General features: G+C 38.2%; 1 long non-coding RNA gene across 1 annotated transcript; it reads right to left on the minus strand.

The window, feature by feature from the left end:
* Window positions 1-15,382: 15,382 nt before the first annotated feature.
* Window positions 15,383-28,407, minus strand: LOC122442550. Its single transcript, XR_006269656.1, has 3 exons — window positions 28,393-28,407; window positions 22,084-22,086; window positions 15,383-15,466 (listed from the first exon to the last, which is right to left on the minus strand). It is a non-coding gene; the product is annotated as an uncharacterized LOC122442550 (long non-coding RNA).
* Window positions 28,408-72,089: the final 43,682 nt, after the last annotated feature.

Here is a 72,089-nt window from a genome sequence, read left to right on the forward strand (position 1 = left end):
ATGATTGTAAAGCAATTATTCTCCAATTAAAAACAGAAAAACAAAAAATTAAGCATACGCATTTAAATATAAATAAATATAGGATGAAGGCACCCAAGTTATTTACTATGGTAGACAACAGTTTTAAATTTGTACACTCGGTGTGTTATTTGAAACATTTAAATAAGCATGTATTACTTCCCTAATAAAAAAGTAATTATTCGTTGAAAAAAAGAGAAGACAAAGACCAAGGGGAAAAATAAGGGGTAGATGTTCATCTGGCTACAAATACCAAGCTTTCCAAGAGCTATTGCTGAGGGTTTATCTTTGAGAGAGAGCATACTTACGTAAATCTGGTTACTCATCCTAGTGGGGGTGGGATTTATGTGGGCAATTCTTTCTGTGCAACATTAGAAACATAGCCTATTACCTCCTGACTTTCCAATTCCTTGTTCTTTTATTCCTAATGAATGATTCATGTATTAATAATGGTAAAAATAATAGCTTGCAATTATAGTATGCTCTTTTTCTCTCCAGGGTACTCAATGGACATTAAGTACATAATTATTTTTTCATTCAGACTGTCCTGGGGTGTGGTGGGAAGGCTTACTACTGGAAATACTAGCTTTATATTATCCTTTTTCTGCAAACATACATTTCTGTGCAAATGCCAATTTTTGCATCTTTAGGAAAAAGCTAAGATGGTTCTTTTCAAGATTCCAGAAAGCTGTGGCAATGCACATTGTTCAAGACCATTAGCTCATTAAAATTTTAGGTTAACAGGAACATGGGACTGACTTGTTAACTCCCCATGCTATCTGGTCTTGTACCTAACATATAAATACAAGAGTACCTTAAGCTTCAGTCCCAGGCCCTATTTCCTCTCTGTCTACACTCTGTGTTTTGATGATGTCATATAATACCAAAGCTTTACATGCAGTCTCTAGGGTGATTCAGTTCAGTTCAGTCACTCAGTCATGTCTGACTTTTTGTGACCCCTTGGACTGCAGCATGTCTGGCTTGCCTGTCCATTGCCAACTCTCAGAGCTTACTCAGACTCATGTTCATCGAGTCGATGATGCCATCCAACCGTCTCATCCTCTGTCATCCCTTTCTCCTCCTGCCTTCAATCTTTCCCAGCACCAGGGTCTTTTTCAATGAGTTAGTTCTTCGCATCAGGTGGTCAAAGTTTTGGAGTTCCAGCTTCATCCCCAAATTAACATTCTATAGTTCAATTTTTCCCCAGACTTAAACATCCAGCTTTCTGAATCACATCTCTTCTTGGCTGTGTGTAGGGCATCTCTCAACTTACCTGCATAATTCCACACTCCCACCCTTATATCTCCATATATATCCTTCATTTGTTCCTCCCCCAGTCTTCCTCATCCTAGGAAAAGGTACTAACATCTGCTTAAACTTAGGCATTCCTTACTCTTCCTTCTCCTCACTTGCCCTGCATTTTCTCCATCACAAGTTCTATCAGGTCTACTGCTAGCCTTCCACCCACTGTGGTTTACTCCATCACCTTTTAGCTTTACATCATCAGCTATTTAACTGGCCTCCTTGATCTATTCTTGCCATGATTCAGCCCATTTCCACAATAGTCACATTATATGTCCAAAGTGTGAAACTTTTCAATTTGACTCCTTTCTTAAGACTACTCTCTTGTAGGTACTCAGTTCCCCGTGAACACAGAAGACCATGAGCTGAAGAGTATAGTCAATAATATATAAACTTTGTAAGGTGACTGATAGTAACTAAACTTATTGTGGTGACCATTTCCCAGTGTATACACATGTTTAATCACTTCGCTGTATACCTGAAATTAATAAAGTATCATATGCCAGTTATATAGTCAGAAAGAGAGAGAAGAGCATAAGGACTGTTGAACCTCCTGTGTACTGGCCCCTGGCCCTTCTGATCTGACCTTGTGCTAACCTGCCCCTTGCTCACTGTGCTCAGCCACACCCACCACCTCTCTGTTTCTGAAGTTTAAAAACAAATCTCTTTCTGCCTCAGAGCATATGCACTTTCTATTTCCTTTACTTGGAATTCTCTACCTCCATGTCTTGATAAGAGTGACTTCTTCATATATTCTCATTTTTTAAATCCCGAATATCATCTCACAAAGACTTTCCTGCTGACCTCATCTGAAGTAACCTCATTTCCTTCATATATTCTTTCTCATCAACTTCTTCATTTCCTTCAGTTTGATAATTCCTGTCTAAAATTAACTATTTTCTCTGCCTTCCCTCAAGGTCCCATGGGGCCTGTGAACTTTTGTACATTAATCTTCTCCCTATTTATATTTTCTCAAGTAGTTTATGGGTTATTGTAGGTGATGAACAAATATTAGATAAATAATATTTAATGAATGAATGTAGGTGATGGTAAAAATTCTTTATATTTCAATAATCTCTTTTTCTGTGAATTGACTACTCCCTTCTACAGGATGGGATCCTAGTAACTACACACACACACACACACACACACACACACACACACACACACACACACACACACACACACACACACACACACACACACACACACACACACACACACACACACACACCTTGATACCTTACTTATAGCCTAGTGGTTCTGGAATGGTCACCTGATCTAATTCAGGTCAGACTCTCTTTCCCTGAAATTTGGAATTGGAACTGATGAAAACCTAGTTTCTGGATCTGCCTAGAATTGAAGGAACATAAATTCTCAAACTTTGGGGCTGTTCCTCTTTAATAGCAACAGAGAATGTCCGTTTATATACTAAGAGAGTGAAAGTCAGGTATGCAGACAGAAACAGAAAAATGAAGAAAAATGAAGACTGCCTACTTTTCTGAAGACTATTCAGTTTTTTCTTAAAATACCCCAGATGCCTAGATGCCTTTCATTTCCTAGATATACTCTAGAACCCAGTAATCCAATATTCTTCCAACAAATTTCTCTTCTAATTTGTTTTCTACAACCTACAAAGAAAAAAAATGTACATATGATTTATACACACTTATAAAAATATAATATCAGAGAATTTATCCTATTTTTCTTATAAATAAATGATATGATTCACTGTTCTTGCCCGAGTACTTTAAATCAATAAATACTTACTGAGACAAAACCTGATATGTACCAAGGAAAATTCAAAGATTGTATAACATTTGGTACATGCCACAAAAAAGTATTAGAAACTGAGATCTAAAAAGTTAAATCACATAAATTTAATAATGATGTAATACAGAAGATGCCACAAGCCAGTGGTATACATGAGTCATTACAGAATAGTTCAGACAATAATACATTGAGTTCAGAGGCCAAGGAGAGCCCAGGGCTGAGTGGACAGGTAAACTTCAGTAAAGAATGAGGAGAGGGGTCACAGCTTGAAGAATGGTGAGAGTTTGCACAGCTGGACAGGAATGAGATGGGAGTGAGATTTCCTCCACTGAGAGTCCTCCCATCATCAAGAGCTGTTAGATAGGGGAATTACAGAGCCCAGAAGCCCGCTAATCTTGATCTAAGGAGGACGCAGGGTGAGTAGAAGTGACAGCAATGAATGCTCTGGTCTACAGGAAATAATTCAGCATTTTCTCCCAAATGAAAATGCCCTTTGGCTCCCCAAAAGAAAAGACATTTCATATGAACCTCTTTTTCACCTGCCTGTCTTTAAATTTACAAAGGCTTCCCTGGTGGCACAGTTGGTAAAGAATCTGACTGCAATGCAGGAGACCTGGGTTCGATCCCTGGGTCAGGAAGATCCCCTGGAGAAGGGAATGGCAACCCACTCCAGTATTCTTGCCTGGAGAATCCCATGGACAGAGGAGCCTGGCGGGCTACAGTCCATGGGGTCCCAAAGAGTCAGACACGACTGAGCAACTAACTCTTTCTTTCTTTCTGGCCAAAGGAGTTCTTAATCCAGTGTCAGTGACTGGTGACAACTCCCAGGTAAATTCCCAGTTCCCAGAAATGTTTTTGTTGTTTCCATGTAACTAACCATGAAAGAAACCACCTCCTCTCAATACACACTGCTAACGGAGGAGTGTGAACACTGGGAACTGTGCTGCACTTTCTGTACGCAGGACTGAACAGCTTGGAGAGCAGGAAGGAGCAAGCCAGGGACTTGGCAGCTCAGCCCCATGAGGGTAAGCAGACCGGGAATGTGAACCATGTGGAGTACATCAGGGCCAAGATGGCTAAATCTGCGCTGGCCGGTGTCTGACCCTGGAAGAAGGAAACCTTCATAAGCTGAAGCCCAGCTTAGCTCCCAGACACATGTGTAAGCAATACCACCCCCAACCTGCTCCTCCAACACACAGGGTCAGTGTTCTCCTAACAGAATACAGATGGGGGAGTCTCCATTTCTTCAGCCAGGACATACCAGCTTGGGCCTCTGCTTCCTCTTTTGAAAAAGCAACACATTTTCTAATGAATCTTTTAAGACACCAATTGTAAACACAAACAAACCCCCAGTCTTGATCTGCTGCTGGAAGTTAGCATGCTTAAAACAAAAGAAAAAAAAAAGTCAGGTCTTCAAGATGGGTGTTTTAATTTCTACTCCCTACGTGTAATGTAACGCTCATTTTTAAAAGTTTTTTTTCCACCTACTTTGCAGAAGAAAAAGTTCTAATACTTAAGTGCATTTATTCAAACCGAACTCTAGTGTGAAAAGAATCTGCTTTGTCAGCATTTTTCTTCTTTTAGACACTTGGGTCATATTTTATAGATACTTAAGACACACAATCACCAATTGTCCATGTCTTATCCAGACATCGGCACTGCTATTTCCATATGAATCTAGGTCAAGGCAATGTGAAATGTTTAAAAACCTGGAATGCCTGGAAAAAAGGCAAAGCAGCACAACTCAGACTCAGTTCCTGGCACAGCTCCCCAGCATCATGTTGGGAAAGTTAGATGTGACCCCAGAGTGAGTCCTCGCTGTGATGGGGCTGGCATTTAAAGAACACATGGACAGGTGGAAAGTCCGAATTCAAGTCAAGTTCCACTCTTCCAAATGCCATGAGTCTTTTCCTTCTCTTCTTTATACCCATTTACACATGGAAGGAACAAATGGAGAAAGAAAGAGACTCAGGCAAAGCTTTTTAGTACATAAAAATCAATGGAGCTACAAATTCTATTCCATATAATGAAAAATTAATATATCTAATTAATTTTGAACCTTAATTAATTAATGTTTGTAAAGCACTTTGAGATTCTCAGATGAAAGATGGCATAAGTGTATTTGGGTATTGTTTAATGATGTCATTCTGGCACTTTGAGCTAAGGTGCCATATGGTAATATTATTAACACAAATAATATAGCCACTGTCAGTAAAAGAATCTCAGATATAGTAAGGTCATTTAAATTTTTACATGTCAGTTTACATTCCACAGAATACAGTAGTTGTGTAGAGGTTAGGAAGCTGGGTACACTCTACAGTGCCCTAGTGGGAGCAAACTTATTATCATATCCAGGTACCTTTGAAATAACAGGAAATTTGTTAGCATATGAATCACTCTAGCTTAATTATCAGCTAATCCCATTACCTATTTCTCTTCCAGGTATACAAAATCATTCATTCTTTTTCATAACGCCCCATCCTTTCCTACTTGTGTGCCTTTGCTCTGGTTTTTCCCTGCATCCGGACTGACCTTGTTCCCATCTCCCCTTATCTAATCTAAGTCCTGTCCATTCATCAATGTCCATCTGAAGTGACACCCTGCCATGAAGCATCTCCCAAATCCCAGATATTAAGCTTCTTCAATTTTTTGAAGTACCTTAACTCTACATTCAGGTCATTGTATCCATCAGGATGGTCATGCTTATCCTGCAGTGACACCTCAAAATCTTTGTGACATAAAACAATGTTTATTTTCACTCATGGCAGGTCAACAAGGGAGATGAAGTAACTTGTCTAAGGTAGAAGCTAATATGCCACTAGTGTAAAGCTGGAACTGATTGGTGTTAGGTCTTTTGAGAATATTCTGTATTGACCAAATATGAAACCAAAATGCAGTCTGCAAGTTTAATTTCTCTGGGCTTATAACAGGAAGGTTATTTTTTTCTGCTTTGGAATTCTCCACTTTACTTCATCTTTTCTTCCTCTTTATTTGCTTTTATATTTAAAGATAACAACAATTATTTAAAGAAAATAATTACCCTTAAAAATTTCATATGGAGATTACTTTTTGTCTTAATAAAACTTTAATGCATAGAAATATACCTTAGGAAGTCGGCACATAAAACTATCTCTCTTAGTGGATTAAAAGATACAAATGGCAAATGAATGTTTTGTATGTTTGATTTGGCTCTTTATTTGCATTTCATGGATTTTAAAAAATAATCATCAGTGTAACCTTAGATTGTTGAACACTATTATGTGAAAACAGAAATGCATCCAGAAGGAAATTCATCACATGTGACCCTAATACAGAGTGATACCGTCTCCATCTCACTGGTATCATGACCCTTTCTCTGAATGCACACATCCCCAGTGACTTTTTCTTTTAAAGAACAACAGTCTTATAGTTTAGGGACCCTAAACTCATTTTAATTTAATTACTCCTTCAAAGATCCTATCTCAATTGGTTACATTCTGAAGTACTAGGATTTAGGACTTCCATCCTAAAGGAAATCAGTCCTGAATGTTCATGGGAAGGACCGATGGTGAAGCTGAAACTCCAATACTTTGGCCACCTGATGTGAAGAATTGACTCATTTGAAAAGACCCTGATGCTGGGAAAGATTGAAGGCTGGAGGAGAAGGGGACGACAGAGGATGAGATGGGTGGATGGCATCACTGACTCAATGGGCATGAGTTTAAGTAAACTCTGGGAGTTGGTGATGGACAGGGAAGCCTGGTGTGCTGCAGTCCATGGGATCACAGAGTCGGACACAACTGAGTGACTAAACTGAACTGATATAGATTTGGAGCAAACACAATTCAGTAGATAACAACTATGTAGCCCACTTCCAAAAATAATTTCAGGAACTCCTTTTTATGGAATTCCTTCCTTCCCTCTGTCTTCTCTTTTCTTTTTCTCCTGTTTGTCCTATCCCTCCTCTCTCCCTTCCTCCCCACCACCCCCCCCACCATCTATCTTTATGTAGAACCTAAATTAAAACAATAACAACAAGAGCAAGTACATGGAATGACATCTTCCACACTACAGGTGTGAAGACATAGAAGCACAGAGATCCACAGATTCTAAGTACCTTTCAAATTTGCTTGAGGAGCTTCTATTGCTGGTTGCTGTTTAAGAACAGAGAAAGTGAAAGGGGACAGTGAGCAGGCACAGTGTGGGGCACATGCTGGTCTTTGGAAACCTAACTGCAAGTACAGTTCTCATTTCCAAGATCATCCCAGCCTCAAGCACAATAACAGAATCAGTGACATTTCTGGAACCCAAATCCACACATTTGAATCAAGGAGCACTGGAAGTTTCTCCTAAGTGCTCTTCCATAATGGTCATTTTCATGCTCACCTCTTAGAATCTTTGTCTTGTGCTCTGCCTCGTGAGATTAATACTTGAGTAACTGGGACACTGTGTATAGCTTTGCAAAGTGATGAGAACAAAGAGAACTGGACTTCTTTTGGAGGAGGCTTTGAGGTAGTACAAGATGAAGATTCTAAGAGATGAGCATGAGAATGGCCATTATGGAAGAGCACTCAGGAGAAACCTCCAGTGCTAGTGGTAAAGAACCTGCTTGCCAATACAGGAGATGTAAAAGACTCGGGTTTGATCCCTGGGTTGAGAAGATCCCCTGGAGGAGGACATGGCAACCCACTCCAGTATTCTTGCCTGGAGAATCCCAAAGACAGAGAATCCTGGCAGGCTACAGTCCATAGTGTCATAAAGAACTGGACATGACTGAATCAACTTAGCATGCACACACTCATAAGATTATGATTATCATAGAATTCCTCTTTTCTGCTCAGATAGGCATCACAAGGAAGTGAGAGGAAATATACTCTCCCTAACTGATTAGACCACAAACAGAGGTGCTGGGGATCTCTGATTCTTGCAGATACAATTTGTATTTGACTGGCTGTTAATCACCATCACCACTCTATGTAGCAAAGTTCCTAGGAGTTTGGGCTTGAAAACAAAAGATTTATGTGAAACTGTACAATACCAGAATTGTTCTCCATCCAGCTACTCTCCCTTTTGCAAGTTTCAGGTAATCTGATGTCCTTCTCTCAGGATTGGGGGTGGTGGGTATCATTCCCTAAAGTCCCATCATCTTGGTTCTAAGAGGAGTTGTTGAATTTTGTTATTGTCCTCTCTGAAGACTATTAGGGGCTATGCAAACATGGTTTCATCCCTGAAAACATGTCTCTAAAAAAACTGAATTTGCAATTGAATCACATGTGGGACAGCACTGGAATCTTTCTATGCAAAGCCATTTATGGGCCACATCTCCATCTAGTACAAGGATAAGCATGTGTAACCTAAAATATAGCTACCCTACATCATATCCAAGAAAGGTGGCAAAACACCCCAAAACACTGTTGAAACTTAGCTTCAGATATGTTGAGTGTTCAAGTTATTTATCCAGGTATTAATGTATACTTGTGAAATGTATATAACTCAATTAGGGTGCTTGGCTAACCATCATGAATACGAGCTCAAAATGCCATCATAGCATGGATTTCCTACTTGTATTTAACTGCACTGAGAACTTCATTCAACTACTTGTTATCTATGTGATTCAGATTGAAGCCCCCACCATCCCATAAATATGCCCTCTGGTGTGCTTCTGTCATAGTCTCTTCTTGCTGTGTCTGGTCCAGTTTTGAGAGTCAACCTGGCTGCTGGTTCAGTGGCTTGTTCATAGTACATGTTTAATTATATGTATGGAATAAATAACATGAGTGCAAGAGGAATACCAGGTTCAAAATAACATGACACCTCTTTATCTTGGAATACAATCAGTTATAAAGATATTACACCAGCCAGCTAACAGTATAAGACGGGATTTTCAATCTACCCAACTCCCACTAGAGTTAAAAAGGTATCCTAGTTCCTAATTTTATCTTCAGTTAAAGATGATGAATGAGATGGACTGGACTCCTCCAAAAGTCACATCCTTCACCTAGTTCTAAGGTACATCTGAGCCACTGTGGGTGGGGCTGAAGTCTGGAGGAGTAAGGCCAGGTGATGGGGGACAATGCAGAGGCGGGTCTCCATCACCTTTCTCTTTCCACCTTGAACCCCGGAGAGAGGGTTGTCAGCCTAGATGTTATGAACCCTTTGATTCATAGCTTTCTCATCTGACTGCACAATACTTTAGTGCTTTAATAAGACTCAGGTGAAAAGAGACTTCCTTCTTTTCACAAATTGAAAGAGAAAATCTGTTTGGACACTTTTAAGGGAAAGGGGGAAACTTCTAAGTTTTCTTGCTTTTTTTTTCTCTTTTAAAGTTGTTTCTGTCTCTTAGTAGCTCTCTACCTTGTATGTTTGTGTCAATTTACTGAATCTTTGGGGAATAAATAAGGAAAATAATGAGAAAATATTTATATTTCAGATTTTTAGGCTTGAAGGTCCAAGTGGAACACCACTGAACAGACATTTTTCAGCATGTATTTTTTTAAAATTAGGAAGAAGTTAACATTGCCTTTATGCTATTAGGGAAATCTCACCAAATGTTTACATATTTCTAAACTTTGTTTTGTTATGTTTAGATTATAGCTCAATTTTAAAAAGACAAAATAACTTTTTTTTTAATAGATCTTAACTTTTCAGTCCCATGATTTCTGACAGTTTTCTAAACCAATAAAAACTATCATCGAAACCAAGATATAGAACATTTTTATCACTGGAAAAAGAGCCCTTTCTATTCCTTCCTACTCAGTTTTCCCCATCCCTGAGTGGGACTTTCTTATCTCTATTAGTTTAGATTAGCTTTACCTGTTCCTTTTCTCATTAAAATGTAATACATCTTGTACTCTTCTATATTTGGCTTCTTTTGTTCAATAAACTGTTTTAGTGATCCATCCACTTTGCTATATCAATAGCATATTCATTTTCCTTGCTAAGTAGTACTCCATTGTGGGAATGCACCACAGTTTATCTAACTGTCTTCTTAGGGTGGTTTGCTCAGGTTTTGGCATTTATGAATGAGGCTGATTTGTATATTCTTAAGCTGTTCTTTGGTGAACACATCTATACTTCTCTGAATAAATATCTGGGAGTAAAATTGGTGAGACATAAGGAATGTGTATATTTAAATTAAAAAAAAAAACTGCCAAACAATTTTGAAAGTGGTATTACCTTTGATACACACTCCATTAGCAGTGTATGAGCATTCCAGTTTCTCCATATCTTCACCAACTTTTGGTATAGCCAGTATTTCTTATTAAAAAAAAAAAAAAAAAACTACTTTCAAAGATATAAAATAATAGACTACTATAGTTTTGATTTATATTTCTCCAATGACTAATGATAGTGAGCAACAATTCCATATGTTAATCATTGTGTATTTTCTTTTGTAAAGTGTTCAAGTAGTTTACCCAATTTTTAAAATTAGCTGACTTGTATTTTTATTATTTAATGATAGGAGTTTTTATATATTCTGAATAAGGTTTTCCTTGAGATATATGTATTGGGAAAAATTGTTCCAAGTTTATGGCTTGCATTTCATTTTCTTAATGGTCTGTATATTGATTTACAGAAAGGTTTTAATTTTAATAATGTTCAATCTATAATTTTTATGGTTATGGTTTGTTGTGTTATGTTTAAATAGTATTTGGCTAACCCAACATCATGAACATACTCTCCTATTGGCTTTTAGAGGCTTTATAATCTTACCTTTTACATTTACAACTATATATCTCAATTTACTTTTTGTGTATGAATTAGATGTGTCTAGGTTCTATTTGTAGCCTTATGCATTGATATATATGCTGTTGTTCTACCACATTTCTTGTGATGGCTTCTTTCCTATATTTAAGATTTTATTTTGAGATAACTACAGTTTTAAATAACTATAGATTCACTTACAAAAGGATAGAGAGGGATCCATGTACTCTCTGCCATATTTCCCCTGATGGTAATATCTTACAAAGCTGTACTACAATATCACAATCAGAATGCTGACACTGATACAGTCAAGATTCAGAATACTTCCATTGTCACAGGATTCCACATTTTGCCTTCCTAGGGACACAGTCACTTCCACTCAGCACACTTATTCCCTGGAAACCACTCATCTGTTCTCCATTTCTACAACTGTGTCACTCCAGGAATGATATATACATAAAATCATGCAGTTTATAATCTTGGGATTGTCTTTTCCCTCAGCGTAATTCTCTGCAGATTCATCCAAGTTCAACCGTCACTTCTTGAGAGCCTCTGCTCTGAATATCCCCATCTCCAATGTCCACTTCAAGATCTTTTGTTAAATGTCATAAAGCTACTTCCCAATAATGTCCTCAGAAAATTCATTGAATAAAACATAATTCTCAACAACAAAAAAACTACTTCTCAATAATGATTTATTTCAGCCTTTCTGTTCCCTCTTCCTGAAATTATCTTTTCCAGATTTTCATCTAGCTAACGTCTTCTCTGCTCAAAGGCTTTCTTCACCTTCTTCTATAAAATAGCTTTCTTATCCCCACACTTGCCACTCTGGATCCCATTCACTAATCTGCTTTCTTTGTAGCACTTATTTATATCTGAAATTATTTATTTTCTGTTACCTCTTATAGAGTAATGTTGATCAGACAGCATCCTTTTCTTCTTTGGGTCTCAGAACTTAAAACAGTCTTCATTTTTCTTAGGATCTCAATCAGTCCAATTCTGCAGACCCCTTAGTAAATAAGCCAATAGCAAAATTTATGCTATGAGAATTTTCATGTTCCTCCAAATTAATAATTGAGGAACATGAGTTCAAAGGGTTTTCTGACCCAAAGTCTGATGATAAACATTCTGAGTCAAAGAACATTAGAATCCAGATCTATGGTGTTCATCTCTAAAACATGCCTGAGGGAGCCAGAAAACTGGATTCAAACTATCACAGTTTGGTAATATATTGACTCATAGAGAAATGTGTATATTCCTAAATACAGATATTCAAGAAATGTGGGATAACTCTAAGAAACACATTAATAAATATGATAAATGTGATCATTTTTGATAAATAATAATTTATACAACAGAATATTGGGTCTATACTATCTAATTGAGCAAATTGGCAATGTGTCCAACCAGGATGGAAGTAATTTTGAGATCCTGATCTTTGTTATTTTCCATGATGTTAACTTTATTCTTCTCCTTAAGTATGAAAACAGAAAATTTGATTTCAAAAAATATAATTATGAAGTGACACTATAATTGAGGATAATAATTTTCCAATCTAAGCAGTGTGCTGGGAGCTTAGAGGCTGAGAGTCCTAGGCAACTTCAAAGCTTTCAGCTCCTTTCCTCGGTTTATCAGACTCCAATAAGGGACAGTTTATCAGCTGAATCAAGAAGAAGAATGGGTGTGGCACTGGCAACATGTAGTTTCAATGATAGATTTCAAGCTGAGTGCCTGACAAGCATTGACATTAGAGAGTCACCTCATCTTTAACTTTCAGATAAAGATTCTTGATTCTGAAAAGAAATATGGTCTTAAGAGTACCTGCTGATCCCTAGGAAGTTTTTTTTTTTTTTTTTTAACTGTTAATACCTCAGATATGACAGGACCAAATGATACCTTACTCAACTACTTTATTATAACGATGACCAGTTAGTTTTGTCAAATGTAGACTCTCTGAACTCCAAGTTTCCCACTTGAGAAATGCAGCTCTTGCACATAGCCTCTTTTCCACATTTAATCTATGTTACAGAATTTCCACAAGAGCCAAGGAAATCCTGATATTCAACTGCAAGTCTCGGGTGTGCATCAGAATTCCAGGAATTTCTATTGCATTTGCTCTAGGGCTGTCTTAAAAATAACAAAGCACTAAGATACTTTTGCCACCTAATGCTAAGAGTTGACTCATTGGAAAAGACCCTGATGCTGGGAGGGATTGGGGGCAGGAGGAGAATCGGATGACAGAGGATGAGATGGCTGGATGGCATCACTGACACGATGGACATAAGTTTGAGTAAACTCCGGGAGTTGGTGATGGACAGGGAGGCCTGGCGTGCTGCGATTCATGGGGTCGCAAAGAGTCGGAAATGACTGAGTGACTGAACTGAACTGAAGAGAAAAAAGAGAAACTTAGAATAATCCATACAGTCACTTCCTGTGAAGAGGAAAAGGAAGGAGGAAAAGGAGCAAAGAAGGAAGGGAAAGAGGAGAAAACCACTTATAGATACTTAGGACTTAAAGGGCCATTTGCTTGTGGAGAGTTATTGCCTTCCCCTTGCCTCTCTTGTATGTAGGTCAGGAAGCAACAGTTAGAACTGGACATGGAACAACAGACTGGCTCCAAATAGGAAAAGGAGTATATAAAGGCTGTATATTGTCACCCTGCTTATTTAACTTATATGCACAGTACATCATGAGAAACGCTGGGCTGGATGAAGCACAAGCTGGAATCAAGATTGCCAGGAGAAATATCAATCACCTCAGATATGCAGATGACACCACCCTTATGGCTGAAAGTGAAGAGGAACTACAAGCCTCTTGGTGAAAGTGAAAGAGGAGAGTGAAAAAGTTGGCTTAAAGCTTAACATTCAGAAAACTAAGATCATGGCATCTGGTCCCATCATCTCATGGGAAATAGATGGGGAAACACTGGAAACAGTGTCAGACTTTATTTTTCTGGGCTCCAAAATCACTGAAGATGGTGACTGCAGCCATGAAATTAAAAGACACTTACTCCTTGGAAGGAAAGTTATGACCAACCTAGATAGCATATTAAAAAGCAGACATTACTTTGCCAACAAAGGTCTGTCTGGTCAAGACTATGGTTTTTCCAGTGGTCATGTATGGATGTGAGAGTTGGACTGTGAAGAAAGCTGAGTACTGAAAAATTGATGCTTTTGAACTGTGGTTTTGGAGAAGACTCTGACTTCTCCTTGACTGCAAGGAGATCCAACCAGTCAATCCTGAAGGAGATAAGTCCTGGGTGTTCATTGGAAGGACTGATGCTGAAGCTGAAACTCCAATACTTTGGCCACCTCATGTGAAGAGTTGACTCATTGGAAAAGACCCTGATGCTGGGAGGGATTGGGGGCAGGAGGAGAAGGGGACGACAGAGGATGAGATGGCTGGATGGCATCACTGACTTGATGGCCATGAGTTTGAGTACACTCTGGGAGTTTGTGATGGACAGGGAGGCCTGGCGTGCTGCGATTCATGAGGTCGCAAAGAGTCCGACACGACTGAGTGACTGAACTGAACTTCCTCTCTTCTAAGATAAATAGGACTAAAGCCTAATTCGTATGTTTCTTACTTCAAGTGTCCTTGCCGCCCTCCAAACTTAGTAAATGTCTTGTGTGGTCCCTTATACTATTTATTATTACAGGAATTTTCTATTATTGAATCTCATTCTTTTCTGTTTTTTCTCCACTACTAGACATATTTGCACTGTCTTTCCTACAGTGGCGTGTAAAATGGTTCTGGGATGACAAAATGTTCTTCATAAAGATTTTCCTGTTCATTGTTGGATTAACTGATTGCCTTTCACACTGTGCATCCTATTATAGGATGTAGAGCCACTTTTGTTTCTAGGTGTTCTACTGCTGCACACCTCTTCTCCCAAGTCTCACTGAACTTAGATTCCCATTTAGACATCTCAGGAAAGGGTAGCCAAAAAAGTCTTTGTGTGTTTTTGATATACTGAAATATGTTCTCTAGAAATGTTTACCCAACAAATCAAAATGCCCAAAATTCCCTCATTTAGTTTCAATGCTGAAGCTGTGAGGAAAAATTAAATTTTCCCCTAGTCATATACTTGTAATTCTTTTGAGGGGACTCTCGGTGTTCTAGGGAGACTTGTTTTAAGAAAGACACCTGTAGCTAGGTAAACTGTTTTCCTGTTGTTGTTATCAACATTCTTTAATCAGATCTTCTAGCTCTAATTTTTTGAGGCAAGAAAGGAAAAAGAAAGACTCCAGGTTGGGAGGAAGTTGAAAAGTACACATGTTTTTTCACAAGGGTTTGACTGCCTGACTCAGAAACTCGGTTTAAATCATACTTTCTCAATGAAAGTTTTTGACTGAAATAGATAGCCATACTATTTGTTTTTGGTGAAAGCATCTTAGTACTTTAAGAGCAAAGATTTATGATTGTCTATACTAATGACTGCTTTTTATTTTTCTTTTATTTTCAAACTTTAAACTTGTTATTTTGTATTGGAATATAACTGATTAACAATGTTGTGATAGTTTCAGGTGAACAGCAAGGGGACTCAGCCATGCATGTACATGTGTCCATCCAGGCTAGCACATAACATTGAGCAGAGTTCCCTGTGCTATACAATAGGTCTTTGTTGGTTATCCATTTTAAATATAGCAGTATGTACATGTCTTTCCTAAACTCCCTATCTATCCCTTCCCTGGTACTCATAAGTTCATTTTCTAATATGTGGAATCTAAAGAGAAATTATAAAAATGAGCTTACTCACAAAACAGAGACTCACAGACGTGGCTGCTTTTTAAATCAATCCATTATTCAGAATACTATGACATCCTTTCAATAAGCTGAAGTTGGCATCCTTGGGGTTTTTTTTTTTTTTTTTAATTTTTTTATTAGTTGGAGGCTAATTACTTCAAAACATTTCAGTGGGTTTTGTCATACATTGATATGAATCAGCCATAGATTTACACGTATTCCCCATCCCGATCCCCCCTCCCACCTCCCTCTCCACCCGATTCCTTTGGGTCTTCCCAGTGCACCAGGCCCGAGCACTTGTCTCATGCATCCCACCTGGGCTGGTGATCTGTTTCACCATAGATAGTATACATGCTGTTCTTTTGAAACATCCCACCCTCACCTTCTCCCACAGAGTTCAAAAGTCTGTTCTGTATTTCTGTGTCTCCTTTTCTGTTTTGCATATAGGGTTATCGTTACCATCTTTCTAAATTCCATATATATGTGTTAGTATGCTGTAATGTTCTTTATCTTTCTGGCTTACTTCACTCTGTATAAGGGGCTCCAGTTTCATCCATCTCATTAGGACTGGTTCAAATGAATTCTTTTTGATGGCTGAGTAAAATTCCATGGTGTATATGTACCACAGCTTCCTTATCCATTCATCTGCTGATGGGCATCTAGGTTCCTTGGGGGTATTTTGTGGTACCAAAATTTCAGTCTCCATCCTTAATCCTGTATATTTTTGTGACCCTCAGTTTACATAATTGCCCATGAATGGTTAGGCATGTTTGGTACAGCTCTTTTAATGAAAGGCCATGTGAATATCCAGTTTCTATCTTACTGAAATCAGTGAGGCAAAGCCCAGGTAAGGATGGCCTCAGAGGACATGTTACAAATAAGCACTCCTGGCAGTAGTGGAAGGACATAAAGGTATACAAATGACTTGTCTTCCTCTCCTGGGAATCCTGCCTATAGATCCTATATGACTGGGCTCTTCCAGGTTGGTTTATGACTTCTAGCCTTTGGAAGAAAGAACTGAGAAGTGAATCCCTATTTACCATATCTATAATTCTCAGCATTTCAGTGGTCCACTTTTTCCAGTTGTCCAAATCTTCACTCTTATGGTTCAGTTCAGTTCAGTCGCTCAGTTGTGTCCGACTCTTTGCAACCCTATGAATCGCAGCATGCCAGGCCTCCCTGTCCATCACAAACTCCCAGAGTGTACTCAAACTCATGCCCATCGAGTCGATGATGCCATCCAGCCATCTTATCCTCTGTCATCCCCTTCTCCTCCTGCCCCCAATCCCTCCCAGCATCAGGGTCTTTTCCAATGAGTCAACTCTACACATGAGGTGGCCAAAGTATTGGAGTTTCAGCTTCAGCATCAGTCCTTCCAATGAACACCCAGGGCTGATCTCCTTTAGGATGGACTGGTTGGAACTCCTTACAGTCCAAGGGACTCTCACCAGTCTTCTCCAACACCATAGTTCAAAAGCATCAATTTTCTGGCACTCAGCTTTCCTTACAGTCCAACTCTCACATACACACATGACCACTGGATGTGGAAAAACCATAGCCTTGACCAGACGGACCTTTGTTGGCAAAGTAATGTCTCTGCTTTTTAATATGCTATCTAGGTTGGTCATAACTTTCCTTCCAAGGAGTAAGCCTCTTATTTTCATGGCTGCAGTCACCATCTTCAGTGATTTTGGAGCCCCTCAAAATAAAGTCTGACACTGTTTCCAGTGTTTCCTCATCTATTTCCCATGAGGTGATGGGACCAGATGCCATGATCTTAGTTTTCTGAATGTTAAGCTTTAAGCCAACTTTTTCACTCTCCTCTTTCACTTTCATCAGGAGGCTCTTTAGTTCCTCTTCACTTTCTGCCATAAGGGTGGTGTCATCAGCATTATCTGAGGTGATTGATATTTCTCCTGGCAATCTTGATTCCAGCTTGTGCTTCATCCAGCCCAGCATTTCTCATGATGTACTGTGCATATAAGTTAAATAAGCAGGGTGACAATATACTGCCTTGACATACTCCTTTTCCTATTTGGAACCAGTCTGTTGTTCCATGTCCAGTCCCTAAAAAAGGCAATCCCAAAGAATGCTCAAACTACCTCTTAATTGCACTCATCTCACACGCTAGTAAAGTAATACTCAAAATTCTCCAAGCCAGGCTTTAGCAATATGTGAGCCGTGAACGTCCAGATGTTCAAGCTGGTTTTAAAAAAGGCAGAGGAACCAGATATGAAATTGCCAACATCCGCTGGATCATCTAAAAAGCAAGAGAGTTCCAGAAAAACATCTATTTCTGCTTTATTGACTATGCCAAAGCCTACAACTGTGTGGATCACAATAAACTGTGGAAAATTATTCAAGAGATGGGAATACCAGACCACCTGACCTGCCTCTTGAGAAACCTGTATGCAGGTCAGGAAGCAACAGTTAGAACTGGACATGGAACAACAACTCTTATGGTCATTTTTCCCTTGATGCGCAGTTATCTTTCTCCTCAGGTTGCTTATCAAGCCCAGGACACCTACCCTTCTCTCTCTGAGATCACCTCAAAGAGTAGTTTCAATTCTAACAATATGAAGCATTTGACTCACATTTAGCCTTCTCAACTTTCAAAAGGGTGTGTGCATTGTATGTGTAAAATTTGGTGTTGCTTTTACTTCAAAAGTAGCCTGAAAATGATGGCAGCCTAGCCCCACCTGTCTTCACAGACATAGTGTATTTATATAAAGGACATTATTATGTTAGTCACTGTGTTATCCACTTCTAAACTGCCTCCATTTTAAAAACACAACATAAATCTATGTGTGTGTGCTAAGACATGTCTGACTGTTTGTGACCCTATGGACTGTAGTCTGCCAGGCTCCTTTGTTCATGGGATTCTCCAGGGAAAAATAATGAGTGGGTTGCCATTTCCTTCACCAGGGTGTCCTCCTGACCCAGGGATCAAACCAGACCAAGCCTCCAGGATTATCAGGCAGATTCTTTACCACTAGCACTGCCTGGGAAGTCCAAACATAAATCTGACCTCTCCAATTTGTCTCTGGAAAAAAAAGAAAAAAATCTCTCTCAGCGTTTCTTACATTTTCATTTCCTCTATAAGATTTTGTCACCCTTGTTCCTAAAGGTCCCACCTCTCCTCCCTCACCAGGGTTCCCTGCTTCCTCTTCTCCCTGACTCAAGCATACATAAAGATTCTTGGATATTCTTCTCAGAAGAGAGGCATCCTCAGGCTGACCACAAAACTTTACCAGTACATGAATTATAAAACAGAAAAGAACATAATGACATAAAATACAGATAACCTAAAAAATAATCACATTTTAAGTTGCAGGATATAAAATTAACACACAGAAATCCCTTGCATTCCTATACACTGACAATGAGAAAACAGAAAGAGAAATTAAGGAAACAATACCATTCACCACTGCAACAAAAAGAATAAAATACTTAGGAGTATATCTATCTAAAGAAACAAAAGACCTATATATAGAGAACTATAAAACACTGATGAAAGAAATCAAAGAGGACACAAGAAATATACCGTGTTCATGGATTGGAAGAATCAATATTGTCAAAATGGCTATTCTACCCAAAGCAATCTATAGATTCAATGCAATCCCTATCAAGCTACCAACGGTATTCTTCACAGAACTAGAACAAATAATTTCACAATTTGTATGGAAATACAAAAAACCTCGAATAGCCAACGTAATCTTGAGAAAGAAGAATGGAACTGGAGGAATCAACCTGCCTGACTTCAGACTCTACTACAAAGCCACAGTCATCAAGACAGTATGGTACTGGCACAAAGACAGAAATATAGATCAATGGAACAGAATAGAAAGCCCAGAGATAAATCCACATACCTACAGACACCTTATCTTCAACAAAGGAAGCAAGAATATGCAATGGAAAAAAGACAACCTCTTTAACAGGTGGTGCTGGGAAATCTGGTCAACCACTTGTAAAAGAATGAAACTAGAACACTTTCTAACACCATACACAAAAATAAACTCAAAATGGATTAAAGATCTAAATGTAAGACCAGAAACTATAAAACTCCTAGAGGAGAACATAGGCAAAACACTCTCAAACATAAATCACAGAAGATCCTCTATGACCCACCTCCCAGTATATTGGAAATAAGAGCAAAAATAAACAAATGGGACCTAATTAAACTTAATAGCTTGTTTGATGTGTAAGTTTTTTATTTCAAGGATTCCAATAAAAGGAGAGCAGGGCCTTATATCCTGGGTATAAGGAGCTCCTCCTTAGATAAAAATACATCATCTGGGGAATTGATGGTGTAACTCCAGAGTTGGATTATTCTTCCCTCTAAATTCCTGGGCCAATTGCCTTTAAATTTTATTTTATTTTCTGATCTTTTAGGGTGAGTCTATTTAAACTCTTCAAAATGGGACATTGTCCTGGTTCAGCCCTCCTGAATGGAATGTTACATATACCTTTTCCAATTGCCAGTCTGAAAAAAAACTCACCTTTAAATATAGCATAGTCTTTACTGATAATACAGGGATATAGGATAATGCCATAATTCAATTCCTAGCCATGTTATGTATTGGCTGTGTGGCTTTGAGTGTATTTACCTTTCTGTGCCTTGGTTTCCTATGTTATAAAATAAGAAAAATAACAGTATCTACTTCATAGTACTTTAAAAGAATTAAGTGAATTATTTCAAGTGGGTACTTAGAAAAGGCTTAGAGTCTTGTTATTGTTGTTATTGACACCCCAGAACACAGAAGAATGATCTATTCATCCCTAGCTCATTTTTAGACTTAAATGGAATAATTAATCATATTCTATCATATTTAACTCAGATGTATCCAAACTCATTGTCAGGGGAATTATCTTGCAATCAGGAACCTATGGTAGTTACATAACACAATGATTCCAGATCAGTCAAAACAGTTCATTCAGAAAACATTGGTTGGTCACATACTATGTTCCAAATACTGTGTCAGGTAAAGGTAAGGAGAAAAAAAACTGTAGGCACAAGCCCTACTCTCATGAAGAAGCAAGCATCAGTGTAGATGCTTAATGAAAATGTTTCTGCTTTATTGACTATGCCCAAGCCTTTGACTGTGTGGATCACAATAAACTGTGGAAAATTCTGAATACCAGATCACCTGACCTGCCTCTTGGGAAATCTGTATGCAGGTCAGGAAGCAACAGTCAGAACTGGACATGGAACAACAGACTGGTTCCAAATAGGAAAAGGAGTATATTAAGGCTGTATATCTTCACCCTGCTTATTTAACTTATATGCAGAGTACATCATGAGAAACACTGGGCTGGATGATGCACAAGCTGGAATCAAGATTGCCGGGAGAAATATCAATCACCTCAGATATGCTGATGACACCACCCTTATGGCAGAAAGTGGAGAGGAACGAAAAAGCCTCTTGATGAAAGTGAAAGAGGAGAGTGAAAAAGTTGGCTTAAAGCTTAACATTCAGAAAACTAAGATCATGGCATCTGGTCCCATCACTTCATGGCAAATAGATGGGGAAACAGTGGAAACAGTGGCTGACTTTATTTTTCTGGGCTCCAAAATCACTGAAGATGGTGACTGCAGCCATGAAATTAAAAGACAATTACTCCTTGGAAGGAAAGTTATTACCAAACTAGACAGCTTATTAAAAAGCAGAGACATTACTTTGTCCACAAAGGTCCATCTAGTCAAGGCTATTGTTTTTCCAGTGGTCATGTATGGATGTAAGAGTTGGACTATAAAGAAAGCTGAGCACCGAAGAATTGATGCTTTTGAACTGTGGTGTTGGAGAAGACTCTTGAGAGTCCCTTGGACTGCAAGGAGATCCAACCAGTCCATCTTAAAGGAGATCAGTCCTAGGTGTTCATTGGTAGGACTGATTTTGAAGCTGAAACTCCAATACTTTGGCCACCTGATGCGTAGAGCTGACTCGTTTGAAAAGACCGTGATGTTGGGAAAGATTGAGGGCAGGAGGAGAAGGGGATGACAGAGGATGAGATGGTTGGATGCCATCACCAACTTGATGATCATGGGTTTGGGTGGACTCCGGGATTTGGTGATGAACAGGGAGACCTGGCCTGCTGCAGTTCATGGGGTCGCAAAGAGTCAGATACAACTGAGCAACTGAACTGAACTGAATGAAAATGTTGTCTGCCTTGGAATCATACAGGATAGTAGTTACTTTCCAAAGATTGCCCCCATCCAAATGTGCCCTTAGGTATTTATGCCCTTGTGCAGGCATCCCATTCACCATATTGGGTCTAGGGGTGGCCATGTTTTGTTTTTTGTTTCTGTTTCAGGGGGATTTTAATTTATTTTTAAGTGAAGGATAATTGCTTTACACTATTGTGTTGGTTTCTACCATACATCAACATGAATCAGCCATAGGTAAACTTATGTCCCCTCCCTCTCGAACCTCCCTCCCACCCCTCAAGGTTGTTACAGAGTTCTGCTTTGAGTTTCATGAGTCATACAGCAAATTCCCATTGGCTGTCTGTTTGACATATGGTAGTGTATATGTTTCCATGCTACTCTCTCAATTCGCCCACCCTCTCCTTCCCCCCTCCCCCACCATGTCCATAAGTCTGTTCTACATGTCTGTATCTCCATTGCTGGGGTGGCCACGTTTTAACCAATAGGATGTGGTAGGTATAATACAATGCCAGTTTCAGGTCTAAGCCTTACAAAGGCCTGACAGGTTCTCTTTTGTGCTTTTGGGGAGTCTTGAGCTACTGCATTAGTGATCCAGCTACCCTGCTAGAGACATCCCATGGAAAGGGGATGTGGAGAGGAAGAGGTTCTGCAGTGATGTGGAGGGAGAATCACAGTCATTCTCATAGCCCAGCTGAGTTCAGCCTTCTAGTCAACCCTACCGAAACCCTGGATGAGTGAGGGAGGGGTCCTGAATGTTCCTATTCAACTTGCCTGTGGATTCACCTAATGTCAGTGGAGCCCAGGCAACTCACAGAATCATGACAGGCTATAAAATTGTTTTTCATTTAAGACATAGATTTTCAGGATAGTTTGTTAGAAAGACTATGTCAGAACATTTTCTTTGCCATTTATAGAGGGATAAACTTGGTGAAATTATTTAACTTTTATGAGGTTTAGATTTCTCAACTCTAAAATGGAACAACAGTAATACTTCACAGAGGGGCCATAAGTGTCAGATATAATACATGTAAAACTTCTGGCAACTGGTGTTGATAAAAGGTAGCAATTATAAGTGATCAGATGCTGTTAGTTTTATGACCCCTCCCAGGAAGATTTTCATTTTAAGTCAGGATACTGAAGACCATGTGTCTACCCTCAAGTTGCTATTCATATTTGACTAAAGACTGCTTCTTCCCTGTATGTGGATAAAGTCAGGGCTGCATGGGAACAGCTTTCACTCCATACATGCAAGTCAGGAGATAAATGCCTGTGTGGAATAAAAGTTGTATTTTTAAAATAACCTTCTGGCTTACTTTTATATAAGCAAGATACGCATTCAGTTGTTGTGCCAAAATAAAGTAATTAAAATTATTGCTAAACATGGCAACACAAAGTTGTCACCCGTGCCTCCAAGTTAATGCTTCCTGAGAATGTTTGAAGACTTGTAAAATATAGGATGTTTGAGGTTTGGCAAATCTTCTATATTTTTCCCATCATCACTCACCTGGTATATAATACCTGCTCCATGAATACTGAAATATTAAAGATGTTTTCAAAATAATATTAGCTATGGAAAGACCTCTTGAATTTCTCATCTGATTAGTTTCAGTCTATATCCCCATCCACAGAGTTTCTGTATATGTGTATTTTTTAATCTTGAGCTTCTTGTACCCTTGTTTCTGCCACGAGTTGCCCATCCAGTATACAGCCACAGAGAACTTGAAAAGAGTTCCTGGCATTCTAAGAGACACATAGGATTAAAGAACAAGGAGGCAAAAGATAAAAGTAGTTGTAACTATTCATTAGTTTTTGGTACATCAGATAATTTGTGCAATGACTCTGGGGCTTTAATTGAATCATTTTCCCACCTTGTCTTAATTTTAATTATGCAGCAATCATTTTTACCAACCTGTGCAAAGGAACCATATAAAAATATGACATATGACAATATACATTTACCTAAGCTCCAGAACTACAGTGACCTATAGGTAATTAGCTACTGCCTCCGGCACTGAAGTGACCAATTAAAGAGTTAACGAAATGCCCTCCAAATAACCTACATGTTCAGGATTTTTGGACTGCCAGGAACATTGCACTTCAACTGATATAATTTTTGACTGACTGATTTAGTAAGTCTACATCTGCTAAAATTCCAGACTCATGCCTGTAAAACTGAAGAGTCAGGTTTTATAAGGTGCTTTCACTGTCATTAAAGATGATCCCACCTTAGCCCTTTTCCTAACAAGACAATCTTGCAGCCATCATTAAGAGGCGTGACCCTAGCTTGTCATCATGGGAAAAAAATGGCTTCCTAGGTCAATGAAAATGGTACTGAGTTCATCTCAAGGGTGTAAGACATTCATTCTTGTGGCTATAAGAAATTAAATATAAAGAAGGAAGAAAGGAAGGAAAGTTGGTAGAAAAGAAAGGAGGGAGGGGAGGGAAGAAAGGAATCTGATATTTCAAAATATCTTTTAAAATTTAATGTTTAGATTTAAATATTTTTAAGGTTTAGCAGCAGCTCTTCTATAATTCAGATATTGAATAAACTAATCAGAAATGGAAGCAACCATCACTATTGTGACTGATTTTTAATTGTACCAGGCTTTGCCTGTGATTCTCTCTCTCTAAATGCAGAATTCATACTAAGAGTTTTGTAGGTTATAGTCTCCTGAAACTAAAGCATGATATAAGGATTCATTCAATATGTGATTCCACAAAGATATGCAAGTGGAGTGAAGACACAGACAGGAAGGGAAGGATGCTAATGTGGTGTAGATTTCCACTGTGGTCAACTGTGTGGTCAACTGGAGTTCAGTCCTACTGGAGACAACTGGATGCCAGTGTGGACCATGCTGAGCTGTCCCACCTGAGGGCTAAAAGAGCCACTGTGCTTATCTACCAACTCATGTTGGTCACTGGCCAAGAGTGCACTTAGGTATTGGCTCCACAGCATTCTTGCCTTCCCCATAAAGAAGGCTGGACATACTCCAACAGCCAAAGAAAGCCCCCCAGTCAAGTTGGGGTGCTTACAGCAGAAAGCCCTCAGCATGCACAGAATAGTGAGTACTGAGCATAGAGTGGTTGCTTTAAAAGATGATCCAAAATTAACTGAGTCTGAGCAATACCAAGTTTGTTGTGGGGCTTACTTCATCTAGTCAAGTCCATACAGTGCATTTGTTATATCTTGCACGTAAAAGTGATTGTATCTGCCCATTGTTATCCAATTTAATCTCTAAGAGCTGTTCTTGGTGTCGTACACCTCTGAGCATCACCTTTGCCCTCTGGAACCCACAATGTGAGTGGAAAAGTGAGGCACAAGAAGCAACATATGCTCTATCGGAGAGCTCATTAATTCTCTACATCACATATTTGATTTGGCTGGGGCACCTGACTGGGGTAACAATACGGGAAATATGCTTGTCAGATTAAACTGGGACAGAAGATCTATTAACTAAATACGCTTATAAGAGGCAAGGAACATAACAGAAAAAGCTGAAATTTACGAAAACTAGACCAAATGAAACCAGTGACCAAAATCTTTCTCTAAACTACTTTTGCTGGGACCTAGACATGCACATTAAACACCACAAGGATAAAGACAGAAAAATTGAGAACCACATGGACTATGCTGTATCTTGCTTTTGGATGAAAGCCCAAATCATGCAACCTAAAAGGAGCTCTCGACTCCTGTTGTTATTCTTAGCTGAAGAGTCAGTTCTAAAGAGAGATCCAGATACCACAGGAAGAGAAAGATCCTTTTCCAGAAGGCTTCTCCTTCCTGATTTCTTGGCTGTACCCCCCTGGGATGCTGTCCATCAGTTCGTCAAAATGTATGGAGCACTTGTAGCAATTCAATGCATATCGCTTCAGCACCTACTACATGAAAGCAGTAGGCCCCAGTCTGAGGTCCAGAGGAGCTTAATGAACTGCAGGGTTCTGAGTTCCACACCTGCTGGAGATGGACTGATGGACAGATTGGTTAAGTGACTGAACTAAGTGAATAAGTGGAGTTCCACAGCCCTGCTCCTTTGTGGACAGTAACCTTGTCTTCTCTACCCTGTAAAACCCATACCACCTCTGATGCTTCACGCAGGCTGTGGACACTCCATAAATGATTGCTGATGTTGATGGCATGAAATTAAAACAGTGCAAAGATTCGTCAGTATGCCATGGTAAGATCTGTAGCTCTTAAAGTGCTGCAACAGTTTTCTGGGTTAAGGGAACACACAGATGAACAGAACTCCTTACCACTCCCTAGGGCCACTCTTTGGATAGGGGCTGAAGTCCTGACTTATAAAGCTTAGATAGTTCCACCTCACTGGGAAGACTTTCTAGATTATGAAAAAAGTAGTTTTTCTCTCACTTTTATTTCCTCTCCCTTGTTTCCCTCCTGTCATTCCAGGTAATCTTCTGCTCACAAGAGGAAGTTTTGACTTCTTTCTTCAAATTTTCTTCATATTTACCTCCATACTTTAATATTCTGATTATTATATTTTTGCTAATAAAGTCTTCTCACTGTACTTCTGTTGTCTTTTATACATCTTAAGATGTGAGTCTTGAAAGTATTCACTCAGGTCCAAATTGGTGCAATCAACAGGTATATGCATTAGGCATATTACTGATCAGTTATATTTTAGATCTGAAATTTTGAAATAACTTAGAATTTAGTACATTCTTTGAACTTGAACAAATATAAATAATTTCATGAATAGGTCCACATCTATATAGTTGTTATGGATTGAGAACATAGTTTACCATTAGAGTAAAAGTCTGTTACCATGTCTCAAGGTCAGAAGGCTTTGAAGTTACACTGCCCAGGTGCCCTGTGACACAGCCACATCTCCTCTAATTAACAATGAGAACAAACTGGTTTAACATCATGTAAGAGCTTGCACCACAGTTGGAAAATATGCTTAAGCTATTAATACCTTGTGATTAAATAATATATTAACATTTATTTGTAAGTATAAAGTTGTCAGACAGCTCTCTTAGACTCCATGAAACTGTTTTTGTGTAACAGTCCTTCAGTGCTTAGAATAAGCTAGAAAATAAGGAAAATTTAAAGCACCAATGCCACACGGTTATTTATATGTGCTTGTGATTGTGTGCACGTGAATGCATGTGATTATGCCTCAGTGTGTATGTGGGTAATAGGGCATTAACACCATCTCACAGAAGCTGCTCTGCTTTATGAGTTGGGATTTGTTTTTTAAGAAAATCAAGCCATATTTTTTTTCTTCCCATTCTCAAAGATGAAGCAGTTTACAGATGCTGAGTCCTTTTTTAGGAATAATTCTCAAAGCATCATTCAAATATCCTTTGAGCTGAGCACACGATATGCACATCATGAATACATATAATCACTGCATGGTCCTTTGTGAAGATTTTGAAAATAGCATCTAAAAGAGCCAACCGTGGGGCTTCATCTGAGGACATGCACTTGGTGAATGTGGCCAAGCCAATTCTGGCCACTTATTTCCTCTTTCATGGGCCCTGCTCCATTCCTATGGTCCTTGTAGAACATTTCAGTGGTCCTGATAGTTAAACAGTAAGTCACAATTTCTGGACCGCTGTATGAATTGTATGCATTAGCCTGATCAATGCAGATGACAGTTGTCAATTTGCAACACATGCCATACACATAGATGCTTTTTTTTTTTTTTTTTTTTTTTTTTAACACATTGTCACCTTGAAACTAACTACTTTCATTCTCTTCTGCTGGCTTGGGGCTGATGGGACTAAAATTCCAGACCCTAATGTTGTGGGCTTTAGAACTGCTATTTATCTACCAAAAACATTTATAAATAGCCAACATACAATTTAACAAAAGCAATTCAATAATAAAAATCCTTTCATGCTTTCACTGTTATTCATCACTGACATGTTTTTAAACTTTTTCTTCAGAAGGATAAAACAAAGATTTTAGGAAATTCGTGGTTGAAACTATGAAATTCATAGTTTGAAACTCAGAAAACTTAGCCTAGAAGGCCATGTAACCTTTTCTCTTTTCCCATTTGAGATATGGGAAGATCTGAAACTATTTGCTTCTTTCTCCCATTTTTACTCTTTTATTGCATCTCCCTATCATGAAAATCTAGGATAAAAAACACCAGATCCATAAGGTAAAAATCTTACTTTCTTCAGTTTTGGGGCACCTAAGATTTTTGGGTAAACTCTTTCATGTGAACCTGAAGCTCCCTTACCCAAGGTGGCACCCCAAATGACTTTAACTACTCCCAATCCCTTTTTCAGACCTGATGGTTTTCAGGTGAAGTAACAGATATCCAAAGTCATGTTTTATTTGAAATATAAAGGAGAACATGAAATGTTTGCATCTTATTACCATTTTATAAACATTGTCTTTGAGATTCAGTTTCCATGGGGGATTGGTTCAAGATTTGCATGGCTACCAAATCTAGAGATGCTCAACTCCTTAGACTGCCCTCCAAATCCATGGGTCTCACCTTGGATTCTGCCAAACAAGAATCATAAACATAGGACTACATGACTGATGGCTGGTTGAATCTGTACGTGTGGAGCTCACAGATATGGAGGGTCAACTGTATCATGCTCTGGGTCACTGCAATATAGCTATATAGGATTCTCTGCCTGGACAGTGCTTCTCAACATTTTGGGGACTGATTAATTGCCACTTTGGATTTAATCTTTAATGTGGCACCTTCAGTGTTCCCAAGTTGGACTAGTCATTCCCCAACTATGCACCTCCATTTCAACCTATATTGACCATTCCAAGTATATATAACCTTTCTTTAAGAAAATTAATCAGCACATGGGAAACACTTAGAGTAGTGTCTAGCATATCACACTCAAGATACATTAGCCATTATTATTCTCAGTATTAAATTTTCTGATTCCTCAATAGTCTTCCTCAGCAAAATCTGAACTAGTTTCTGTCTTGCTCCACCATGCTGCCCTTTACCTATGGCTGTGCCAGGCACATGGTGAGTGGCAATGGACACTGGATGAAAGAAAATATCATAGCTATTACACATATGCATTGATATTTAGATTCCATACTTTCTACCCTTCTCAATATAATTTCCCAGCAAACCCCAATAAAGATTCTCTTTTTCAAAAATTTTTTTAAACAATTAAAAATGAAGGAATAGGAGAGAGAGGGTAAGAGAAAACCTGGTGCAAATAAAGAACTATCAGACATTCCATTACTATAAGTGATGGCTGGATAGTTAGGATTATGCAGGGCCTCTAATGGGTTTTTTGTGTGTATGTGACTTTTTAAAAACTGCTGCAGCTTTTAGAATATTGCCAGGATCTGAGTACTTGTTGGTGTTTCGCAAAAGGGAATATCATACTTTAAAAACACATTTAGGCCTATAATTTAGATAGAATGCTCTTCATTTTCCTTTAGAATTACTGTTTAAGAGTTTCCTATCATGTTGTAGGACTGATCTGTAGACTAGGAAAATGGGGGCAAGAAAGGGAGTTCACTCTAAGGAAATTACACTGTGAGTTTACACAGCATTCTGTTACAAGGTGAGTTTCATTATCATTGAATTTCTGGCTTTTCTGTTGGTACTCATGCTTTTCTTGTTCTGGTGAAACACACATACATAATCATATTTCTACTCGTATCCACATTCTAAAGTTCACATCTTCCTGTCCTCACTAACCCATACTTCCAGTGTAATCCCAAATTTGTCCCCATGGAGAACAAACCCTAAAGCTTGGTAGGGAATATCCTTGGTCCAGTGATTAAGACTTCACCTTCCAATGCAGGAGGTGGGAGTTCGATCTGTGATCTGGGAGTTAAGATCCCATATGTCTTGTGGCCAAAAAACAAACAAGCAAAAAACCCATAAAACATAAAGCTTGCAGATATAAAGGGGTTACCACTCACTCCAAAGCATCTGTAGCCTTTCTCTCAACAGCAAAGTAAGTAGACTTCCTTCTAATTATGCTCAGTCTCTCTGCGTTCATTTGCTATCGTTTGCCAACTGGCTATAAGTACATGATCCATCTTGTTCACACTTTAATTTTTAACTTAATTTTCAGCTTCTCTAGAACATATAAGTGGCTCCCTCCCTTGGGAAAGAGCAAAAAGTTTAGTAATTTTATGATGATAACACCTTTGTTGGCAATATCTGATGATCTACAACCCATGTAAAGAAGGTTATTTTCCTGAAGGAAGATTTTCTCAAGTTCAGCTATGACAGAAAGTAAGAAACAAACTTTTCAACACTTATAGCCCCTATAGCTTGAACATAATATTTTTCCCAAATAGAATTGAAATTTTGAGAACCAATAATATCCATATCATATATCATTGAGATATATGTGTCTTGTTCTTTCGTTTTCTAAGCTAATTCTTTACTTTTATAAAGTAAATTTTTCATCATCAGTTTCTTCTACTACTATATTTTGTAAAGATCCCAAGAAGAGACATTTCTTTCAGGAAGTGACTGTTAGGACAGAATTATAAACAGCCAAATACACTCAGATTAATATAAATGTCCTGCATAGGAGAGTTTGCCCTCACCACAAGTGATTCTTTAATAAGATTGAGCAATTTACCTGAGAAAAGCACTTGACAGAGACAGAACCTGTGTCACTTGTCCAAAGGGGGACTCAGACAAATATTTTCATCTGACTGTTGCTCATTACCTGACTCGAAGCTACACATCATCCATATTTTTATCTGCCACACTTTAAGCATTGCTGTAATTTGAGCAGACTACAAAGTTCAAGAGCATGTGTGCCGTTCCACCTAGTGGACAGTTGATTAGATGGACTTCCAAGGCATGGATGAATGAATTAATCTGGTTCCAGAAGAAAAGGAGTCAGAAGAAAAGTAATGCTATCAAGTACCAGGAGTACTAGGATGAGTAGCACAGTCTTTTTCTAAATCTTGGAATCAGGCCGGGGTCACTAATTCTGATTAGCCACAGACCAGCTCCTTATCCCACACAGGTCCTATGGAGCTGAAGAAGATGAACCTGATCTGCCAAGACAGAGCTTGCATTTAATCTAGGGAGGGAAATGGGGACACCTACACTCAGCCAAACCTTCCTCTGGGTTCTCTCTTGGGAACCAAACAGAGGGCAAGAGTAGGGGAAATAAAACACAATGAGAAAGACAGAAGATAAATTATGAAGATAGACAAGACTGCAGGAGAGCAGATGAGGAAACCAAGGAAGAAGGAGGTAGGGGTGTATCAGAAAGCCCAAAGTGATGAAATTAAAGACAACTTTTCAAGGTACATCAGTTTGTTCCATCTCATTTTCCTGGGCCTACTTATTTAATGGCAATCTAAAAATCATTTAATCACTACATATTTACTAAGACCTACAATAGACCAGGCACTGTATGACAAACTTTGCTTACACAATTTTGTTTAATCTTCGTAGCAATATTGTGTGGTGGGCTATTTTACACATAATGATTATAAGGTTTAGAAAAAAATTAAATTCCTCCTCTACTTTGTGGCAAAGTCATAATTCAGTTCCAGGTTTGCCCAACTCCAAAGCTTAGGCACTTTCTGTTACTCCAGTAGAGTAAAAATAGTAAGAGGGGCTCATTAACTTCTGCAAGGGGGTATTTCTTTTAAATCAATAATTTTAATAGAAAGACCAGTGCTGGAACAATGTATTGCTTTAGGGAAAAAACCCCACAGAGATGAAGGTCCAGGAAAAGACATTGCTCATTTTAATATTTCTCGTGAAAACTTCCAACAGGGGAAGCTTTGGGACTATATTTCTTAAAAGTTTCATGTGATAAAGCACCTGGAAATAGAAACTTTCGTTGTAAAGCAACCATGAAAAACTGACATAGAAAATGTAAAGTAAGTGTGTAAAATGCATACTGTGTGCCAAATTAGACATCATTACATATCATGCCCTAGCTAGCAAGCACCCTTTCTAATGAACATTTGCAAAAGAAAAACTTAAAATTGAGAAAGTAATGTGTTGAGTATTATTTTCCTGTAGTGTCTCCATGAATATCTTCTCTGTGCCATTTTGGGATGCCAGGTTTCCATGCAGAATTTGAGAACCCACACTTTGGGCAATGGGTTGTCTCATAATGGGCTTGGAGTTTTGAAATATAATTCAAATATGATTTGAAATATATACGGTTATAAAAATTGTGAAACCTCTCAGAGGGTTTGTCAAAGTTACTGATTTTATCACTTTGGGCTTTCTGGTACACTCCTATCTCCTTCTTCCTTTTTTCCCCACCTGCTCACCTGCAGCCTTGTGTTTTTCATACTTTACTCCCATCCTTATCTGATTACAAGTATAAGAAGCTTGAGATTCTCATAGAGAAGCTCAAATCCTAACTTGGTTGGACAGATAGAAATCTAGGTGTACAAGAAGTCATAGAGGGTACTTCCCTGGTGGCCCAGTGGCTAAGACTCCATGCTCCCAATGCAGAGAGCCAAGATTTGTTTGCTGATCAGGAAACTGGATCCCACATGCTGCAACCAAGGGTTCACATCCTACAATTAAAGATTCCACATGCTGCCAGGATGATCTAAGATCCCACATACTGCAATTAAGACTTGGCGCAGCCAAATAAAATAAATACTAAAAAAAATCATAGATGATTCACTAGAAGCAGAATATAATAGAGCATGGAAAGAATGGAGTGGAACAACTAGAAAAATTCATTTTGCTTATATCTCTTATATTCCATATTTGCTTGGAGTTCCCCGTATATTTCAGAGACTCGTTTTATCTCACCCTTTTAAAACACATTCCTTTTGGTGTACCTAAACATGCTAATTCCAACTTTAACCCAGCCCCCAACATTCATGACAACCATCACCTTCCTTTCAGCGCATGCTCCCTCAAATCAGTAATAACTGAAGTTTGAGTTTTCTTTCTGAGCATCTCTGTGTGCAGTGAGACATTATAAAGGCTTCTCTTTTGCAGATTGAGTTACAAAGGCATATCTATTGTATCGTCATTGTGCCCAATGGACTCCATTTCCCTCTAAACCTTTCTCGCCTCTGTTCCACATCCCAAAGCCTGGCCTCCTTGGACCATCTCACTGGGCTGTCTCACCCATTCTCTGATGCACTTTGGCCAATGGGAGACAGCAGTGAGAGACAGCAGGCAGGAGGACAGGTTATGTGTTCTGTTGTCCCTGCTTCCTCCCCATGAGCTGTGTTGGCCACAGTGCTGGCAGTGGCTGTCACCTGGAAGCCCACATCCAGTGAGGTGTTAGTTTCCTAGTGGTGCCATCACAAATCGCCTCAAACTGGAAGGCTAACAACAACAGAGATTGATTCTCTCCCAGCTCTGGGAGGTCAGAAGTCCAAAATCAAAATGTCAGCAGTGCATGTTCCCTCTGATGGCTCTAGGAGAGAATTCTTTGCTTCTCTCAACTTCTCGTGACTCCAGGCATTCCTTGGTCTGTGGCTGCCAAGAAGTTCAGTCTATTCCTCTGTCTTCACATGGCTTTCTCTGCTTCTCCCCTCTGTTTGTGTCTCCTCTTCTGTAAGAAGCCCTACTATTAGATTTGGGTATAACTGGACCATCTAGCATGATCTCATCTTGAACTCTGTAATTACATCTGCAAAGACCTTTTCTAAGTAAGGTTACATGAACAGGTTCAGGTGGGCACACATGAGGGACCATCTTTCAGCTCAAACAGATGAATCTAGCTCTGAGACGTTCTGCTCCTCCTTTTCTCCTTCAGGCTTCACCATCCCTTGAGGGGATCCTCTTAACCCTGCCCAAGCTACCATTGCACTTGCTTCCATTATCCTTTTAAACATGCATGGACCCTAAGATAGTTATATAAATTACATATCATAGTGTGTAGGATGCTTTAAAAAGAAACCTAAACATGACCTTATCAACCAAGATTCTGATGTGAATTCCCGACCTCAGCTAGATTCCTTTACCCTCGGTGGAATCTATCTTCCCTGATTCATTCAGCAAGATTAACCACTGAAAACTTGGAAACACACTTGCATAGAGCCATATGGGCAGAAGAGCTAATTCTCCATGATTCTGCCAGGTTACAGTTAGATATTGTCTAATTTTGGAACTCGGTATGCAGAAAGGAGTAATCCTTATAATGAAACTCTCCCCACTCTCCACTAAAACATAATGAACTTCCCTGAACATGTTGATACATTTAAAAAATTCCCCCAAATAACAATAGTTCAGTGAACCAGACTGTAGTAAAACTGATTGATGTCTTATAAATCAATCACCTAATTTATAATAACCTAGTGGCCTTGACAATTTTTAAACAATTTCTTCAATAGTATACAAACAGCAACCTCCTTTCTGATGTTTAAACATTATTCTCTTTCACTGCTTGTCCATCTCTATATGAACAGATTAAATCACAACTTTGTCAAATTAAAGAGAATTCTGGCAAAATATCTGGAGATAAATTCTTTTAAATACCCATTTTCTTATTTGTAGAATAATTGTGTTGCCCGGAGATGGTATGATCTTTAAGGCTGCTTTCTGGAGTGTCCTGGAATTTGCATAAAATGGGCTGTGGAACTCAGGCACTCTATCATGTCATCACCATGATGTCACAAGGACTTGTAAGGCCCTGAGGGCGTTCATTGAATAAAGCAAAGTTGTTTAACTTTCCAACTAAATTTGGAAAGTGTTCTACAGGTCTGGATTAAATTCTATTCATGGAATCTGCCTCCTGCTGATAAAGGCCAAAACTAGTCTAAAACTCCCTGCAGCCACTGCCTTCAGCAAGTTCAACTGAAACATCTGACCACACGAGTACAACAAAGAGCAAACACATGGAAATAGGTCCTATTGCTTCCCCTGAACTCCCCTGTACTATGGGGTGTCTAACCCTAGCAAAGTTTGTTTGCTTCACAAGTCAGTACAGGAGTCTTCCTGCCAGAAGTGTATACCTAAAGAAACTGAAGGCAGGTAGTATATTTAAACCACACTGTTAACAGAAGGTCTAAGTCATCATTCATTCATTCATTCATTCTTTTGTTCATGACAAATCTCCCATTTATATCTTCAAAAACAAAGCCTGCTATTGGCTAGACAAACTGCAAATATGAGATCATCTCTTAAAAATACCTGAAGTGACTCTTCCCTGCATGGTGTTCACATAACAGTTTAAGGGAAGTAGTGAAAGAAAAATGATATTTAGCAAGTGGAGGAAATGCATATACAAATGTGCATAGATGCATATACATATGCATATGTGAAATATGTGTGTATATGTTTAAAATTATGGTTTGAAAGGCGTTTGCCAAAACTCAGGACTTCGTGTAAAAATAGCTCCATGTCTGTATCAGTTAGTTTCTCTTGGAAACTTTAAAAAAATATAATATTTTTTGATGGCTTTACCCTGCGCTGCCCAGCTATATTAAGATAACAGTAAACTACATTCTTATGGCTGTCATAACATTTAGCTTGGTGCTGCCTGCAATGTGAGTAATCTATTAAGATATATAAGGTGCAAAATGCTGCCTTTGTGTCTTGGAGTTCCAGCTATCAGCTGTAACAACCCAGGGCAATTACTGCCAGTGTGGGGCCTGGCTGCTTCCCACCAAGGCCCTCATCGGCCTGAGAGTTTGCAGCAGTGACCCTTGGCAGCCTCAGCCACTGCCCCTGGGGCTGCCCAGGGCTCCTTCTCCGGGTCTCTGTTCCCTTGACTCTCTCTCCTCTTCTCTTTCTTGCCTGCCATCAATCTTACTAAAATGACAGCAGACAGATGTTAGCCTTTGCAAAGATCAAATGAAATCCATGGTTCTGGGGTTGTTCACCAAGGAGCAGATCGGTCTACACCCGATGCAGGCACACACACTGGCAACAGTCCACCTAGAAGCCGTTTGCCAGCCACTGCAAGTATCTCTCAAAAGGCATGGGCCACTCAGACAGGGATTTTGACAAAATTTAATCCTTCATTATTTTTCAGAGAGGTCTGCTGATATTGTGTGGGGGAATTTCTCACGAGTGGGTATGTGTGTGTAAATGGGTATGCATTTGAAAACAATTACTAATGTTCAACTTAGGGGAGATAGTATTTACTTTGGCCACAAACTTATGATTTTTAACCCCTTCTTCCAAAAATTGAGTTGCACCAATGGCCTCCCCTCCCTGCCCCCTGCCCTTCAATTTTCAGATTTTTCTCACTGAACAAACATTACTCCACAGCATAACTATGCTGAATATGCCCTTGTCTCATACAATTTCTTTACATCAATGTACAGGACTATTTATCCCCCATAGAAATGTTTACTTAATCTGGAAAACGTCAGGCCATATGGTGTACATTGTATGAATTTCATCCATCCTTTTTAACTCTTTCTGAAAGTCTTTCCCCCTCCCCTGCTACCCATTTGCTGTGGACCAGGCAGAAATGATTAAAGGGGATGGAAATCAGAAGAGAGGGGCAGCTTGGGGAGGAAGCAGAAAGCAGCACAGATGGGGTACGGGAGAGACTTCTTTGCTGAACACGACATCCTATAAACCAAAGGCCAAAGAAATCTCAGGATCAAGGCAACCTTTGTACAAAGTTAGAATAAATCCAGAATTAAAAGAAGCAAACCATATGAACAATGACCTAAAGATGAATATGATGCATTATTAATAATATCCCCATGGGCTACCTGAAGTGCAGAAAGACCAAATCACCTTTAGGCTCTTATTTCCCTCATCACTTCCTAGAAATAATGAAGTCTTAACTGCATGAAGAAAAGAGCAACCAACCCTCCGGTACTTTGAGCTGAAGCAAATGTTTCTGTAATGTATCTTTCTACAGTATCTTAGTAAAAGATAGATAGCTATTTAAAATAAGCAGTATCAAGGAAGAATAAACTATTATGTTTGTGCCAATGCTTATTCATGGTTTTATAACAAGACATATCTGTTTTCTTCATATAAATCTTGACTCTATATTTAGAGTTTGCAAACAATGATTCTAGTTTTTGGCTGCCTGCCACTTCTGATGGAAAGCTGCGATAGCCGTGCTACATTACTATAACATTAAAAAAAAAAAAATTCCCAAAATTCCATGTGGAGAACTTCCTAACAGGCAAGAGAAAAATACAAAGTGTTCATATATGAACAGAAGAGAAAAGAGGGCAAAGGCTTACCAATTTCAGAGAGGGGCCTGAGCCAATACTACATTTTTGGTCAATCTCCCTAAATTAAAGGTATCTAATGTGGCTGTAGAAATGGTACCATCTTAGGGCTTTTCTGGTGTTTTTGCTTCTAATCCAAAAACTCCCACTCTGTCTTAGCCACCCAGTCAATTCTTAAACAATGTCTGAGCAACCACCAAATGCTTTAGCTAATAGTAATATTTTTAACAGTATCAATAGACAGCATCGGGTCACTGATACATTTGGGAAGCTCAAGCTCCCAGAAGAAAGGTTCTTGTTTTTTATCTCTTTTTATAATATCTAAAGAGTGCTGAAAACACTAGTGGGTACCGGAAAATTGTCATTAGCTTAATTTATTTTGGTCCTAGAGAAATGAGAAAAGAAAGCAACAATCTCTAACACAAGCAATTCCATGGAATCTATAATCTAGTAGTATTTTGGAAGTTGAGGCATTTGCTCAGAAGGATTCATTCATTCAATTATAGTATGTTCATTCATACATTCACTCAACCAAAAAACACATCCAACTGTTTCCAAGCACTCTGCTTGGAAGTACTGAGTAGTGGAAGCTCAGGACAGGCTCATTCCAATAAAGGTCTTGCAATCCAGTGCAGAAGGCTGCCAAGTAAACAGGTCATTACAGTTCAGTGTGATAGGGACACACAGACTCTATGCTCTCAGTGAGTGAGGAAACCCATCTCTGCCCTGGGGTATCAGGGAAGGATACCAGAAGGAGACATCTCAGTTCACAGACAGAGGCTTGAGAGAACACATGAGTACTTTAATATGGTCACAAGCTACAAAAGCTGGTTTGTGTGTGTTTGGAGCAGAGAAGGGACAGAGGAATGTAGCAGATGAGGCCAAAGAGGCAGGTGGTTAAATCCTAAAGAGCATGGGGCATTCAGAATACTGTGACCTCTGGGGAAAGACTTCAATAGTTGTGAGGCTGCCACTAAATTCCAAGTGTTGTTATTGTTGTTTTTTAGTCTCTAAGGCCTGTCCAACTCTTTTGAGACCCTATAGATTGTAGCCCACCAGGCTCCTCTGTCCATGGGATTTCCCAGGCAAGAATATTGGAGTGGGTTGCCATTTCCTTCTCCAGGGACTCTTCCTCACCAAGAGATCAAACCAGCTTTTCCTGCATCTCCTGCATTGCAGGTGGATTCTTTAACACTGCGCCACCAGGGAAGCCCCAAAATTCCAAGTAGGAAAAGATATGGAAAGCATTGAAAGATCTTTCTTAACCTAAAAAAGGGATATATATAGAGTGGGGGGGGGCAGTGAGGGAGAGGGAAGGAGAGAGAGGAGAAGCAAGGGAAATAAGATGGGGGGAAAGGGGGAAGAAAAGCAAAGGGAGACAGAGTGAGAGAACAAACTAAATAAATGTAAGTGACTAAAATGTAGCACAGTTCCAAGACTCAAAACTATGCCCATAATTCTGACACTACATAATTCTGACACTACATAAAAGGGAAGGATGCCCAGCAGCTCAGAGTCCTAAGATTAATTCAGGAAAACATCACTGATCCAGCAAAAGAGAAAGATTTTAGAAAAGTAAGCAAAAAGGAAAGGGGCACGGGGGTGGGGGAGATAAGAGGTCATGGTGAGCCAGATTTTGGTAAAACTGTTATATCAATCTAAATGAATTTTGGTCACTAAATTGAATATATTACTAGCAAACTGTTTCTTACAGGAAAAGAAAAGGGAAGCAAGGACAGCTGACATAGACATAGACACTCTAGCTAGAGTTTGAATAACCAACTTAGGTAATTTCAGGCATCACAATTTAAAAATCACATCTAGAAAATAAAATCAATTGCATTAGTTCCATTTACAACCAACGTTATTCAGCATATCAATTAAAAACACAAAGTGCTTTTTCCACATTGCTTCTACCCAGTTTTCAAATATTTATCAGTGTATTATATTGAACATTTCATCACAGTTAGTGTAGAAGTGATACAAGTGATACAAAGAACACACTGAACTTTTCATTATAAAAGAGGTTTAAGCAGGACAAAGATTAAATTGTTAATATCTTAAAAGCAAGAAAATTAATTATTAAACAGAAGTTGTAATATATAGAGTTATCTATGAGAAGCAAAGCATGCTATTTAGCCAGTTTTTTAAATTCCTCTATTTGTAAATTTCTAATAATAGCCTTATTATGTTTTATCGATAGTTGAGAAATATATTGGTAAGTCAGATGTCATAAACAAACATAATTGACAATAAGCCTGTAAAACTTGGAATCAGAACCCCACTTGGGTTACCCTGATCTCTATTTTACACAAGTCAAATTGAGGCACAGTTGAAAATAAAGGATAATCTGTAGTATGCTTTTAAATGCTCATCTTAATAGACAGGTAGAATCAAAAGATACATGGTAGGGGGATTTCCTTGGTGGTCCAGTGGCTGCGACACCATGCTCCAGAGGCAGGGGGCCCACGTTTGATCCCTGGACAGGGGACTAGGTCCCACATGCCACAACTTGGAGTTCACATGCTGCAGTGAAGATCCTGCATGCCACAAATGAGACTTGGTACAGCCAAATAACAAATTAAATACTGTTTTTTAGATCTTAAAAAAGAGATACATAGTAAGGAGGTAGAAAGACGAAAGAAAGAAGAAAAGGAGCGAGAAAGGGACAGAAAGACGGAGGGAGGGGGTAGGAAGGAAGGAAGGCTCTATATTTGGATACTCTCAGCTCACAAATCAACTTGCCATGAAAATGTCTATTATAGAACCATCAAAATAGACAAAAAGACTCATAGGATTTCCCCCCCTAAAGTTCAGTGATGCTGTTCTTCATCTCTTAGATGAATATTTAAGGACCACATGTTAATGTTAAGTAAGATAAAACCCATACTTCTAAAATCCTTTTTGTCTATCCAGAAACTCAATAGGATGCTCAGCAGTCTCTCAGGAAAAAATATGCAAGATTGTAAATTATGTCCTTTCAGATAAATGTTTCCTAGTGATTCTTCTTCCTGACCCACCCCCACCCCCACCGCCGCCCTTTCCCCAGCTGTCTGACTTCCAACTGTTGATATTTGCTCCTTGTTAGAGCAGAGACCAGAAGCGGAGGGAGGAAGTTGGGGAGGTAGAAAAGGCTTTCCTATCATGTACACATTCAAACTATAAGCATCTAGACATTTGTATAATGGAAAGGAACACATACTGAAATCTCAACCTTGGATAAATCATACTACCCTAGACAATTTCTTTTTCCAACTTCAATTTAATTCTAGGCTCATTTTTCTAATATGCTGCACATCAAAGTGATTGCAAGTTATTTGACTGAATTTACCTCCATAGACTATTCTAAAATTTACTCAATTGAGGTGTTTTGAGACTGAAAGGTTTTTTCAATCTAAAGTCCTTACAGTTTGAAAATGATTTCAAAATTATACACTCTAGTAATGGATTAAACATTGCCACCTATAGCTGAGGTTAGGTTTTCTAAAAATAGCATGCAAAATAGCATTCATACCTCCAGGGAAAAAATAGCAAAAATTTCCCTTGCAGATTCTTCTTGGTTGGCATGTCAACAAAATAATAATAATAATAATTAGTAAATAACAACAATTATGGGAGAAGTATTTATTGAGCCAGACTCTTCATACATATTATCTCATTTAATTCTCAAAGCTTGCATGAGATGGGTGCTACACTCTCGACTTTGTAAATAAGAACTGGGATGTCAGGTGCATTAACAATTAGCACATAACTGCATTAATAAATATAAATTATTAAATAAATGCATTAATAAATTGCACATAAGCAATGGGGTTGTCATTCAGATCCAACTCTACCAAATTACAGAATTCATGCTCTTAAACACTATCTTCTCCTGCCTCTCCCAATTATCAGGCTTGCAGATCCCGTTTAAACAATCAGTATGAACACTTGACTCATCTTTACTGCAGAATAACACAGGAATGTAGCCTGTAAATCCCAAACCTCAGCTTTCTCAGCAAAAGACTGGCTCTTGGCTGTTCCTTTCTTCCCAGAGCCCTCTAAGGCACAGGATCAGCCCCTCCTATGGATTCAGGGACATCTTGAAGCTGCATATATCTTCTAGGGTAGAACAAGGTCCCTTCTTGACTCTGGGCTCTGCACTGGAGCCCCTCAGGGGTTAATCCATGCCATCTCAAAGTTCAGTGAAGGGACAATCAGAACTGAACAGCAGGGATTTTAGAATGTTAATCACTGGCTCTCCTCCGATTGGCCCAGAACAAATGCAGGGTACAGTAAATTGTCCTTGTCAGCTCAGTTCACATGATGATATGCTTTATTTCTAGACATGCCTTGAATCTGTCCCTTGAATTTATGTTCAGAAAATAAACACTTCCAGACGGCAATAAAGCATTCAGTTGTGGCTCGCAGTTGCAGAGCCTCAGATTCACCAAAGCTCTTTTTGTGGGGAGGTTTTTAAGAGTTTGAATAGTCCAGGTTCCCAAAGTGTATTTCCTCCACTTACCAGCCTGGCACACGAGGATGCTGTTACAAACCAGAACCCTGATTTCATTCTTGTCCCTGCTTTTTGCTCTTGTATCCCTACTCTCTTTTTTCTCCACTTTCACCTTTAGCATTTTTCACTGCAAAGACTTTTAATTGGGGCTTTGTTCAGGCAAAAGTTTCTTTTTCATCAATTGCCAAATGAAAAGGAAGTTACTCAGCCTATTTAATCCCTGTCATAAACCAAGATAGATTATGACGAGAATATTACTATGCTTCCCAAAATTTAGGTAGTCACTTACCACACTCAGAATTTTGTGGTGATCTGAGTAGTATTTGTATTATTGAAGAAGGAAATGACAACCCACTCCAGTATTCTTGCCTGGAAAATCCCATGGACGGAGGAGCCTGGTAGGGCTACAGTCCATGGGGTCGCAAAGAGTTGGACATGACTGAGCGACTTCACTTCACTTACTCTATCATAAAATATACTTTAAGTCAACTCCTATTTCATTGCTTAATTTTGTTCTAAGCAATAAATTAGGGATTTGAGAACTGTACATATGTTTTTTTTTAACACATCTAAAAATAAATAGACTACTCTTACATTATTTTAAATTCATAAAAGAAACTCTTATAATCATTATCCATACTACCATGGACCATGCATGTCATACACTTGGAGAAACACAATGCTGGAACACAATGATCCCGAAGAAGATCAAAACAATATAAATAAATAAATTGCAATAGTAATAAAGATATCAAAGTTTCGGGATATGACTTTCTTTCATGAAAGCTAAATTAAACAGCTGTTTCATTTTCACATGAGGTGGCCAATGGGACAACTTGTACTTAGGTGATTTTCTGATTAGATTGTGTTACGGTCTCCAGGTGTTGCTGATAAATACACAGCCAGCCTGCAGTGTTAGTTTGCACCTTGTAATTTTTATGGTCACACTCTGACTCTACCTATCCTTGGATGACATCGCTTTGCAACACGAGGCTACTGAGACCTTGGCAAAATGAAACAGAGGAGGACCAACCTGTGAAAGAGCTGATAGGCAGAATATTGCCAAAGGGAAATTAGTTGGATCTCATTTCAGATTCCAGATTTCAGGGATTGAGCTGGGATATACAAGTCTCTTTTAACCTACAGAAGGAAATTCAGTGACCTATTCCATTTCTAGGTGAAACTCTATAGAAGAATATGGAGCCATGGTCAATAATTGAAGCAGTATGGTTGGACAGATAATACATTGCATTAAGTGTTAGCAATTCGGCTACTAGTACATAGTTTCACTAAACTGGGGGGAGTTATTTCCCTCCAGGGCTTCTCTCTTTTATTGTAGTGACACTTCATGCTCTCCCTTCTTCAGGGGAGGACTGTGGAAACCCATCAGAAAGTATTCTTAGAACTTTCTCATATTCTGTATCAAAATACTATAACATCACTCCAACTCATATGTAGAACAATTTTAGTGTAAATATTGAGTTGGGATCTTACTCGAAATACATGGTTAAGACCCACTTTCCTCCAATGAAATTTTCTCTTTTGTCTCTGATTTTATTTAATATTTTTAATGTAATACCACTTTCTTTAGTTTTACCTAAACTTCTCATTTCACAAAGCTTAAAAAGCTCTTATATTTTCTCAGTCTGACCTCCATAAGTGAATATCTTCCTTCTAAGATACGAGCAAAATTTGAGTCATAGAAAATGAACTTTAAGTTAGAAAGGTTAAGAGGAAAGCTAATATAAGCTGTAAATGGTGACAGCTATACAAATTAGAGTAGGAGCCAGAAGAATTTTATTATTCTTTATTCAGTTAACTAATACTTACTGAGCACCAGCCACACATCAGGTACAGGCAATGCAGCAGTGCACAAAACAGAGAAAGTCCCCACCCTCCTGGAGATTATGTCCCAAATAGAGGTGAAAGGCAAAGAAATTACAAAAAAAAAAAAAAAAGAAATACAAGGACAATCACAAAATCAGTATAAATTAGAAATTAAAAGGAATATCTATAGTGTGGCTAAAAATCTTTCCCTAAGGAAATCTAAGACCTAAAGGAATATTCTAGACAGAGGAAATTTGTGTAAAGACCATGAGCAGAAAAGAGACTGGCAGATTGGAGGATCTGAGGTGAGGCCGGGGTGGCAGTAGGGCAGGAGAGCAGAAGGGCACAAGTGAAATGAAGAGTCATAAGGGCCGGTTCCTTGCAGGACCTTGACAGCTTGGGGATGAGTTCAGATTTTCTTTTCTACGTGTAGTGACCGTCATTGAATAATTTTAATCAAGAGATAAATTTTGCAACTGAATTTTAACAAAATTACAGTGGTTGCTTCATGGAAGGTGGGTGAGTAGGATGAGGGCACAAGTTGGAAGGTGTGTTGGAGGCTCTTGCTATATTCCAAATGAGATGAAGGAGGCAAGCTGACATGATGGAGTGGAAAAGACAAGAAAGTGATTCAAATGTTAGAGGTGGACTTGATAAATTTGCTGAAGGATGAAAGGTGAGAATTTTAAGGAAAAAATAGGGATCAAAGATAATTTCTAAATTTGTAACTTGAACCACTGGAAGCATAGTTGTATTTGCTGACATGTGGAAGGCAGGGAGGAAGTGGGTGAGGGAAACAATAGACTGAATCAAAAATTTAATTTTGAACAAGTCATGGTTGTTTCAACTGTGAGCCACCTGGTTATGATGTTAAGAAGTTGGATGAGCAAGCCCAGAGTTCACTCAGAAAATTCAAGCCAAAGCCTAACTCCAAAGTCCATGCTCTTTCCATTCCACTACAAAACCAGTAAAATAAGGCCTTCTGAGAACACTTAAGGTTTATTGCTTCTAACATTAATTTAACAATTAAACATAAAATTGCTTATAATTCATCTTTTTTAATTCCATCATATTGCTACATGTATTCTTACAGACTTCTTTGTAAGCTCCTGTGTTAAATCCAGGTTTTTGTTTTACTTTTCCAAAGGAAGTAGGAAAGTAAGCCTTAAACTTCCAATCTGCCTTAGAGTACCTAGCACAGTGTGTTCCACATGTAGATAACCAGTAAATGGGTAGTTTGATTGGCAATTCATGTTGGCAAATTGCATTTAATATTAAGTTATATCCCATAATGCCTTGCCTGTTAATAATGTTTAAACGTCTTTTTTAATAAAGAAGAAATCTTTGGGAAATATTTTATTTGCACTTATGCAAAATGGTGGTCATGAGGGCTGAGATTAAAAAAAAAAAGGCTCTAGAATCTTGTTTGGATATTATATAGGTTACATTTTCATAATAACTGTAACTTTTTATTTTCACCAAATAAGCAGAGTTTAATTCTTTTTGGTAACTTTAAAAAAAAATCATTGGATTTCAGGAGCATTAGATTGGAAACTGGTTAAAAGAAAGAATGCTGAAAGAAGTCACTAGTTATCAGCTCAAAAATTAGTTGATGGCCTCTGGATCAAAGTGGCACTAGTGTTCCATAAGTTCATTAACAACCTGAAAGCTGGGGTGAATAGCAGGAAGGCAAATTTATCAAAACTGCATAATTATTCATACACTAAATATAGATGTAGTCAAGAATAAGGAGAGAGAAGAACTTCAGAAAGACCAAAAGCAGTTTAGTAATCAAGCTCCACAATGGTGAATGGAATTGAGTGTAGCAAGTTCAAGGTAAGACCTCGCAGAAGAAGCAATTCAGACTACTCATACACAGTACACTAATGGCATCTGAATTACCCACAGCCTCTCAAGAAAGAAATTGAGACGCCACCATCAATAGCTCAAAAAGTATGTTGACTTGACATATAGGAAAAGATTTAAAAAAATAAACAGGATGTTAGGTTGTATTAAGAAGAAAATTGAGGACAATGTGAAAAATGATACATCTTTGTTATATATTAAAACATCTTAATAGTCATTCAGGAAACACAGAATTAAAAAGTCACCTTTAATGTTTCCTCTAGTTATGAAGACTTCATCTTTTTAAGAAGGTAAAAAGGAAACATGGTGGGGGGCGGGAATCTAAGAACAGTAAAACTATCCAAAAAATTGTTAGAATTCCATACTGAAAACACAACAGATTTCATGTCTTCAGCAAAGCAGGCAAAACAGTAAGTGAGAAAAGATTGTGAATGGGAGAAAGAAAGTGAACGTGAATTTTTCATTGTTTTCTAAGTATATGTGGATGTACAAGTATTCTGGCATAAAAAGATATGACATGGTGAATGGATTTTTACAATAGGCCTTATTTAGGCAGACTGGAAGCTGAGCTGGAGATCAGAACATACACATCGCCTTACATGACACTCCTTATCCAAGCCTTGTTATCCATTGTAATGTCTTTGTTATGTGTTCTAAAAAGAAAGGGCATTTTTAGTTACAGAGCATTTTTAACCATTAAGATCCTACTGAAATATCTTCATATCGAGAAATGATGAAAAAATATATGAACACACATTTGCAACAGAAGAGTCTGTTATAAGGTTATTTTATCAGTTGGGCCATCACTGCAACTATCCGAATCCAGTGGGGTTTAGAAGATTTGTTAACTATTAACATTAACAGGTGTTCATTCAGGATTGAAGGGAAGAAGCATGGTATATCAGACAGCCATTGTGAGAAAGAGTCCACTCTTAATGTGAGAATTTGAACAGTATTTTTAAAAGGAGTTATTTGAAATTTGTGTTAAGGAAGCCACGAAAGAGCAGTATGAGCCTAGTAACAGCAGTTTCTCTACCACCCCTTGGCCTAAAGAGGTTAGGGGGAGGAGCAGATGTCAGAACCTAGAAAGAGTAGCTTTGTGAAGGCAATTCCTGATAGGATGCAGTTCTTCAGCAGTAGAACACAGCCACATAGAGCAACCTGGCAGAGACAGGGGGCTGGGGGCAAAAAGTACCCCAAGTTTTACCTCCCTCCAGTGTATCTCATTGGCTCAGAGCTCAAAAGAGCTCATTAATAATGTTTACAAAGATTAGGCTTCCATGTATAGAACAAGGAAAAGAAAAGCAAAGGGTGACTCTGGAAGGGTAGCAGAGATGACTGGCACATGTCCTTGTCAATCTTTTAATCTCCAAGATTTAGGAGTATCTGGCATACAGTAAATGATCAACCACACTTCAGTGAATGAATGAATAAAAGATAAAAGCACTAAGTTGTGAGAAAAAAGTGAAAGTGTTAGTTGCGCAGTCACGTCTGACTCTTTGTGACCCCATGGACTGTAGCCCACCAGGCTCCTCTGTCCATGGAATTCTCCAGGCAAGAATACTGGAGTGGGTAGCTATTCCCTTCTCCAGAGGATCTTCCGCACCCCCGGATTGAACCTGGGTCTCCTGCATTGTAGGCAGCCTCTTTACCATCTGAACCACCAGGGAAGCCCCAGCAGTAGAGGATACTCTGATAATTGGAGAGTATGTGGACATTATGATTTTTATGATATCAACACAGTCATTATGATAGGAGGAATTAAGTAGGGGTGTGAAATGGATTTTTCCCCCAAAGAGGTATTTAATATAGTTGAAATAAACAATTAGCAATTATCAAGAATCTAGACATTCTCATAGAACAGAAAAAAATATATCTGGCTGAAGATCAAATTAATTTTGATCAAATTAAATTTGACTTAGTTCTTTAAAATAGCTATTTGCTATCAACTGAGCACGTCCTTATTCCCTTTCTTCATGTACTTAAAGTTACAATAATTTGGAGTGAATTATTGGTTTGCAGTGATTACTGTGTGGAGGAACTCTCAAGAAATGATTGATGACATTGATGATGTACTTTAAATGAAAGGTATCTATCTAGGTTGCTTCCCATTTTAGCAGAGTGTTGTTTTTGATAGTTTTATTCACCAAATTTTAGAACATAATGTTTTTTGTAAAAAATTTCCAAAGCTTGAAACTCCAGCATGTCCCTCTACACAGAAAATAAGCCCCTTCTTTCAATCTATATTTCTGTCTACTTCAATCCCAGTGCCTTTGAATCCTGTGCGGTGGCTCAGCATTGAGGCTTTACATTTCCAAACAACACTGCCTCTGAGTTTATACCCCTTCTCACCTTTGTTATACGTGAATTTTTTTACTTGAAACACTTGAAGAGAAATTCTCTCAGGCACAGGGTACACTTTCAGTGCACAAATAAATACTAATACAACAACAGGCAATTTGGAACATATATTTTTATAATAAACAACCAAACAACCTGTGCTGTTAGAACACTAGAGAAAGTGCTATTTCATCTTAAGTTCAACACCTTCTTTGGCCAAGTGGTCATTGCTCTTGATGATTTGAAAGGCAAGTGCCCTCTTGTCTCATGTGATTTCTCTTTGTTTCTGTTTCCTTTACAGAGCTTCAGGTGTCTACTCTACCCTAGGTCTTCTTCTTTGCGCACTTTCTTTATCTTCATGAGTAGATGACGAAGTCCTCTAAGCCCGAAGATGGACCTCACCCATTTTGTTGTCCCTGCAACACCCACAGTAGCACTTCCTTAGCATTTATAAATTTTAAAACTTTGCATAATCACCCCCATTGATCTCTCTTTCTCACTCTCTTCCTTGCTCTCTCCCACTCTCTTATCTTTCCCTGAAAAGTTTAGTGGCTGCTACAACTGCAAAGATAGTTAATTCAGGGAAAAAAAAAAAAACACTAAAAAGTATTAATACATGCTGCTTATAAAGCTTAAATCATTTGTCTGCTCCAAATCAGCTGCTAACTATAAATATTCCCAGGAAACCTCTTGCCAAACAACCTCTGGCTTGGAATCACAAAGGAATGAAGTCCATGAAGAATAAGGGGCTTGTCTCAGGGTTTCTCACAGGATACATTGGATTTCCTGATGCCACAAGCACAGGGAATGAGATTTTGCAGAGAAGAAACCAAATGGAGAGATGTTTTCTTGTTTTACTAAAGTTCCATAAAGGCAAGGATAACAAGGATGACAAAGACAACAGAAACAACAGCGAACATTCATTGATCATTCACTATTTGCCAAACTCTATTCTAAGTGAACACCTTATTAGCTCATTTATTCCTCACAACAACCTCTGGCTTCTTTCTGTTATTACTGGCTGTAAATCCAGCACCTATCACAGTACGCAGAAAATAGCTTTGGAAAAGAAAAACAAAAAAAAAAAACCCTCGCTAAATTCACAGTGCTAAGTTTATTTTTGCTAAGTAAATAGCTATATAGATGGATTATTTAAATATTCTGAAATAAACGACCACCTAGAGATTGAGTAATGCCATTAAACACATGAAGTTTATGACCATTTCTGCACAAACAACAGGCAATTTTGGCCAGGCCATTTTGCCTTTTTGGACTTTTAATCTTCTCTCCTATAAAATCAGGAAATTAGATTATTTTGAAGATATGGTCTAACTCAATAAATGGTATGATTATGAGTTAATCTGAGTTAAACTTTTCAGGATGGGTTTTGAAATAACCTAACCTAGAGGGCCCATAGGGATATGCTTTTTCTTTGTAAAATTATTTATTTTATATGCATTGAGGCTCAGTAATGGTCACTAAAACTATCTTTACTATATTTTCTAGTTCAAATGAAAGATGGAGATATGATATCACCTCTATGGATGTCACAGAGCTAGAGTCAACTTGTTGTTTCTTTTCCAGAAACCTTCTGCTCCTACCCTCAAGCAGTCCTGTTCTCTACTCAATGGGCTAGTAGCTGAACATGTGCCTTACAGAAAAAGCAAGTCTGGATTCAAAACTTTCACGCCAGCATGTCAGTTTACTTCCTTCCTGCCTAAACTTCAAGCTCTACATATCCTTTTTCAACTCACAGCATAGGGTATCAACGTTTCAAATATTCATCAGACAATTCAATCATAAATTGAGTGTGAGCCACTACTGGTCTAAAGCTGGTTGGAGACATCTGATATGTGAGAAATGCTTCCAAATGGTTATGAACAACCATTGCTTCCCAATCTCTAAACTCTATCTCTGTGTTAACCCATAACAACACAAAGATCTGTATCTGAGCCACATAACCCCATCTTCCCTCCCTTCTACTGAATTAAGATTTATATTGATTCTTCAATGTTGTAATTCAGAGAAATAAGATCCATCAGAACATTGAACTTAAATAATAGCAGAAATTTTGTCTGCTTCATTAACAAGCATTCCTTAAAGACAAACTTGTAGGTCTTAGGTCTTTGGGGGGAAAAAACTTAGAGAGGATCTAGTCATATTTCAAGGAGGTAAAAGAACATGGCACAGAACTGTCTCTGGATAGTGGGATCTTCTTTCTGAAAGATGTTATCAGTTGACATATGTGGGGAAACCCAACTAGCTATTCTCAAGTCACAGTTCCTTTTCCTTCTGGGAACCAGCAACATTACATTTTCTGGCTTCCCTTGTGGCTGGGTGTGGCCAGTGGCATTTGTGCAGAGGTGATTTGCTTCTTCTGTGCCCTACGTGGTCCATACTTTTCCTTCTCTTGACTACACCCAGATTCAGATGGTTCAGCAGAAATTCTGCTATAGTTATATACTATTATTCAATAATTCAAGAACTCTATGGTTAAATAAGTTTAGGCAAGTCTAGGCCAAGTAAAATTAAAGTGCTTTGGATAATTTTAAAATTCAAATATAATGTCCTGAGTCTCTAGGAAGGCACTAAGCCATTAAGAATTCCTCAAATTTTAGTCTCAGAAATGTTGTTTTCTGGGAAAAAAAACAAAACAAAAAACTATCACCTATCAGGCAAACAGAAATTAAAGTAAAAGTGGAATTAGCAGAGGCATGGGAATGAGGTGGAGGGATATTCACTTCTGATGCCCTTCAATTAAACCATGAGTCACATCCAAAATGATTCAAAGGCAATAATAAATACAAACACAAATGCATCCATTAGGGGCAGGTTCCTAGCAACTGCCATTTTTAAGGAGTGATCTTCAGTGATTTCAATGGTGAACTCAAAATTTCAAGATTCCTCACCTAGTTTTTCTACAGAATAGTAACTAACAATTATTGTATTTTCATTATGCGTACTACATAACACCAGTCTTGATACTGTAATAATTTCTGAGCACACTTGTTCTCTATATTGCTCAAAAATACAGATGCACCTGTATAGTGTGGTGTGCTGGGAAAAGTGATGAAACATGAGGCTGGGTAGATGGATTTACCCCAGCATGTATGGGAAACCACCATAGTACTTAACTATTCCATCACCGCATCCTTTAAAATGAGTTCTATAATCCACTTAGTGCTAATATGGAGCATCACACTATCAAATGTGTATTCAGAACGTGAATCTTACCTTACTGGACAAGATGCTAAATCCAATATATCATGTCCATAAGGCAGAGTTGGAGAGAAAAAAAAAAACAAAACTGCCTTCATTTCACAACCACTAGTAGATGGAATAGTATGAGACACAGTCTTGCCAAAGCTGTATTAGCTACATTACTAACACATCATTCACATAAAAAAGTCAGTCTCAGAGCTCCTTTTAAACAATCCATTTTTTGTGTGACCTCAGTGCCCAACTGAATGGAATTATGTGATATTTCACAAATAAATCTTCATGTCTAAAATCCATCTCTTTTTTTCTCCTCTTCTGTGAATGACAAATTATTTTGTTCAAATTATCACACTGACTTCTTCAACTTGCTAATCCTTCACCTCATTGTGATAGGTCAAAGAAGCAAGGTGATGATGGTGATGATGACAATAGCAACGACAAAAACAACTATATCTATAGGACTCTTAAGATGTGCTAGATGTACTTTGTGTATGTAGCATCACCTCACTGAATCCTCATGACAATCCTACTAGGTTTATTATCTCCATATTTACAGGTAAGGAACCTGAGATATAGAGCAATCAGGGACTGTCTGAAGCTTGCATAGCCGATATGGAAAAGACTTGAGACAGAGGCTCACATTTTGACAGAGACAGACATATTTCCTGGCATCAGAATAGGTTTTAATTTGGTTCTACATTTTATGGCCCTTTGACCTTGGGCAAGATATTTGATTGTTCTGACTTTCAGCTTTTTATGTGGAATGTGGAAAGAATAATCCAGGTCTTACGGGGTTTGCTTCTTTATTTTTTTGGTATTGGTGAGAAATAAATAAGATACAGTCTATAGAACACATGACATCAATTATTGTGTGTTAGTTGCTTAGTCATGTCCAACTCTTTGCAACCCTATGCACTATAGCCCACCAGGCTCCTCTGTCTCTGTCTATGGAATTCTCCAGGCAAGAATACTGGAGTGGGTTGTCATTTCCCCACTCCAGGGGATCTTCCCAACCCAGGGGTTGAACACAGGTCTCCCACATTGGGTGCAGATTGTTTGCTGTCTGCCACCTGGGAAGCCCAACGAAGCACATCAATTAAGTACTTAATAAATGATAGCTGTTATTACTAACTATGGTTTCCTAATGGTAGGAAATAGTCCCGTGAAAAGTAATAATGAGGAGAGTAGCAGGCAAAGCCTGGAATGGGGAGGAGGGGAGAGAGAGCATTCAATCCAAGGAAAGGCTGGCTTTGCTTTCAAAATCGACTTGCACAGCTCCCAGGAAGCTGACACCTGGATGTCCAAGCTCAGGATCCACGATGCCCCCTGGTGGTCTGAGGGTCCTCTGGACCTGGGGATTAAGAACAGCTTTATCTCATTGTATAGGTGGGTCTCCAGAGCTACTTAGAGAAAGGGGCTAAATGGGAAGCTGCCCCTCAGCAGGCAGCTGCCTGGGTGCCCTGCTTCTATTCAACACTAACTTTATTAAGATATCAGAGTTGGAGCAGGTAGCTGGCTGCAGGGAAAACCGTGAGTGGGCAAAAAGGTGGGGGGAGGCACTTAATAAAAGATATTTCTTTTCCTTTTTTTAATCTAAGTCTGGCAGGAACACCATTAAAAGGTGATTGAAAGTTGGTGGTTTTTTTTTTTTTTTTTTAAAGAAAAAGCACTTTCTCCTTCTAAAGAGAAAAGAAAGATGCCCATTTTCCCCAATTCACTCAGTGCACAGAATGTTTTCCTCTAGGTATTCATCCAATTAACTGGTCAGACAGCTGGAATCTGATACAGGGAATAAACAATTCTTCAAAGAGAAGCCACTCAGCGCTTTTCTTTGAGGAACTCTCTCCCCCCAAAATGCACCCCTCCTCGCTCCCTCTTTCCTTTTTTCCCCTTGTTCCCTATAATCCCAGGTCTGGCCTGGATGTCACAGCTTCAGAACTGAGAACTGTCATCTGTGGTCTGCCGCTCTCCCCACCGTGCCAGGAATGACACTTTAGTTCTGTGTTAATTGCCCTACTGCAGCTCGGCTATCAGCCAGGGCCTGTCTCAGATTTACTGATTGCAGACGTGAGTGGAGTGAGTGAGCAAGCGTGCAGGGGTCGGGGCTCTGAGGGACCAAGTTCAAGGGCACCGAATGGTACAGACACATAAACAAGGGAATGGTATGTAAGCAATAAAGACATAAAGGTTAGGATCAGGGCTGGCAGTACAATAAACAGCTGTGATAACCCAGTTTGTTTATAGATAAAGAATTTACAGTAAAATCCTCAACTTGCAGCCTACATTTAACACTTTAAGAGACATATAACTTCTTTATATATTTGCTAGCTCCATCATCACACTCTGCAAACATCTGTGGCCATCTCAGGGATTTTTCTCCCCTTTCTTTCCAACATTAGAAGTGTACAGTCATCACAAGATCTAGAAATAGAAGCCAAATCCAAAATCTCAGTGTTTGCTAGCAGCAGCGACAAATTCCAAAAGACAGCTACTTCTAGCTGCTACTGTTCTGGTGTCCCATTCAAAATCTCTATTTTTCAAGCTGCAAAGTGTTCTTTTGCACTCCATTTTTCCCAATATTATTTTAATATACATAAGTAGAATAAGTAAAATTTCATTACAATGCCTATAAATTTGACTCTATGTATGTTGTCCTAATTCTGTTTTTAAAAGAAATGGGTTTTCATAGAATAGCCAAGCATTTGGTGAAAGTACCACAGCCAGTGCTTCTTAACTGTCCTAGGAGGCCCCCATCAGAAGTACAATATATTGTACTGTAACTATTGATCCAAATGGCTACATTTCTAAAGCAGAAAATGATTGTGTAGTGAGAGCAGTGCAGAGGGGCAGTAAAATGCCCTCCAGTATATAAAGACATAAAGATTAAAGTCACCCTGTAGATTCCCTTTAACTCCTCCAAATCCGCTGTGTAACGTGTTCTTTTAGGATAAATCAGAACTTGGTACAAATTAACATGACAGGGATGGCGTTCGTAAATAAAAATGCTTCACAGCACTGTCCAGACCCGACCAAGTTCATTTTGCTTTAAATACATGGCGAGACTGTTAATTAAAACCCCAGATGTCAAAAAAGGAACATCTGACTATCTTGAAGGCAAAACAACACCCCCCAAATTTGTCAGACAGAACACGTATTCTGGGTAAGGAACTGAGACATTTGTACACAGGATGCCCTACAGTGTTAATACCAACAGTTTTCGAGGCTATGGTTAGTCTTCAAATTCTATAAAGTTAGAATGCTTTCCGAAGGACAGGTGGAATCTGATGAATGAGATTTTAAATTGTGCTTTGCTGAAGGGAGCTTCTTGTTTAACCCTTTGTTGTCTCTGCCTTCTGCTAGAGTAAGCTGTCACTTAAATGGTTTTTAGATGAATCATATTTAAATAATACGCCATACAGTTTGGTTTTTAAGAGCTATAACCAAATTAGCATTTAAGTTATTGTGTGATTGGAAAAAGGAGTCTTTCTGGCTTTGATTTGGTTTCATGCTAGAAAGAGCACAAAGGACATCCATATTTTAAAATAGCCTCAGAACACAGGTGACTGAGCCAAAACTTGCACTAAACATATTGAAGTTTAAGGATATTATTTGTTATCACTTTAATTAATAAGATATCTTGTTTTCACTAGTGTTCCCCTGTGTGTTGAAGTGCCAGTTTGTGTCAAAAGGAATCTATACATTGACTGTACTTACAACGATCTGAATGAAAGAATTTAATGACTCTGCGGGTACCAGTCTTGGCCTTAAAAGTAGCAAGCAGAATTGCCATTTATAGTTCAAAACATTCCAAGACCTTGTGAAGGCCTGTGATCTGCAGAGGAAAATGTTACATGGAGTTGGAGGTACTCTGTGTTCTCCCACCTCCGTCACTCACCTCCGAGCAGATGCTCTGGGTGAACCAGGTTGCGGTGAGAGCTGGCAGGCTGGATTCTCTCTGAGGAAAGAGGCAGAAGGAAGCATGGCTGGAGGGAGCTTCCCAGGCCACAGGGAGACCACCAGGGCCTAGAGCTGGCCCTGACCCAACAGTATTTCAGCACTTAGAAGAAACGAAGAACTGTAGCAGAAAAGAGACAGAGACAGAGAGATAAGAGCTCAGGAGAAGGGAGGGAAATAAAGTTGGAAAAGGAGAGTAAGGCAGGCAGCATGTCCCTCCTTCTCCCTCAAGGCAGTTGCACAAGAAATTCCATCCTCCTTTGAAATGAAATATGCCATTGCATGATGTGATTATTTAGGTGTTCACTAGATTCTCTGATAAACACAAACAAACAAGATGTGCTTACCAGTTATGCATTTGAATACTGGACAAACCCTTCTTTGAAAAACTCTCTGGGGCGGGGGGCACCAAAGAATCTACATTGAGTAGCACTCTGGCATTCTTCCTTCCCTCTTTTCTTGGGTCAATCAGAGCCATTGTGAAGACTTGAGACCTGGGATGGTAACCATATAGCTGAGAACTTTACAGCTGAGGTTTGAAAATGATGGTCCTCTGACCCAGTGAGTAATGTATTACTACAGACGTTTGTATTCTATTAAAATACAATAAATGACCAATATCTGGACTATTCCCCTGCCAGGGTTCATTTTCATTACAGGTTCCTGCTATTTCCCCAATGCCTTTTGCTCTGCCCTTCTTGCTACATATGGAAAACCTATATCAAGATGGTTGTCATGGCAATGAAAAGATTTGCATGTGTCTTATCTATCTATTTAAATGCCTTCTTATGGTTTATAACTACTATAATACCTCCCTCCAGCTCCACTCATCACTAATTTAGAGTTAGCTTGGTGTATCTGAGGTCACTGATACCATCTGAAGCATGTTGTCTAGACAACTCTGAAGTCACTGACCATGGGGGTAATTGCTTTATGCAAATAAAAAAGGTATACTAGTGATCCATGCCATGGTCAGCCTTGAAATCTAAATGGATAGCTGTGACCATGTCCCTTCTAAAGATATTTATTTCAGCATAAGGAAAATACAAAAGAGAAAAGAACTTTGAGTTTCTTTTCTCATGCTCAGTGCTTTTCTTCTTTGTCTCCTTCCTTGCCAAACTCTACTACTTTCTGAAGTTGAATCCTTTTCAAGGTTTTGACTATAAACGCACTCAGTATAAAATGTTGTAGAGAGTTTGTCTTGATGTAAAAATTGCAGGTCCAGTAAGATTCTGATTTATTTGTGTAAGATCCTCAAGGTTCTTTTCTTTAGTCTTCCCACCTAGTAAGTCCCGCTTCTTTTTCCTTAGCACAATTTCTTGTCATTTGGCAAACTAAGGAAGTACAATCTTAATTATAAAAAGCACAGGACTTCCCTGGTGTTTCAGTGGTAAAAAAATCTACCTGCCAGTGCAGAGGACATGGATTTGATCCCTGGTCCAGGAAGATCCCACATGCTGCAGAACAACTAAGACCGTGTACCACAACTACTGAGCCTGAGCTCTAGAACCCAGGAGTGACAACTACTGAGCTCACGTGCTGCAAATCCTGAAGCCCATGCACCCTGGAGCCTGTGCTCCACAACAAGAGAGGCCACCACATGAGAGGCCCATGAGCCACAAGGAAGAGTAATCCCCACTCACTGCAACTAGAGGAAAAAAACCTGCATGCAGCAATGAAGACCTAGTGCAGCCAAAATGAAATAAATACAAATTTTAAAAAAGCATAGCTCATATTAGTAGTGGGTTTTCCAGGTGGCACTAGTGGTAAAGAAGTTGCCTGCCAATGCAGAAGACATAAGAGATGTGGATTTAATCCCCGGCTTGAGGAGATCCCCTGGAGAAGGGCATGGCAACCCACTCCAATACTCTTGCCTGGAGAGTCCCATGGACAGAGGAGCCTGGTGGGCTACAGTCCATGGGGTCGCAAAGAGTCGGACAGGACTGAAGTGACTTAGCACAGCATGCACATTAGTAGTAAAACACCATTAAATAATCCTTTTCTGAAGGGACAATACATAAACCTAAAGGAGACCCCACCTCTATACCCTTCAGCACAGTGCACTGGGTGTGAGACCAACTTAACCACATTTGATCTCATCCCATCAAAGATGTGGCTCCTATAGGCCTCTTTGGATAAAACCTACTTTTAAAGGTTTCCTAAGACCTGCTCATTAACATTCTTCTAGTAAAGTGAGGTTCAGAGCTCATAGAGATTAAAAAAACAAAAACAAACAAAAAAAAACTTACCTAGAAAGTCTAGTGATTTGGTAATACAACAATTTTCCATTTGCCTTTGAATTCTGTGCCATGCTCACAAGCAAGGAATTCTTACAGATATTTGTAGGCCTAGGTAATGTTACCCTGCCCTTGGAGTAGCACATTAAGGGCCATTTTACCCTGACAATAAAGTGAGACTGTGTTTACATATTGGACTACAATCACTGTTTGACTAATCTGTAAAGGGTAGATTTTTCTATTGCATTTCAATAGCTCATCTACTTCAAACTGTTGTGAACTTTCTAAAGATGTGTTTTCATTTATAATAGCAGATCTTGCAGTGTGGTAATCTGGAATTGAAGTTTCAGTGACAGATTCATTCAACTAGCACTTTGCATGAGGCATTACAGCAAACATTATTTTTTTTTTTATAAAAAAAAAAATATAAAAGTGACAAAACCTTCCAAAGATAATTTCTGCAATTTAGTAAACTAAGGACTTCAAGTCAGGCATCAGTTTCCGGGTGTTTTTCATAATGGATTTCACAGCAGATGACCTGACAGGCAATCTCATGATCTGAGCAGCGCTTTGCGGCACATATACAAACTGCCGTCAGAAGCGCTGGGAGTCACCCTTCCTTTCACATGACATGCCTGCAAGTTAAGCACAGCAAATGTCCAGAGGTCCAGACTGACCCCTTCACCTCCCGTCTGGGAAACATTCCTGCTCTGAGCCATTCATTCCTGACAACAAACAGAGCAGGGGCATGGTGCTTGCTTTCAAAGGCAGCAGAAGCAGGGATGAATGAAGCATATCTAGCACCACAATCGCTGGCAAGGACTGTGAATCAAATTGCAACCCTGTGCCCGAGAAGGGGAGAGTAGAGAAGAGAAGAAAGAGGAAGATGAAAGGGAGGAATAGGAAGGCAGCAATGCCAGATAAAACAACTCTACCTTTTGTTTCCTCTGATTTGTAGCCTTCTCTCCTCCAGCTTCTGCCTTACCCATGTCTACCACACCCATCACAAGTCTATTATACTGTATACAAGAATATGATGTATGCAGCACTGTTCAACTTGATGGTTTAAGTGACAAAAACACCAATTTCTATAGAAGTTTTGAAGTATGGCTATCCATATCACAGCAATGAATTCGAACACCCAGTTCTTCCTCCAGAAACAATTATTTCTTTGTATTTCCTTACACTTTATAATATTTTCCATTTATTGCATTATAATTTTGAGGCTTTATCCTTAGCTTTCCTATCACTCAGCAGTATCTGAGACTGCATAAAGGTTGGACACTGCATTTTTCCTAAACTAGAACTGTTTGTATTTATCTGTTGTTGAACAAATGAATCTATTTCTGTGTCATGGGTAGATGCAAGTCATTTCTGCCCTTGCAAAATAAAACACAGAATTGACTAAGTTGATAATACAATTTTACCTAAAAGTATATGGTCCTGTATGTTATTGGCAATCTTTCTCTAGCCAATGGGCAATCATTTTAATCAAATAGAACCAGTCAATGTGCTGTTCATTTGCATCATGAGAATGGCCTGGAATGTCAGGAAAAAGAAAAATGTCCTAGTGAATGATTCAGGAGAAGAAGACTGTTGTTCTAGCCTTGGCACTTATTAATATCACTATGATCTCTAACTCTTGGATAGTTCACTTATTCTCTCTTGATGACACTTGTATGTGGAAATGTTTTGAAAATGGTTAAATACCATATTAAACGCATGGCAATAACCATCAGAACAGTTCATCACCACTCAACTATTGTAGACCACTCAACTACCAGATTGACAGTTACAAAATACAAATAAATAAAAAACACTTGATTTTATGACTATCTAGTTACAACATTTAAATAGGGAGATATTACTATTAATAGTAGTTATCTTAGAAATAGACAAATATTTAAATATCCCAGGTTAAATAATGAGAGTAGGAAATATTAAGTTCAAAACCAGAGTAAATTAATATTTTTTTTTCAAAGACATCATTCAGAATTCAGAGAGGGAGCCATAAGCTCAACTTAATTTTTCAAAAATCTTGAGAAAATAAAATAGTAATGTAGCCTATTTTGGTTTACATTGTAAGTCTTCTGGAAAAAGAAAATCAGACCACTCTCAGTCTATTCTGCTGAATCATTTTATGCTACTTGGAAGTTTTAAGTCATCTGAATACTTTCCTATCCAGATTAGTGCCTAGGCCAAAAATTTTGTTTTACAACTGTCTACTTATACAATTGATATACATTCTTCTGATAATTATTCCCAAAGTAATCTTTGGGTTTACTTTATTAAGCTATTTCCAAAGACCTCTGAGAAAGGAATAGAAAACAAAAATGTTAGCTATCCTTTAGAACAACACATTTATTTGAAATTAAATCATCAAAAACTGCTCTTGTGAAAAGTGTTTTGGAGAACTTAAGCAATTAGCTCCACATAGTCAATAGGACTTCAACTGTATTTCAATCCCATTAGTATGGAGATTTCAGAAAAAAATTAAATCCCTGGTTAACAGACCTTGCTTGGTGTTTCATAAATTGTCAAATAAGGAATTGGAATCCTTGGGATCCCAGTGAGTCCTAGATTCAGTGGCAAAATCAATGTCTACAGGCACCGTTCTCTTCCTATACAACAGTTTATGATTTGATTCAAAATACATTAAACTGTAGATGGGCAGGGTTGCAATAGCAAATACTGCCCAGTGTTGATGAGGGCATAGAACAAAATAATCTCCCCAAAGAAGGAGACTAAATGTTCTCAATGTATTTAGAAAAGTTTGGTACTACCTGGTAAAGTTAATTTTGTGTACATCCTTCAATTGTTTAATTCCACTTTTAAATAGAAAAAATCTCGGTCACTAAGAGATATTTCCCAGAATTATTTATAGTAAAATTGTTCATAACAGTCAAAATATTAGAAAATAAATATCCATAGGCCATAAAATGAATGCATTTACTGTTGTATACTTATAAAATGAAGTACTAAATAATGGTAAAAATGAATGAAATGCAGCTACAAGCATTGGCATGTATGAATCTTTAAAAACTGACAGTAAATGAAAGAAACAAGTCACCGAAGCATATATAAAATATGATTCCATATGTATAAACTTCAAAAAATAACATTATTTAGGGATCTAAACCAATGTAGGAACATTAAAAAGAAAAGAAAATATTTATAGAAAAAGTCAAGTATTAATAGCAGTTATCTTAAGATGTGGAAAGAAATCATTGGTAAAAGATGATTGATAAGAATAAATTAAAAAATCTCAGAAAGACCAAAATTTATGTGTTGAAATATTAATCCCTAGCACCTCAAAAAGTAGGCTGTATTTGAATGCAGGACCTTTAAAGAGGTGATAAGTTCAAAGGCCATTAAGATGGGCCCTACTCCAATATGACTGGTGTTCTTATGAGAAGGGGAAATTTGGACACACATAGCCTTCAGGGATGTGTGCAAAGAGGAAAGACCAGGTGAGGACACAGTGAAAAGACAGCCATCTGCAAGCCAAGGAAAGAGGTCTGAGGAGAAATCAAACCTGCTGACACCTTAACCGTGGACTGTTTAGCTTCCAGAACTGTAAAAAATACATTTCTGTAATTTATGCCACTCAGTCTGTGATATTTTGTAAAATACACAGAAGTAAACAAAAGTAGGAGAACTATAGAGAGGAAGAAAACAATTATACAAAATTTAAGTAGCAGTTATATCTTGATGGGGAAGGGAAGCATTAGTAAACATGTAATTGATGACACAGAGTATATGAAAAACTCCCCAAAGATCATGCAACATGAGAAGCACTAAATCCACCAGTCCCTATAAGGCTGGTGGTGTCAGGGGAGGGAGTTGTTGGGGGCAGGCATAAGAAGAGGAGGATAAAGGACAAAGAACACTGAGAAAAAGACAATTAAAAGTTAGGAAAACCAGGGAAGTGAGTTGAATTTTAGAGGCAAGAAGTGTGAATCAAATGGCCGAGGATGAAAAATGATGACAACTGGATGATACTGATTAAGTAGTAATCAGGGAGTCATGGGGGCAAGTGTTAGGGTCAATTCAATAAACTAGCAAGGGCAGAATCTGATCAACATGGGCTGCATAAGAAATGAGAGGTAAGGAAGAAGAGAACAAGTGTTGCAGACTCTGAAGAACATGACTGTAAAGATAAGATGTGAGCTAGAGCAGTAACTGGTAGGGAACTTTGGACTACAGAGACTTTGTCCATTTCTGTTTTAAGATTAAGAGCTCCTAGAACTTGCATTTAATGACAAGAAAAATCAGTGGAGAATAGAACTGAAAATATAGAAGGGAGAAGTCTTCATCAAAACATAAAAATGAATTCCCTCTCTAGTTGATGTTCAACTTCAACTATTTGATTAAAACTTCAGCTGAAGTTTTAATGAACAAACTCTCACAGAGATTAGAGTGATACAACTTCACCTTTTAAAAGAATGCCAGATATCACTCACCCAATGAGTAAGTCTTGAGAGTCCGGAAGATCATGACAGTCTAAGTTGGTTTTCTACTTGCTATAACCCTCCAGAAAACAACTGACTCCTATCTCCCATCATTTTTTAGAATGATTAAAAAATAATCATCTATTTCTGAAGGCAAAGCTAATAGCAAGTTATTTTGCTTAAATTGTGTGGGCCCTCAGGGAACATGACTCCACCAGGAAAAAATTAAAAACAAACGCAAGCCTATGGACAACTCCTACCACCTTCACATATTTTGGAGAAAGTGAAGATTCTCAGTGCAGAAGAGAGCTAGAGCTAGAAGCTACACACTCCAGAGTCTTACACTGAAGTGTCCTGAGAAAGATGCCAAGATAGTGCAGAGGGCAAGGAAGGGGGGGTGGTCAACATCTGAGCAGCCCATGGGCCCCTTTCTGAGCAGCACTGTCTCGGCCTTGGCCAATCAAGATGGCAATTCTGTGAGCAGTCCCTGCGTATGGAACAATAACTGCAGGGAAAAAAAACTGATACGCGGCGCAATGAAGAGGGCTTCATCTTTTGGGGGGATTTTCTGTGGAGGAAGACCTTTTATTGAGAAGAGCCAGGTAATCACTGGCTAACCTCCCCCATGTACCAATTACCCACACATTCTCTGAACTTATAACCTCAATTACTCTCTGATAATTCAAACAAAGTATAGGTTTAGTCAATCTATAGCTTTGTAACAAAATTGTATCATCTTTTCACTAATTTGGGAACAAAAGCATCTTCATATTCAGAGTACAGCCCATTAGCTCCAAAGGAAATCCTTGTTTCAATGTAGGATTTAATGGAGGGCCCCAATATCACGAGGAGGATTTTTATTAAGAATCATTATCAATTCAGCTCAACCTGAAATGGTAACTTCAGCTTCATAAAGGTACATGTGTGTGGACACAGTTGTGGAAAGCAGAATTCTAAGATGACCTCTTATGATCCACACTCTTGTGTAATCACCTGTTCTTGAGAGCAGACAGGACATGCCACTTGCTTCTAACCACTAGACTATGGCAAAGATGATGGATGTTACTCTTGTGGAAGGATTTTACTGATATAATTAAAGCACTATATAGGCTTTAAATAAATCAAAAGGTAGATTGTCTTAGGTAGGCCCGGCCAAATCAGGTGAGCTATTGACAAGAATGTCCAAAGGTTAGAGGCACCATCCTGCTGGACATAATGAAACATGCCACCATGAATTCTACGGCTGCAAAAGATGAATTCTGCTAACAAACTGAGGAAGCTTAGAAGCAAATTCTTCTTAAGTCGAGTCTCTGATGAGAATACAACTCAGCCATCATCTTGGCCTACAACATTTTGAGATTCTGAGCAGAGGGTCCAGATACACCATGCCTTGATGCATGACCCATGGAGACTATGAGATAATAAATGTTTATTGCTTTAAGCCACTAAGTTTTTGTTAATGTGTTAAATAGCAATTAAAAACTAATGCTATAGCCAAATCACTCCTGGGTCTACCTGTGGCTTTATATTACTCAAGGTGTTATAAGTAACAGAAGTCAACTCTGGTTAATTTATTAGCCAGAGGTTATGGGCTTCCCTGGTGGCTCAGATGGTAAAAAATCTGCCTGTAATGTGGGAGACCCGGGTTCAATCTCTGAGTCGGGAAGACCCCCTGGAGAAGGGCATGCAACCCACTCCAGTATTCTTATCTGGAGAATCCCATGGACAGAGGAGCTGGGCAGGCTACAGTCCTTGGGGTCGCAGAGTCAGACACGACTGAGCAACTAACACTTGCATATCATAGCTCACATAAACTCCAAAAGGGTTGGGGAAACCAGTTGCAAAACCTATGTAGTTAGAAACAGTCCTCTGAATCACACAGGAGGAATGGCCCTATGACGATACCATGGCTGGAGCCACTGGGTCTCACTGACTCCAGCTCATACAATCAGCATCACCCAAGCTGGACATGGGAGTCTACTCTTAAAGCTACTGCTGCTTCTGGAAAGCACACGTAGCCACTGACTATTGCCAGACACATGAGGATCTCTGTTTTTCCATTAATATGCTACTAGCTTCAAAATCAATTCTTGGAGTCAGCAGGTCTGGCTATAATAGAAGGTCTTGTGCCTAAGGTAGAGGCCCTCCACTTAGTTGCAAGGACACTTAAGAAAGCTGTTGTTGTTCAGTTGCTCATCATGTCCAACTCTTTGTGACTCCATAGACTGCCCCATGCCAGGCTTCCCTGTTCTTCACCATCTCCGAGAGCTTGCTCAAACTCGTTCAGTGAGTCAGTGATGCCATCCAACCATCTCATCCTCTGCTGGCTTCTTCTCCTCCTGTCTTTAGTCTTTCCCAGCATCAGAGTATTTTCTAATCAGTTGGCTCTTCACATGAGGTTGCCAAAGTTTTGGAGCTTCACTTTCAGCATCAGTCCTTCCAATGAATATTCAGGATTTATTTTCTTTAGGATTGACTGGTTTGATCTCCTTGCAGTCCAAGTGACTGGAATTCTGAGATGTCCTATTAGGAGGCAGACTTTGTTAAATAAGATGGCTATTCTCTAACATAGGTTTCCCAGGTGGCACAGTGGTAAACAACCCACCTACCAATGCAAGAGATCCCTGGGTCAAGAAGATCCCCTGGAGTGAGAAATGGCAACTTCCTCCAGTGTTCTTGCTTGGAAAATCCCATGGACAGTGATACTTGGTGGCTTACAGTCCATGAGTTCAAAAGAGCCAGACATGACTGAGCAAACATACTCTCTAATACAAGAAAATGGCTTCAGATGCTAGGAGGCCAAAATGAATGTTTATTTCTCCTGCATTCCTGTCTCCAAAAATGTTTACATTATCTTCCAAAAATGTGGGACTGGAGCTCACTTTGAGTAGTTTCACAGGTTAGTTTTAATAAATGACCCTCTCCAACCTCCGTCCTCAAATTATTAGTCCTGAGGATATTTAAATAAATAATTACACCACAGGACAGGGCAAACATAGATCCCTTTTATCAGTCAGATTTTTGTCTTATTTGGTTTTCTGCTACTGTTAAATTACTGCATAAGACCTGTAGTGATTTTCATGGAATATATTTTATTAATCTGGTGATCATATTGAATGTTTGTTGTCTGGAGATACTTGCCAGGATTCTAGGCTGAAGATACTTATCCATGACTATTATCCCATCACAAATCTTCGTTGATAAACATTGAAAATATTAATCAGCTTCCATCTGATCACAGTCCCCCGTTTAATTGCAGCAAAATCTCTGTTGTTTATGTACTGGCTTCTTTCCTCCTCCTTTTCCTCCTTCATTCATTTTGCTCATTTAAAGTCTCTCTTCCTGGTCTCTAAGCTCCAAACAGATTCTGACAAATGTGGCAGGCGGGGATATATCCTATGGTTTAAATTGCACTGACATTGAGTAAGATACAACAAAGAAGACTGGAAACATTGCACCAATCCAATTCCCAAGATAAAACATCATAGGGAATATGTCTGTGCTATTAATTCTACTCTCAGAGGAGGTCAAGAGGGCAATGGGTTAATCCCATGGTGTAGATGAAGAGTAAGAGAAATATTCGTATTGACTGAACTGTGTTGGTAGATTAAAGTTTACGACACTTTACAGAAACCAAAGACTCTCTTCCAATAGAGAGGAGAAAAGTGAGGGAGGAGCAAGTGGTGCTTGAGAAATAATATGTAGAGTTAGGAAGTATTTGTGAAGATGGTAACAGAATAAACACAGTCCACAAAAAGGAAATGTGGGATATTAAAATGATTGTTATGGCATTTGACTTTTTTTAGATGCAAAAAATATGCCCATGTGAAATATATATTAAACAGAATTCAGTGCTTAACAATCTCCAGGCTCCCTGGTTTTCTCACACGACTGACCCTTATGATAGTAATAAATAGATACGACAAAATAACAAAGCTCACAGAAAAGTACAGCTTGCCCCAGTGATGACCCTCTACAGCCAGGTACAGCAGGACATCTCCTGCCCCAGACTATTTTACAGACCTGTTTCTTTCACTGCTTCTACTCTTGAAGTGGATGGGGGAGGTGGGTGCAGATATGGGGGTGTGGCAAATAAAGAAGGGAGTTATTGCTCGGTTGTTGGTGAGTTTGTGTGTACTCCTAAATCAATTGGGTTGACTGGCTTCGATTGTTGCTCTTCCGCTCTTTACCCACTGGAAAATGAATTTTGCTAGAATTCCAAGTCAAAAGCAGATTTTAGCATAATTTCAAAAAGAAAAGTCACGTATTGAGGATTTAGGTTGAGCCATGTGAAAAGGTCATTTTGGCAATTCAAAAAATGACCAAATAGTGTCTATCTCATATATTTCTAATCCTGTGAGTGGGTACTGTGGTAGATGCCAGGGATGCAGAGGTGAACAAATGGATGGAAGCAGAGCCAGAGAGCATAGAGTCTAATGGGAGAGATGACGTTTTGCAATTAACCCTTCAAATGAGCATATGATTACAAACTGTAATAAGTGTTTTTGAGGTAGGGGAAATATTTTAAATAGTGTGTCCATTTTAAAACAGGTAATAATAATATTTAAGTTGAAGAGGAAGATTGGAAGGGGAAAAGTAACACTCACAACTGTGTGTGGCATGACTGACATGTATCACCTTATGTAATGCTCACAATATAGCTTTGAGCTCAGTACTACCTTTAAAGTGAAGTTGCTCAGTCGTGTCCAACTCTTTGCGACCCCATGGGCTGTAGCCTTTCAGGCTACTCCATCCATGGGATTTTCCAAGCAATAGTACTGGAGTGGGTTGCCATTTCCTTCTCCAGGGGATCTTCCCGACCCAGGGATCGAACCCAGGTCTCCCTCATTGCGGGAAGATGCTTTACCCTCTGAGCCACCAGGGAAGCCCAACCTTTACTCCCAATTAAAGAGGAGGGAAATAAGATGCAGAAAAGTGATCATTGAATATGCCTCCATGGTGCCACTGGATTGACACTTTTGTCTGATTGCCTTGCTATACCTCTAAGTGGAAAGCATAATTTAGCATGATTTCAGAAGAAAACTACTCTTTCATAATTCTGCTTCAAAAAATTGACCATTCATTTACCAATTCCAAATATTAAGCGGCAGAAGAGAAAGCCAGAGCATTAACTGTAGCATTTTTTTATAACGTAGGTCTTGGGAAAAATCTTTCAACATTTCTGAGCCTCCCTTTAGGAGAGTATAGCTTATATTTATTCAGTAAAACACAGGTCATCCAGTAAAATTTTGAATTAAGAATAACAATGAATAATATTTTAGTATAAGTTATATGTCCTATACAATATTTGGCAATATCTGTCCTATGCAAACATAGTATCCTGTACATAAATTTACTGGTATCTGGTTAGTCTGGTTTTATTAGAGCAAATGGATAGAGCTAGCCCAACAAAGGAAGTCAATCTATGTTGAAATTTTCAAGTCACTAGTGAAATGAGAAAAAATGAGACACTGAACTTTCTTATTTACATTGCTAAATTGTTCGTTTAAAGAATTATCTTCTTTCCAAGGTGTTCCTTTTTATGTAATTAAAATATTTCTTTTTCATAAAATGATACTAGGATCTTTCTTTCATTGCTATTTTGTTACTTTTAAAATTTTCTTAGCAAAATAAACATACTGCAAGCCAACACATTAATCTCTATTTTTATTTTATATTGGCATATAATTTATGTTCAATAAAAGAACAGAACTTAAGTTTTAAAGATAAAAGTTTTTGAAAATGCATACACCCAATTTCTAACACAGAGATTGTTGCTTGTGTCCTTCTAATGCCCACCCACTTCTTCAAAGACAGTCACTATGTTCTTCTTAACATTCACCATAGATTATTTTGTCTGTTTTAGCCTTGTCAGTGGCAACTTATAATTGAATACTCTATAATCTGGCCTATTTCACTGTATTCCTGAGATTCAACAATGTTGTTGCATGCTTTGTAGTTTTTGCATTTGTGTTGCTTGCTAGTCTTCCACTGTATGGATGTGCCACAGTTTCTCTTTTTATCTGTTACTGGACATCTGCATCACTTCCAGTTTGGGGCTGTAATGAACAAAGCTGCCATGACCATTTATATATGTCTTTATATAGACATAGGTTTTCATTTCTTCTTGGTACACACACATAATTGCTGGGTCCCATGGTATGTGAGGGCTTAATTAACCTCATAAGAAACAAATTGTTTCCCCAAGTAGCTGTACTGTTTTATATTCTCAGTAGTAGTGTGTGAAGGTTTCCTTTTCTCCATATTCTTATGAACATTAGGTATTGCTAGCCTTTAAAATTTTAACCAACCTGGTGGGTGGAAATTAACATTTCACTATAATTTTAATTTTTATTTTCCTAGCATATCCCTTCATGGTGTTTTTGTTTTTGTTTTTGGCTGAAATAGGTTTCATGAAGTATTTGTTCAAATATTTTTTCCATGTTAGCTGCATTCCAGTAATTTTAATATGTTATGTTTTTACTGTCATTTATCTAAAAATATTTTCTGTGTTTTTTGTTTCCTTTGATTATGGAGATATTTAAAACAGTGTTGCTTAATTTCCTGGAATCTAGGATTTTCCAGATTTGGGATTTATTCATTAGTAATCAATTATGTTTTATCCAGAGAACATGATCTGTATGATTTTAATTCTTTAATATTTGTTGGACTTTTATTTTCGAGCAAGTGGTATATATTGATGAATAGTCCTTTTGAAAATATTGTATATTTTGCTGTTATTGTATGAAGTGTTCTATAAATGTTAATAAGGTTAATCTATATCAACCATGATATAGCTTCTCAGGTCTTCTATATCCTTGATGATTTTTGTCAACTCGTTATAGTAATCTGTGTATTTATGCTCTGTTGTTAGTGTATACAGATAACCTTTGTGCTTTGATTTTGATAGTATCTATAACAACAACTTCAAGTTTATCAGTGTTTTCTTTCACAATATCTAATCTGCTTTTAAGTCATATCAGTAATTTTTATATTTCAGATATTTCATTTTTTGCCTCTGTAGTTTCCATTTGATTCTTATATCTTCCATTCTTTTTATCATTTTATTTATGTTTTCCTTTAAATTTTTTAGAATATTAATAACAGCTGTCTTAAAGCTCTTGAGTACCAATTTCACATACTCTAATCTGTGTCTTATTTTACTCACTGATTTTTTTTCTGAAAATGGATCACAATCCTCACTCTCCACATATTTAGTAATTTTTTAATTGATGTATATTTAGATTGCTATACTGTTGAGAGTCTAGATTTTGCCTACTTCCTTTAAAGAGTGTTTAGTTTCATTACAGAAAGCTTTTAATTTTCTGGCAGATCAGTTTGATCATTTCAAGTCTTATCTGAAAGCTTTGCTAAAGTAGATCTTAGATTTCTCTACTCCTAATCTCTGGCCTTTCTATGGTCTCAGAGGAAAACCTGGGGTGTTCAAAAAGGTCTCTTCACTCTGGTTGATCAGAAACCCTACCACTGAGTAAACTTTAGAATTTCACAAAAACTTCAAAGGATCTCTATGCAGACTTATGGTGATCCTTCTCTGCACAGCTCTATCCTTTCTGGAACCCTGCCCATTAAATTTCCTGCTGCCTCTAATTATGATCTCTGCCTCCATAGCTGAGTACTCTGTTTGAGATCTCCCTCCCTGTATCTTAATTGGGAAAGAACTTTCAGGCAGAAAGATGGAGTAATTATAGGGTTCACCTCATTTGTTTCTCTCTTCACAGGGATCAAAGTACTGTGCTTCTTATTGTCCAAAATCTGAAAACATTTGCTTCACTTTGGTTCATTTTTACAACTTTTTATGTCAAGGAGGAGGGCCCATTATCAGTGTGACCTTGCTATTGCCAAAACGTTAGAAATCATCGTCCCTTCTAAATATCTCTTAGGTTATAAAGTGTTTTTAAAGCCTAGGAACAAATGGTTTTAATAATCCCTTAATAAATTATCAGGTCTAAATTATGTTATTCAAGTATTTGACAAACATACTGAACATATTCTGTATACCTGTCATTGTCAGATACAAAGAATCAAAGGTGAGTATTATAGAATCCCTACTCTCAAGAATCTTCCAGTCTAATAGGAGATGGGAAAATAGAAGCTATTATAATATGGTCTGAAATAGACTATATTATTAGAATGTGGTAAACATATTTGATATAATGTTTGTTTTTGGACATAGTAGGTACACAAACATGATTTTATCCTATTGTGGATTGCAAGAGATACAACCTTCCTTACAGGCAAATTCCCTATGATTTCATGTTCGATTTCTCTCATGCTATCCAATTTAATGACTAGCAATGAAAATTATTTAAATTTCCTTCATTTTATAAAACAAATTGTGAAGAAGTTATGTTTTAGGATAAAGAACAAAGGGAAACCTTAATTTTCTATTAATTCCATGGCAATATAAATTGCCATTGCCAAAACATATGCTAAATGTTCTCACATAGGTCATTCACAGGGATGTCAGATTTCAAGGCATCTCGAGTATGAAAATGCCAAGGGTGAGAAAGGCTAAATATTTTTATAATAGTTTTATTGAGAAATAATTTATATGTCATAACATTCACCCTTTTAAAATATATAATTCAGTGGGGTTTTTGGATATTCATAAAATTGTGCGACTATCATCACTACTTAATGTTCTAATATTTTCTTGACCTCAAGAGAAACCTTATGTCTATTACCAGTCACTCCCCATTTCTCCCTCTTGCCAGAACTTGGCAACCACTAATCTACTTTATGTCTATGGATCTGTCTCATCTGGCTATTTTATATGAATGGAATCACATAGTATGTGGTTTTTCAGATTAACTTTTCATTTTTCATGTTTTCAAAGTTTTTTCATGTTGCTTGTATTAAAGCTTCATTTTTTAAATCAAAGTATAATATTGCATTGCATGAATATATCACATTTGTCAATTCATTTAGCAGTTGGGGGAAAGCTGAATTGCTTCTTCATTTTGGCTATTAAGAATAATGTTGCTATGATTATTCATTTGCAAGTTTTTATGTAGCCATATACTTTTATTTCTCTTGGATATATACCTAGGAATGGAATTTTGGCTCATATCATAATTCTATATTTCATATTTTGAGGAATTTTCAAACTGTTTTTTAAAGCAGCCATATCATTTTACATTCCCACCAGCAATGTGTGAGAGTTCCAGTTTCTCCATATTTTTACCATTATTATTGTTGATTGTATATTTGACTTTAATCATCCTTATGTGTGTGAAGTGGCGTATCATTGTGAATTTTGATTTAAATTTCCCTTGTGACTAATGTGCGAGTTAGCAGCAGCAGCAGCAGTGACTAATGACCCCACTCCAGTACTCTTGCCTGGAAAATCCCATGGATGGAGGAGCCTGGTGGGCTGCAGTCCATTGGGTCACTACGAGTCATACACGACTGAGCGACTTCACTTTTCATTTTCACACATTGGAGAAGGAAATGGCAACCCACTCCAGTGTTCTTGCCTTGGGAATCCCAGGGACAGGGGAGCCTGGTGGGCTGCCTTCTATGGGGTTGCACAGAGTCAGACACGACTGAAGTGACTTAGCAGCAGCAGCAGCAGTGGTGACTAATGATGTTGATTATCTTTTTCTCTATAGTGATTTTGGGTTTATGGTCATTTATATATCTTCTTCTTAACTTAAAAATAGTTATTCAGATATTTTTCCCATTTCTAATTGAGTTGTGCTTTTTATTGTTGAGCTGTAATAGTTTAGTATATTAGCTAGATTCAAGTCACTTGTGCTTAATCATGTCCAGCTCTTCACAGTTCTGGACTGTAGCCCACCAGGCTCCTCTGTCCATGGGATTTTTCAGGCAAGAAAACTGGAATGGGTTGCCATTTTCCCCTCCCGGGGATTTTCCTGATCCAGGGATCAAACCCGCATCTCTTGTGGCTCCTGCATTGCAGGCAGATTCTTTATCCACTAAGCCATTGGCGAAGCCCCAGCTAGATTCAAGTCCCTAATCAAATATATGATTTGAAAATATTTTATCTCATTTTGTGGGTTGTCTTTTTTGATGGTGTAGTTTGAAAGACAAAGATTTTTAATATTTATTGGAGTCCAATTTGTCTATATTTTATTTTGTCTGTCAATTTTGGTGTCAAATCTAAGAACCTATGTTTAATCTAAGATCACACAAAAAAGTATTCCTTTCTTCTAAGTATTTTATACATTTAGTTCTTAGATTTAGAATTAGCATTTATATATGACATGAGGGAGGAATACAGCCTGTTTCCTTTTTTTTTATTCTTTTATTTTTTTAGTTAGAGGATAGTTGCTTTACAATGTTGTGTTGGAGTTTTCCCTCCTGTCCTGTTTTGGAAGTATTTGTGAAATATTAAAATTAATTGTTCTATAAACATTATAAAAATTATAATTGTTCTCTAAACATTATGTTCTGTAATGTTTTGGCATAGTTATTCATAGCATTTTCTTATACTTTCTAGTATTGCATAGCTACCAGTGCTGTCACCTTTAATCCTTGATTTTAGTAACTTGAGTTTTCTTAGTTTCTTGATTAATCTACCTAAATTTTGTCAATTTCATTGATGTTTTCAAAGAACCAACTTTTGGTTTTGTTGATTTTCTGTGTTATTTTTTATCCTCTATTTCATTTACTTCAAAACTAATCTTTATTACTTGCTCCTGCTTGTTTTGGGCTTAGTTTTATCTTATTATGCACATTGTGACATTATTACTTTGAGATCCTTCTTTTTTTAATATGGGTATTTACCACTATATATTTTCCTGTAAGCACTTCTTAGCTGCATACCAACATTTTTGTATGTTTTGTTTTTATTTTCATTAATATCAAAAATATATTCCAATTTACTTTTCTATTTCTTTGTCTCATTTTTTATTTAGGAGAATGTATAATTTTTACATAATTGTGAATTCCCCATGTT

The sequence above is a fragment of the Cervus canadensis genome, chromosome 5 (genome assembly GCF_019320065.1).
Source record: "Cervus canadensis isolate Bull #8, Minnesota chromosome 5, ASM1932006v1, whole genome shotgun sequence".
In the NCBI taxonomy this organism is placed as follows: domain Eukaryota; kingdom Metazoa; phylum Chordata; class Mammalia; order Artiodactyla; family Cervidae; genus Cervus; species Cervus canadensis.